The following is a 72,089-nucleotide window of genomic DNA, read 5'->3' as shown; positions in this document are numbered from 1 at the left end:
GCAAATCACACAAAACCAGACAGCAGTACCTCCACGCATCCACCAGTAGGCGTCTACTTAATGGTACTGGTGAAAGCTCGGGGCCCGCATGCCAGTCCCTGTAAGCCAGAGCGGGCCCCATGGAAAATGCGCCACCCCCCAACAACATCATCCCGACAGACAAGGAACCAGAAACCGAATAAATGAACACAGCACTAAACAACAGTGGAGGCAGGTGAGTATGGTTCCTACCATCACATAAAAGGAATCTAATCTCTATGTTCTCCCCTTTTCTACCTCATCAGTCAGGTACTACGGCCTCGTCAGTCGGGTACTACACAAAATGCAGATGGACTCTGCTACAGGTACTTTGATAGTATCCGACTAACCTACAAACCCCAATGACTTTTCCGATTAGCCCAGACTTATTAACTCACCCAGTATCAGGCATAAGCCACCCATGCCACGATAAATTAAACTACTGGGTTGCAGATTTTGAAAAGACCACTGCTGGGCCTGGGTTGCAGAATTGGGAAGACCACTGCTGGGCCTGGATTTGTCAGATAGCACTATCGACACAATGACAGCATCCCATCACATATCCACAAGGGAACTATACTTGGCGAACATCAAGAAGTGGGAAGATACTGTTCAAATACAGGAACTACATATTCAACTACAACAAAACCTGTACTGGAGTTCCTGGCAGGTCTTCACCACAATGAAGGACTCAGCTACAGTGTCATTAATACAGCCAGAAGTGCTCTGTCAGCCTACTTAACTCAGGCACCAGGACAACAGGCCATAAGGTACCACCCGCTGGTGATCAAACTCACGGGCATATTCAACTCTAATCCCCCAGACCTAGGTACACCCAAATCTGGGATGTCAGTGTGGTCCTGACGTACCTTAGGAGATGGTCACCAGCCAGGTCCCTCACCCTGGGACAGCCTACCCTGAAGATGGTCATGCTGATGGCACTTGTCTCAGCACAAAGAGCCCAGTTCCTCCACCTACTACGATTGGACAACATGGTTATAACACCAAACCATGTCACATTTACCATTCAGGGGCTGGTCAAACAGAGCAGACCAGGAACATCAGGTCCAGTCATGGAATTCCGGGCATACCCACCTGAACCACGGTTATGTGTCATGACCCACTTATTGAATTACATCGACACAATAAGAAATCCCCGAGGGAGAGAAAAAGCCTTATGGGTCAGCCACAAGAAACCTCATGGTCGGGTCAAACTATCTCAAGTGGCTCAAGCAGGTACTGGGAGCTGCTGGAGTAAATACTAACGTGTATAAATCTCACTCCACCAGGGCAGCATCCACATCGGTGGCTAAGAGGATGGACGTGCCAATGGACCACATCGTGGCTACAACGGGGTGGTCTAGGGAGTATACATTCCAAACTTTTTATAACAAGCTGCTGGCAGAACCTGTATAATTTGCAGAAAAAGTATTAGAATCTGAAAATATATAATTTAAGCCCGGGGGAGCATTTTGGTCTTGTTATTGTTAATAACACCATTATTGTTTTACAAACAGATTCATGTTTGATTACGATAACATACTTCCTCCCTTGGATGACTTCAGCAGCGAGTGAAGTATGGACTGTTACACGGTTTGAAATCACAAAGCTTTAAAATCTTCACGTAGTCACTCACGTGACTCCGAAGTAAAATAGTAAGATTAAACGAGAACTTACCAGTTTGAAGTTTGATCTGTATTTTATGAGGAGATACGATGAGAGATTACGTGCCCTCCGCTCCCACCTTCAATTATAGAGATTAACTGGTATTTAAGTTCTCTTTTTCTTTACTATGTTTAATTCAATTATTGTGTCTTCTGTGATTCCACACCACTGCTTTGAAGTATGTCGTGCATGCGTGCTGGACGGGTTCTTCACGTAATCCCTCATCGTAACACCTCATAAAATACAGATCAAACTTCGAACTGGTAAGTTCTCGTTTAATCTTACTATTTTATTGCAGTATAAAACTTCTGTTTCTTATTTTGTTTTTATTCACTAACATTGTAATGAACTGTATTAAATTGTTTAGCATTGTGTGTAGCTCTCTACTCAAGATTATTTGATTTGCAATTATCCGCCATGGCAAACATAGTCCCTTCATCTCATATCTTCCTTCCAATGTAAGTACATTTGTGGCGGGGGAGTTTGGACTTGAAGTTTAGGGAATAAAATTCCATTCCTTGGCAAACTGGAAACAGCACTTGGAAAATGTGAGCCATTATGCTGCAAATCATTTTATTAGTCATATATGTAGGAAAGGATTTGGGATAATTTATTGCTGTCGTCCTGGCAGAGTGTAGTGTGTTGAGTAAGTTGAAAAGTTGTCATTAATTATCTAGCTCTTCTTTGTCTGCCGTGTGAACAAATCAATGATGTTTTTCTCAATACTGCACACAAACAGTGTAGTGATGCAAACTGAGGGGACAGCACATTGGTGTGAGCACTCATGAATGTTTATTGAACAATCAACGTAATGATGGAGAGTGGGCAGATCAACCAGGCAATGCTGCCACTTTGACTCGAGGGTAACAACTAACTTTCCACCTTCAACAATCACAGCTAAATGTCGATATAGAAGCCATAAGGATCCCTCTGCAGAACTATAGATTAGATCAGCTACTATTTACAGATTAATTCATCATTGACCTTTAGCGGCTGTTGCTGTGAATCTATAAGAGCATAGTGCCTTCTGTTATTAGTTTAAGCAGTAGAAGCCTTCAGGCACAAGTTTGAAGATGGTTCAAAGACATGGTCTTAAATTCAGCACCAACTGTTTGTCCACAGCAATTGTTTTTTTCTCAGACTATTTTGAAAATGTAAAGTGAATTTAAAGGATTGAGTGGACTCAAATCTCAAATTATGTCCCCTTCAGCATTAGGGGATGTTCTTGACACCACAGCCATCAAGAACCAAGCAACTTTTGCGCACCAGGTCAGCAGTTGGCATTGAACACTGCTGGCTTGAAGGCTTGAATTCAGATATGTTGAGGCTCATTCATGTGCTTCTTGTTCTGCATTCTTGCTATTGAGGGAGTGCAGCGTAGGTTCAGCAGGTTAATTGCCGGGATGGTGAGACTGACATATGATGAAAGAATCGATCGACTAGGCTTATATTCACTGGAATTTAGGATGAGAGGGGATGTTATAATAACATATAAAATTCTTAAGGTATTGGACACGCTAGATGCAGGAAAATGTTCTCAATGTTGGGAGAGTTGAGAACCAGGGGGTCACAGTTTAAGAATAAGGGCTAGGCCACTTAGGACTGAGATGAGGAAAAATGTTTTCACCCAGAGAGTTGTGAATCTGTGGAATTCTCTGCACAGAAGGCAATGGAGGCTAATTCACTGGATGTTTTCAAGAGAGAGTTAGATTTAGCTAGAGATATTCGCCAAAAGCTGGAGTAGCTCAGCGGGACAGGCAGCGTCTCTGGAGAGAAGGAATGGGTGACGTTTCGGGTCGAGACTCTAGGGCTAACGGAATCAAGAAATATTGGGGGAAAGAAGGAACTGGGTACTGATTTTGGATGATCATATTGAATGGCGGTGCTGGCTCAAAGGGCCAAATGGCCTACTCCTGCACCTGTTTTCTATGTTTCTGTTTCTATAACTCAATGACTATAACTATAAACCCTACTTAAACCAGCTACATAATTGCAGTGCACAAAGACAAGTTACAGCCAGGGCATCCTGCAGTGAGTGGATGGACATTTGATACCCCAAAGCATCTCCGTTAACTGCAAAGAACAAATCAAAAGCATGATAAAATATTACACACTTGGTAGATGGGTGCAGCTCCAATAACATGCAACTCCATTCGAGACCAAGCAGTCTGCTTGACTGACCCTATCCACAGCCCTAAACATTCAATCCCTCCACCATCGTGGCTGCATTACATACAATCTACAAAGACGTACTGTAGTTATGTGTCAAGTTTACTCCATGGTACTTTCCAAATCTAGGACTTCCAACAGTAAAATAAAACATGATAACCCACCAGCAGGTGCATGGAAACAGTTATGTACCATCCATACCCTGAAAGATATCCCCTTTCCTTCATCTACACTGGGTCGAGTCCAATTTCTGAAACTCTCTGACCAAAATCATTGTGAAGGTAGATTAAGAAGGACTGCAGCCATTGAAGATGATGAGTCACTACAACTTTTTCAAAAGCAATTAATGTATGCTGCCCTTGCTAGCAACCCTCTCAGCACCAGAGATCCGAGTTTGATCCTGACCACATGTAGAGTTTGATGTTTATTTGTGTAACTGCGTGGATTTCCTCCGAGTGCTTCGGTTACCTTCCACACCCCAAAGATGAGTGGATTAGTAAGTTTATTGGCCTCTGTAAATTGTCCCTCATGTGTAGGGAGTGGTTGTGAAAGTGGGATAACATAAAACTAGTGTGAACGGGTGATTAATGGTTGGCATGGAATCATTGGGATGAAGGGACTTTTTTCCTTGCTGTATCTGTCAATCAATCAATCAATCAATCATTCAATTTTCTTCTTCTTCTTGCGCATGGCATGCACAGCCTAAAGTTGTAGGACAACTTGAATCATTCAAACAATCGTAGAACACTAATCAGAGTCAGAGTCAGAGTCAGAGTCAATTTAATTGTCATTTGGACCCCTGGAGGTCCAAACGAAATGCCGTTTCTGCAGCCATACATTACACACAAATAGACCCCAGACACAACATAATTACATTTAACATAAACATCCATCACATAGCTGTGATGGAAGGCCAAATAAACTTATCTCTCCACTGCACTCTCCCCCCCCCCCGATGTCAGAGTCAAAGTCATAGCCCCCGGCTGGCGATGGCGATTGTCCCGCGGCCATTAAAGCCACGCCGGGTGGTGCGAGGTCGCACACCGGGTCTTGGTGTTAGAGCCCCCGGTGTGCACTCGCAGAGTCCGCGGCCATTCCAGCCGCGCGGGGCAGTGGTGTCAGGCCCCGCTCCAGGAGCTCTTCAACCCCGCAACTCGGGCGGGAGAAGTCGCCGTTGCAGGAGCCCTGAGAAGCGGTCTCCCTCCAGGGAGCCGTGGGCTCCCGGTGCCGTCGTCCACAGACCCGTCGTTGGAGCCTCCGGCGCAGCAGCAGCAGGCAGCAGCAGCAGCAGCAGCAGCAGCAGCAGCAGCGCTCCTCCACCGCTCCACCCGCTCCGGACCCGGCCAGCTCCGCGACGGCAACGGTGAGTCGACACCTGAGTCCCCGGCTTCTTCCTGTTGGAGGCCGCTCCTCGTTGCGGCCTCAACGACACCTGAGACCCGACGAGAAAAGGTCGGGTCTCCAGTGCAGGGAGAGATTTAAAAAGTTTCCCCCCCCCCCCCCACCCCCCCCCCGCCCCCCCCCCCACACACACACCCAACATAAAATAACAAAAACTACATAAAAACACAGACAAAAAATAATAAAACGCGGACAGGCTGCAGAGGCCGCTGCTGGCCAGAGCCGCGCCGCCTACCGGAAGGTATAATATTCTAAAGATATTTTCACTATGAAATATACTGAAGTTCAAGAAAACAACTCATTTTCTCTTTCCTTCTCAATGACTATAAAGAAATATCATCAAAATAGCCTTGCCAATAATAGCCACACACTATGGAGGAATAAAAATATATAATTAATTATTCATGTAATGCAAGATTTACTGTCAAGATATTTCACTTCTGAAACAACAAAACAACAATGATGTCTGAATTCAGGTTTTTACAAGTAAAGTACCATCCGTCTACAGTCAAGATCATTACTTCCAACGGATGAACATCTTTAACAATACTTAAACAAAGTGAATTGTTAATCACATAAGTAAGTAAATCTATAAAAATTAAACACTACCATTACAGTTGCCATGGATAAAATTCAGAGTTAACCCATTATAATATGCATTGTTATAAAAGTTGATTAGTTTTATTAATACACATCCTTTTTTAAATATGTACATTAAGTATGAATAGTATTTTGAAGCATGATATGACTGGTCTCTACAGAAAATCCTTTTGAAGGGTATTGAATTATGGACCAATGTTCAGGCCTTGCAGTTCTTTGTCAGCTGTCAGTTTAGCTCCCATGACTGAATGTATAAAAAAATATGTCTAACCAGTGGAGATGCCTAGACAATATGACTCAACAGAGCAGCACTAATTTACTCAAGGATGTAGACCCCACACAAGTGGCATAAGTGAAAAGCTTCCACATGGAAACAAGTATTAATTGTGCTAAATAACCAATCCATAGAATGTTGTCAACTGAACATTTCATGCATTGCAATCAAACTGATAGCTTTCAGTGGCTATAGTTTCTCACTAATTTGTAGCAGGAGATTTCACAGACATAAACTAAACACTTGTAAACTAATTATCCATTAAATGCCTCAAATAATCAGCAGAGTCACTGTGTCAATTATCTGCCAGGAGAAACAAATACTGTAGTGTTTGTTGCAAAGGAGTAGTGTGACAACCTTTATCCACTCCTGTATTGTTGTGCGGGTTGTGTTACAGATGGGCTCAGTCCTCATGAGGAAAGAGATTCTGATCCTTCCCACTTTTGATCAGAGAGTCATAGAGTCGGACCGTGTGGGGACTCGCCCTTCGGCCCAACTTGTCCACACTGGCCAACATGTCCCAGCTACAAAACCCCAGCTGCCTGCATTTGGCTCATATCCCTCCAAACCTGTCCTACCCATGTACCTGATTAACTGTTTCTTAAACATTGGGATAGTGTCTGCCTCAACTACATCCTCTGGAAGCTCGTTACACACACACACCACCCTGTGGTATCCTGTTGTATGCATGCAAAAGAGCACCAATAAATTCACTCCATCATACTGAAAGGATTCAATTTTGTGCAAATGTCCATAACCCAATGTTGTCCAAAAATAACAAAACATACAAATATTACTCAATATGGTAACCATTCCTCTACAGCATTGAAATAGATGTCGACAAATTCATACTGTACAAGATGGATATGAAAAAACAATTACTCAAGGTGGACAGAAAAAGAAAATACATTTTGTCCAATAGGAATGAATATATGTAAGAAAGTTGGGACTTTTGGAATTAAAATAATATTATGGCGGCTTGTTCATATCTACGCCCTGACACATTGACTGTCCATTTCTCTCCATGGATGCTGCCTGACAGCTGAGTTCCTCCAGCAGTTTATTTTTTACCCAGATCCCAGCATCTGCAGCTTCTTGTGTCTTTACTTTTTTTTAGCCATTTCACCTGCCTTTTGAACCTTGCTTGCTTCTCTACAGTCCCCCAAAATCCAATCAAATGACACACTTGGCTATTCTCTTGTAGAAGTAACTTGGTGTGGAATCTAAGAGCAGATTCCCTGGTGTAAATACTCCTACTCCACAATTGGACTCTAAGGGGTGTTCAGCATTGGAAATAAGGCAGTAAATTAGCCTCAGCGCTTGATTTCACACATGAATCCCATGATTTGATGATGGTTATGCTGATGACAAATTGCACTACTGCATGGAACTATTGGCAAAACCCAGCAAAGTCCATTAGACAGTTGTAGATTCCATTCAATGATTATGTTCTGTCCTGTGCTAAAAAGCTTCCAGAATGCAACGGTGGGAATCTCATTTAGTTTTGTCTAGTTTAGAGATACAGAGCAGAAACAGGCCCTTCGGCCCACTGAGTCTGCACGGACCAGCGATCCCCACACACTAACATTACCCTACACACGCTGGGAACAACTTACAATTATACAAAGCCAATTACCCTACAAACCTGAACGCCTTTGGAGTGTGGAAGGAAACCAGAGATCCCGGAGAATACCCATGCGGTCACAGGGAGAATGTACAAACTCAGTACAGACGGCACCCCTAGTTAACTAGTCTCTGATGCTCTAAGGCAGTAACTCTACCACTGTGCCACTGTGCACTTCTGAATGGTTTTCATAAGATACATACCGCTTTCTTACTCTAATCTTATCAAGCTATTGCACCTGAGGTTCCAGAGACACTGAGGAAAGGTATCCTTACATTGTGCAGCTCTATTGTAAGGTGTGGGGATGGTCCAAAATAATCTTCTTTGTACCATCAGCAGGATGCATTCATTTGGAGCCATGTCTCTCCATGGCTCTCTTGGCAATGCCTAATTCATTGTTTAAATGCAGATATCCCTTTTCACCCACCACATTCCCCTATGCTCGGATCTTGAATCCACCTGTACACAACCCATCATTCTCCTCACTGCTTCTACATCAAAACATTCCCTCACCCAAAATCCATTCAATGTGTGGGGTGTTCAGATGCTGTACCTTTAAGAAGAATTTTAAAATAATAGAGGGGACATCGTTTGAGATTTGAGTCCCCTCAAGCCTGACCTCTTCAAGAATGAAATTCACTTTAAATTGTAATACTAAACAAAATGTATATTACGTATTAGCTAACAGATATGTTTATGTTCTAAATATATAATTATGTGCTAAGGAAAAGGTCAACTTATACAAAGCCACAAATTTGTTAACAATTTTTAAATCAGGAGATTTATGTGAACTACACTTCTGAAGAGAAAGGCAATTAATGGAACCCAGTTTGTTCTTATGAATACGTCAATTGAGTAGGTTACCTTAGCAACAACCGTAGAATCAAGCAGGAAAAAATACTGCAAAGTAGACAATTTCTGGAGGTCAGTCAAAGGTTCTAATTCCTGTCCAGTTGAATTTTCTGCCCTTAAATTTTCCAGTGGAATGTAGCAGCTCCATTGTAAATGTTACTTCTTAATTAATTTCATGATTTCTTTGGTGACTTGAAGCATTAATTTGAACACTGGAAATACTAATGGTGTGCATGGAAAATTCAGTGTTGTCCTGTAGCATGACACATTGGCTCAGAAAGTCAACCACAAGTAGCTAAAACCGAAAAAGGCTTAAAATTGTGCTTAAAATTGGCTTCCCAACCTTAAAAGTGCTGTCAAGGCCGTTTTGACAATTTGAGAAATGCGGATGCTAACAACCTGAAATTTAAAAAATTGAAGTAATAGAAATACTCAGCAGGACGGACTGCAGTTATTGAAAGAGAAATGGTGTTAGCATTTCAGGTCGATGACGATTGATCAGAATCTGTGATGAAAACTCATTAACCTGAAATGATTCTCTGTTCTCTATTACATACCTAACATGGATGATAACGTACATGGCATGATTAATGTCTGCAGATGACATTAAAGTGAGTAGATAGAAAAGCAGGAGAAACTCAACGGGTGAGGCAGCATCCATGTAGTGAAGGAATAGGTGACGTTTTGGGTCGAGACCCTTCTTTAGACTGATGTCGGGGTGGGGGGGGGGGGGGGGAAAGAAAGGAAGAACCGGCGACAGTAGGCTGTGCAAGAGCTGGGAAGGAGGGAGAAAGCAAGGACTACCTGTAATTGGAGAAGTCAATGTTCATCCCGCTGGGGTGTAAACTACCCAAGCAAAATATGAGGTGCTGTTCTTCCAATTTGCAGTGGGGCTCACTCTGGCCATGGAGGAAGCCCAGGAGAGAAAGGTTGGATTCGGAATGGGAGGGGGGATTGAAATGTTGAACCACCAGGAGATCAGGTTGGTTATTGCGAACTGAGTAGAGGTGTTGGGCGGAGCGATGGCCAAGCCTGGTTTGGAACACCTCATCCTGGGTGCAGATGCGGCGTAGATGGAGGAATTGGGAGTAGGGGATAGAGTCTTTACAGGAAGCAGAGTGGGAAAAAGTGTAGCCCAGATAGCCATGGGAAAATGGGTTTGTAGTAGATGTCGATCAGTAGTCTCTTACCTGCGATGGAGATGGTGAGGTTTAGAAATTGTAAAGAGATGTCGGAAATGGACAAGGTGAATTTGACTGCCGGATGGAAGTTAGTGGTGAAATGGATGAAGTCAGTGAGTTCTGCATGGGTGCAGAAGGTAGCACCAATGCAGTCATCAATGTAGCATTGTTCAAGTTAGAGTTTGGGGATAGGGCCACAGTACGCCTCGAACAAGGATTGTTCAACGTCCCCAAAAAAGAGGCAGGCATAGCTGGGGCCCATGCACGTGGCCATAGTTACGCCTTGGATTTGGAGGAATCAAAGGAAAAGTTGTTGAGGGTAAGGACCAACTACGCTAGGCGGAGGAGAGTATTTGTAGACTAGGATTGATTGTTTCTGCAGTCGAGGAAGAAACAGAAGGCTTCAAGACCCTCCTGGTGGGGGATGGAGGTGTAAAGTTCAAGTTGTACCAGTAAATGCAGGGAGTAAAACACAATGTGCTAGAGGAACGCAGCGGGGGACGCAGCATCGGTGAGGAATTGGACAGGCGATGTTGCAGGTCAGGACCACATTTGTGATCTCCGGTGCTGTCGATGTGGAATTTGCACCTTCTCTCTATGGGATTTCCTTTACAGGCTCTGATTTCTTCCCTCATCGCAAACATACTTAGGTTGGTGGTTTAATTGTTAAATTGTTCCTAATGGAGAAGGGTGGTGGTGGTGGGGCGGGGGGTGGGCTAAGATTAATGGGACAGTTAGGGAAATAGATTACAGGGAAACTTAGTAGCCAAATGAGATTGTTCTGTGAGCTGACCATGGACTGAATGGCCTCCTTCAGTGTCGTAAGGAAATATGACAGGCATGAAGATCAGTAATTATATATATATGGGCCTGGAACAATATAGTCTAAAGGAAACACAAAATGCTGGAGTAACTCAGCGGGTCAGGCAGCATCTCTGGAGAGAAGGAATTGGTGGCATTTTGGGTCAAGACCGTTCTTCAGTCGAGCATTCTGTGTCTACCTTCGATTTTCAAACCAATTTTGTTTGAACCTCAATGAGGGTCAAATGACAACAAATAAATTGTATTGTATTGTATTGTATTGTATTGATTTAAACCGGCATCTGCAGTTCTTTCCTACACAATATAGCCTAAAGATTAGACTTCAACCTTCTTGGTATTATAATCAGACACTGTTTACAGCCATGCCAGCAAGTAATCTAATTAATTTCAAGAAATATTGAAATAGGCTGTAAAATAGTACTATAGAGGTATGAACAAAGAAATCATACACTAAAACTGTACCTGCCGGTTTCCCAAGAGAAGCTGCATGTAATGTTCTCAGCTGCTGCATCTTGGTCACATTGGTCACTGGGAGTTTCATGGAAGACCTGTCCTCATGGTAGCCACAGGGCAACTGCATAAAATACATTAGATAGACAGGTATAAAGGAAAACATTTGGGGGAAGGGGACAAACTTTGATTATTTTTTTTCCCTGGAGTCTGAGAGACTGAGGGAGACCTGATAGAAATGTATAACATTTTAAGAGGGATAGATACAGTAGGTAGTCGGTCTTATTTCCCCATGGTGGAAATGTCAATTACTGGAGGACACAGTTTTAAGGCTCGAGGGGAAAGTTTAAAGGAGATTTACAAGGTAAGTTTTTTACTGGAGCTGCAACATAAAAACAAGGCATTTGGCACAACTTGTCCATGCTGATCAAATTGCCATTCTGGGCTAGTCGCATTTGGCTACATTTGACCCATATCGCTATTAACCCTTCCTTTCCATATTCAATGAGTTAATAATATTCTATTGTCACCTGTACCTAGGTACAATGAAATGCTTTGTTTTGCTTACAACCCGGTAAAATTGTATAACAGACCTCACCTAGGCGGTACACAAGTGTCACCACATTGCTGGTGCCGACAAAGTTACAAAAGTTCACCAAACAGTCCAATCTTCTATCCATGCCCACCCACCGCCAGGACCCCCTTGTTTCCCAATGCTCCCCTCCTCTACTGCTCCCCTTTGTTCTCACCCCTCCATTCTCGACATCCCACCCCTCCATGCCGGGTTCTCCCTTTGATTTTGGTGGCCCCCTGTGGGGCAACTCTCAACCGCCCTCCCATTGAATATTTGAATACGCGTATAAATCGGCTGGTGCCTGTGTTATGCTGTTCTGAGGCTTATGCTCTATGTTCTATAGACGGGCAGAGCAGAAACCTGTCCTACAGTAACTGGTCCCACATTACCGTGAGTCACGGCAGCATCAGTGAGGCAGGCATCACATCATGCAGAGTATGAAAATCAGAGATGGGAAAAGCAGTGATAAAGTTTTAACTACCCTGCCTTTGAAGCTGAAGTTGGTGGTACTGGTGCAAGATGTTGAATTTGCAATGGAGACACTTTAATTTATATTCCATTCACAACCTCAGCGTGAAGTTTTAGACATCAAAGAAGATTGTAGGTTACACCTAGAATCAAAAATATATGTTAGTAAGAAAGGAAATGCACAGTGTGTGGGACATTTGATGTGATGAATGTGTGGCTGAGGCTGGAAAAATATCAGTCTGAAGAAGAGTCCCGATCCGAAATGTCACACCTTATTTTTCTTCAAAGATGCTGCTTGACCGGCTGAGTTACTACAGAAGTTTGTGTCTATCTTTGGTATAAACCAGCATCTGATGTTCTTTGTTTCTACATTCTGGAAAAATGTAGGTTGTGTTATGTCAATTTGTGCATGAAGGTTGCTGTCCCAGTATTATGATGGCCACCATCTCACCAATAAATCATTTCCAGTGGGATCTAAACCTGGTTGTATTGCTTTTGTGCATTACTTGCATATGAAAAATTACTGCTAATGGGTCAATTTTCTAGGTTCGTGACTTAGGAAGGAATCTTTCATGTAAAAAGTAATGCTGAGTAGAAAGATTCACAGAATTGCAATGTGCAAATGAAGAAAGCTGTAATCAATAACATTAATAAAGATTGCACGTGAAATTTTGCTGGTCCTTTACATTTGTTTTAAATCTCAGACAGCAAATCCAGATGAATGCATTTAACACCCAGATGAAAGCTAAGTTCAAGTTGAACTTCACAGCCACATACACAAGTACGGTGCAATACAGGTACAATTTGCATCTCTGAAACAGACTTCAAGCCAAGCAGCTGGTAAACACTTTGGATGAAGGAAGTAAAATTCTCACTGTGAACAGATTAGAGTTCAGAAGGCTAAAAGCAGCAAGAAATAATTAATTTCTTTATACAATACAGTGGCATTAAAGCCTCTGTCACCATAGAAACAACAAACTATGGAAAAGAAAAACTTGATGGCTAGATATTAGATTGTGTCGCAATGTATTTTTTCAGCGCAACATGGTCCAATATGGATAACTGCTATAGCAGCAACTACGACATTTTCTGACATAATTAATTCTGCAGGGGACATTGGACCCAAAAGTCACCATTGTGCCAAAAGATAACAATGATTAGGTATTAGTCGGCTTTGGCTGCAGATCTAATAATGCAATTTTCTATTTTGCTCTTCTATTAATTCCTAACTGCAAGTATGGGAACATATTGTTCATCGCCTGCTTTTTATCAGCATGCGTTCATCATTTCCACAACGCCCATGGTTTATTTGAAGCCCATGTTTGTTCTCTAACACCACTATCTAAAGAGCCATTCACAATCTCTGCAATTTGCTCCTCAATACGCTGAATGGTACCCAATGTCAAGTCAAACTGAAATGAAAGAACAGGTGCAGAAATGCTACATTGAAATCACAAGACAGTGATTAAAGCGGGCGGAACCCCAGCCTGCCGAGTTCTGCCCGGTGGTCAAAAGGGCACACGGTACCAGAAGCCAGTGAAGAAGACAGAAGAGACTTGCGGGCGGCAAAGCTTGAACAGTAAATCAAAAGGACTGTCCGAAAAGACAGTCGCGATAGCCAGAAAAAGCAAGCAGGACTGAATGTCTACAGACCCGATTGGTAGCCGGTAAGGACTGAACTCTAAATGGACTGAGCCGAAGACTGCAGCCCCAGAGACTCTGTTTAACCCTTTAATATCTGAGAAACTTGTCTGGCTAACGTGTTGATTGAGAAAGTTTGAAATATTGGTGGTGTTTGTTAACCAAGATGACAGGGTGATGATAGTGTTTGTTGTCTATGTAAAGTGCATCCTGCTTCATTGTGGGGTTAAGGGCTAATGTGAGCTCATTTCCAATACTTATATGCTATGTGTGGTGTTAGTTTAAATAATTGCACTTTAAAAAATATGATAAAATGTGTTAAAAAACAGTAAAGATTCATATGATATTAAGCTAAAAAATTGGTAACAGTAGTGGGCATTATCTGTATTTTTCATTTAATGAAATGTGAAAATTATTTAAAAAACCAAATGGCTGCTATGAGTTGGAATGTTAGATACATGTAATTTTCTGTTATTTATATTTAGTTACAGTATTGTGTATATTTTTTACCTTTGTGTCTAAAGGTTTTTCACCTGGTAAAGACTAAAATTGCTAAAACTGCTAAAGACTAATCTTCCAAAATAAAAGGAGGAGAAAATAAAAGGTGGGAAAGAAGTGTTTGGTCTGAGTGAATCCAGTTCATCATTTCGAGGTCGATAAATCAAATCCCTTTCAAGCGGGGAATCTGCAAAAACATTAGAAGACTTGACAGTACCCATTCGATGACAAGACTCCACTGAACTGACGATTCTCTTCCCACCTTTCCAAGCCAGGTTCCTCCTTCCTTTAATTACATCCACCAGGACGTCCACATCTCACTGCAAGAAGATACACACACAAATCTGGAGTAACTCAGCGGGACAGGCAGCATCTCTGGAGAGAAGGAATGGGTGACGTTTCGGGTCGGGACCCTACTTCAGGGATAAGGGAAACAAGAGATATAGACAGTGCTGTGAAGAGATAAAGAACAATGAATGAAAGATATGCCAAAAAATAACGATGATAAAATGAGACAGGCCATTGTAAGCTGTTTTGCAGGGTGAAAATGAGAAGCTAGTGCGACTTGGGTGGGAGAGGGATAGAGAGAGAGAGGGAATGCTGGTGCTACCTGGTCAATATTCATACTACTGGGCTGTAAGCTACCCAAGCAAAATATAAGATGCTGCTTCTCCAATTTGCATGCAGCCTCACTGACAATGGAGGAGACCAAGGACAGAAAGGTCTGTGTAGGAATGTGAAGGAGAATTAAAGTGTCCAGCAACCGGGAGATCAGGTAGGTTCAGACAGGCTGAGCAAAGGTGTTCCACACAACTCACCATCATGATTGAGGACTTCTTCTTGGTGAGCTTCTTGGTCTGCAGCAGGTTAGTCATTCAATTTACCTACCGACCCACGTTGTGTCTCTCTGTCTTTCGCTCTCTCCCTCCCTCTCTCTCTCGCGTGCTCTCTCTCTCCTGCTCCCCATCTCGTCTCTCTCTAGCTCTCTCGTCATTCCTGGAATCATTGACGTTTTGCGGTAGACAAAAATGCTGGAGAAACTTAGCGGGTGAGGCAGCATCTATGGAGCGAAGGAAATATGCAATGTTTCAGGTCGAAATCTTTCTTCAGACCCGGCTATTTCCTTCGCTTCATAGATGCTGCCCCAAGCCCTGTCCCACTGTGCGAGTTCACCCAAGAGCTCTCCCGAGTTTAAAATCTCTGTGTAGCATCTATGCCCCTATCTTCAAATTCCCACTTTGAAATAAAATACAAATTTAGACTTAAGAATTTCGTAACAAGATCGCGATTTGTCGATTCCCAAGCATTTTCAATCATTGTTCGATTCAGTGTAATTTTCACACCTGGTTGATGTCGGTTTTAAAAAAAATATACAGTACATTACAATAAATTGTTTCAAGCATACCCGGTACTAAAAGCACAAACAATTATAAATGAATATAATTTCAAAGTGAAATAGGAGATTTCAGTGGAAAGAATATTTAACCAGAATATGAGGTCGCTGCAAAATGCTCACTTAAAACAATATGCCATCAACTTAGGATTGTTTCTTAGCCCTCTGACAGGTGTTTCAATCTAACCTCGTAGCTCGCTGTTAATCGATTAATAGCTATTAATTTTAATTCCTGGTCCGTATTGAACCTCCAAATGCAAACACTTCAAGTTACGCTTCTTGTGCGGTGGTAAAGGGGGAGGGGGGATGCTAGGGTAAAATATCATATTTTTGCATTTATATAGCGATCCTGCTGCAAAATTTTTAAGTCAAAAGTTGCATTTTATTTCAGTGGGAATTGGAAAATAGGGACAGATTCAAGATTCAAGATACAAGAGAGTTTATTGTCATGTGTCCCTGATAGGACAATGAATTTCTTGCTTTGCTTCAGCACAACAGAAGGCATGACTACAGAACAGATCAGTGTGTCCATATACCATTGCATAAATATATACACACATGAATAAATAAACTGATGAAATGCAAAGAACAGATAATGGGTTATTAATGTTCAGAGTTTTGTCCGAGCCAAGTTTAATAACCTGATGGCTGTGGGGAAGCAACTATTCCTGAACCTGGTCGTTGCAGTCTTCAGGCTCTTGTACCTTCTACCTGAAGGTAGTGGGGTGATTAGTGTGTGGCCAGGATTATGTGGGTCCTTAATGATGCTGCCAGCCTATTTGAGGCAGCGACTGTGGTAGATCCCCTCGATGGAAGGGAGGTCAGAGCCGATGATGGACTGGGCAGTGTTTACTACTTTTTGAAGTATTTTCCTCTCCAGGGCGGTCAAGTTGCCGAACCAAGCCACGATGCAACCGGTCAGCATGCTCTCTACTGTGCACCTGTAGAAGTTAGAGAGAGTCCTCCTTGACAAACCGACTCTCCATAATCTTCTCAGGAAGTAGAGGTGCTGATGTGCTTTCTTAATAATCGCATCAGTGTTCTCGGACCAGGAAAGATCTTCAGAGATGTGCACGCCCAGGAATTTGAAGCTCTTGACCATTTCAACCATCGACCCATTGATATAAACGGGACTGTGGGTCCCTATCCTACTCCTTCCAAAGTCCACAATCAGTTCCTTAGTTTTGTTGGTGTTGAGGGCCAGGTTATTGTGCTGGCACCACATGGACAGTCGCTCGATCTCTCTTCTATACGCTGACTCATCCCCATCAGTGATACGTCCCACAACAGTGAACTTGATGATGGAGTTCGCACTATGACTGGCTACGCAGAGATATTGATAGGAAGGAAACGTTACAGCAGCTGAGTAAAAGATTGGTCAAATTATAGGTTCAATGAAGATCGGGCAAGGTGGGATTGGGGATGGGGGAAAAGTATCTATTGCTTGGGACTTGCCTAAATGAGTACTGAGATGGATTATCATTCCAGACCAAATTTCTTAGACAATAATACCTTTTATGCAATTATCATAACATTTTGCTGGATATGGGTCAACGGACTCTGTATGGTACATGCTCGTAAATTAGTAAAACAAATGTTCTTCTTTAAGTACTGTGCTGGACCACAATCTGTTTACATGTATTAATGCCACCTGCTGAATATTCCGGTTCCTACAGCTTTGAGTTACCTTTCCTGTTATACAGGAAGTTATCATAAACCAGGAAGTCCAGCTCAGCGAGAGTGCCGCATGGTGTTTAGATAGTGTAATTCTCAGTGTGTAATCTATCGCCATCCTACCCCACCAGTTTGTTAGACGCAATGTCTGTGAGTAATTATGTTTGTTAAGAGCATCTTTAATGTTATAAACCTTATTGAGCAGGATTTTTATTATTAACAATGTTAAGAATGCTTCATGTACCCTGGCTGTTTTTTCATGTAACAGCACTGTATTTGGTGGTGGCATCACAGTTTATGTTTCTATACCAAATGTATAACGTAACTAAATATGCTGTTTCCCTTTCTGCTTGTATGTTACAGTTTCACAGTTGAATACAGTAAAGAATCAATTACATTTCATGTCTATGGGTCTTTATTGGATTAATTGTTTAACTTGCTAGATAGCGGGATATGGCCATTCAGCGAGTCCAGTATAGTGAAAAGACAGCACCACAACAAACTGTACCACAGGGTGGCTCACATCATCACATTGTCCATCCACACCTCAACGCCATGGCAATAAGCAACCAAGACAACGCTTCACAGAATGAAGCCAAGTCTCTCAGCGTTCGTTCTTATTGCTCTGCAGCCAGCTCCAGTTGCAGCATGGCCGCCCTTAAAGCACGGGCTAAAGCAAAAGCAGCCGAAGCCAGAGCAGCATACGCTCAGAGAGAGATAGATATGAAAGTCGAGGCTGCGTGGATGCAGGCAACCTTAGAGGCCTTGCAGCAAGAAAAAGAGATGAAAGCAGCCATTGCAGAAGCCGACACTATAGAAGCAGGTTTATTAGCAGAACAAGGGTCACGTAATAGATCACCGAGCCCTGTTCACCCACAAAACCAGCACGAGCGCACTCTGGACTACGTCATAGAGCAAGCCAGCATAAAGTCAAGCCAACATGTCACCGATTATGATATTGAGAGTGGTAGCATACTATTTGGTTCATTGCCGCCCGTTCATCAGACCAAATCTAATCTGACCAGTTCATTTCATAGGCATCACAATCCCAGTAATGTGCAAGGAAACGTGGAGCCTAAATTGGAGGATAGAAAACCAACTTCAACCTTTCTGCACAGCGGCTTTATCAACTTTCCTTGAGCCACCAACAATATCAATCCCACCACTATGGACCTCGCCAGATACCTGGCCCGCAGCCAGCTTGTTAAACGGAATGGACGGCCTTTAATGACAAGCCTGAGAATTACTGGGCTTGGAGATCCTCCTTCCAAAACACCATAGCAGGCCTGGGCCTTTCACCTGGAGAAGAGCTAGATCTTTTGATAAAATGGCTTGGAAAAGAATCCTTGGAGCAGGCAACAAGAATTAAGGCTGTCACCATGAGGAATCCACTCTATGATCTTTGCTCTTGAGCTGGTCCCCTGGTTCAGACGGAGAGCACTGAGCTGGTTCAAACGGAGAGCACTGCCAGAGGTGAGCGGGCCGGCAGAAGGCGCTGAGAGGGCAGTCGGTTCCACTGTCCGGTGATGGCTGTTGTGTTCAAGAAGGAACTGTAGATGCTGGAAGATCGAAGGTACACAAAAATGCTGGAGAACCTCAGCGAGTGCAGCAGCATCTATGGAGCGAAAGGAAATAGGCGATGTTTCGAGCTGAAACCCTTCTTCAGACTGATGGGGGGGTGGGGGGGAGAAGGAAGGAAAAAGGGAGGAGGAGGAGCCCGAGGGCGGGGGGATGGGAGGAGACAGCTCAAGGGTTAAGGAACGGGAGGAGACAGCAAGGGCTAGCAAAACTGGGAGAATTCAACGTTCATGCAATCCGGACGCAAGCAACCCAGGTGGAATATGAGGTGCTGTCTGGGCATCATCGGTAGGCAGGTGAGGGTCGGCGGCGGCATCGATGTGGAGGTCGGTGAAGGCGGCGTCCTGGTGAGTATTGAAGGCGCTCCTAATGGCCAAGATGGCGTTGCGGGACTCGGGCAGGCGATGCAGGCCTGAGTTGGGGCCTCGAGTCTGCTGGTGGTCGAGTCGCGGGGCGTCGGGAGCGGCCTGGAGGCGGGATAATTTAAGGTCCTTGGTGGAGTTAAGGTAGGCCAGGACAGCACCTCATATTCCGCCTGGGTTGCTTGCGTCCGGATGGCATGAACGTTGAATTCTCCCAGTTTTGCTAGCCCTTGCTGTCTCCTCCCCTTCCTTAATCCTCGAGTTGTCTCCTCCCATCCCCCCGCCCTCGGGCTCCTCCTCCTCCCTTTTTCCTTCCTTCCTTCTCCCCCCCACACCCCATCAGTCTGAAGAAGGGTTTCAGCCCGAAACGTCGCCTATTTCCTTTGCTCCATAGATGCTGCTGCACCCGCTGAGTTTCTCAAGCATTTTTGTGTACCGTCCGGTGATGGCTGCTGCTTCTAACCACGCAAGCTGCTTCCCACCCTGGCCACAATGTGGTGGCTCCGCGCCCGGAGCGCCACGGCAGCAGTGAGTGAGTGAGTTACTGGCATGAACCCGGCCCCCTCCTTCTCAGCACTCCTGCCCTCCCCGTAACTTTACCCCTGGACAGACTCCCCACACGCTGTGAAAGGAACTCTCCTCCGAATTGGTCCCTTGATAAGTTAAACTAGCATAATCATTCAATAAGATGACAACTGATTCATGTTGGCCCAGTGTGCTCCTGTTTTTTCCAACCCTCTTTCCACCTGCCATCATCCTCCACCCCCCACTCATTCAGTAATTCAGAAAGAAGGAGACTTGGAAGCCATGGGAAAATTGAATTGGCACTTTTTATTTTAATTTTTATGGAGAGAACAATCTGCGCATGCGCGGTTTAAGATTTTTTTTAAAGCCGACTGACTGTCATATTACTCATGACACGCGACTCATTTATAATTATTTATTTATATTTCTATGGAAAAATGTTGGGCCCCGCACCTCCTAAGGTTGGCACTGAGTGGTGGGATCCCATTGGAGGTGGCGGAAATTTCAGAGGATTATGTATTGTATGCGATGGCTGATGGGGTGGAATGTAAGGACTAGGAGGACTGTCTCTGTTGCGACTAGGGAGAGGGGAAGCAAGGGCGGAGCCGCAGCATACCAAGGAGACAACAGTGAGGGTCTCATCTATGATGGGAGAGGAGAACCTCCATTCCCTAAAGAATGAGGACATCTCGGATGTGCTAGTATGGAACACCTCATCTTGGGCGCAGGTGCGGCATAGACAGTGGAATTAGGTGTAGGGGATAGAATCTTTGCAGGAAGCAGGATGGGAACAAGTGTAGTCGAGATAGTCATGGGAGTCAGTGGGTTTGTAATAGACGTCAGTCAATAATTCTATTTCCTCTGACAGAGACTTTGAGATCAAGAAAGGGGAAGGAGGTGTTGGAGATGGTCCAAGTAAATTTGAGTGAAAGATCCATCTTCTCACTCCAAGAAACTCCCTAGTGCAGAGTTGGGTCACAGGTAGGTGATGACACAGGTTAATTTATTGGACCAGTGTCCAAGAGAATTTTGATGAACAATACCGATGCCTGAGTTCAAATCAAACTATGGTAGCTACGATTTTTAAATAAATTGTAATTATTGGTAAAGGTGGCTATGAAACTGCAGGAATGTAATAAAATTACTCATCTGTTTTATTCCTTCAGAGGAGGCAATCTGCTACTTGCAGTATACCTTTGCTGGGCTTTATGTGACTCCAGATCACAGCAATGTGGTTAACTCTAAAATGTTTTGTGAAATAGTCTCATAAACCATTTTCTTCAAGGAGAACGAGAGGTGGGTGATAAATGCTGGCCTTCACGAGACATAGGAGCAGAATTAAGCCATTCAGCCCATCAAATCTGCTCCACCATTTGACCATGGATGATACATTTTTCCTCTCAACCCCAATTTCCTGCCTTCTCTCCATAACCTTTGACAGCTTTACTAATCACAAACCTACTAATCTCCACTTTAAAAATACTCTGTGACTTACATAGAAACATAGAAACATAGAAATTAGGTGCAGGAGTAGGCCATTCGGCCCTTCGAGCCTGCACCGCCATTCAATATGATCATGGCTGATCATCCAACTCAGTATCCCGTACCTGCCTTCTCTCCATACCCCCTGATCCCCTTAGCCACAAGGGCCACATCTAACTCCCTCTTAAATATAGCAAATATAGACTTGGCCTCCATTGGCATCTGTGACAATAAATTCCACAGATCCATCACACTCTGACTAAATAAATTCCAACTCATCTCCATTCTAAAGGTACATCTAGTCAATTCTGAAGCTGTGCCCTCTGGTCGTAAACTCTCCCACTACTGGAAGCACCCTCTCCACATCCACTCTATCTAGGCATTTCATATTTCAATAAATTTCAATGAGATCCCCCTCATCCTTTTAAACTCTAGCAAGTACAGGGCCAGAGCCATCAAACACTCGTCATACCTTAACCCAATCATCCCCAGAATCATTCTCGTAAACCCTCTCTGGACCCTCTTCAATGCGAGCGCATCATACCTGAGAAATTGGGCCGAAACTGCTCACAATGTTTCAGTGATGCCCACTGATCCACATTCTGAAATATGAATATAAAAGATGCCCTGAATTGCAACGTCAAACATACTCCACTTGATGTGCTTGATGCCCTGATGCTGCAGTGACCCTTTTAAGGAATCCTCAACAAACAACTGAAGAAGGGTCCTGACCCGAAACATCACCTGTCGATGTCCTCCAGTAATGCTGTCTGACCAACTGAGTTATACTCTGGTTTGTATTTTATATGTGATTCCTGCATCTGCTGTTCCTTGTGTCTACAAACTACCAACATTGATATTAGAATGGTTGTTTCATTGGATGGTGTCATAATAGTAAGATTAAACGAGAACTTACCAGTTTGAAGTTTGATCTTTATTTTATGAGGAGGAACGTTGAGGGAATACGTGAAGGAAGCCCGCTACGACGCATGCGTGTCATCCTTCAAAGCAGCGGTGTGAGGTCACAGATACACTATAATGACCTAAAATAGTAAGATTATTAAAGAGATACCAGTTTAAGATATGACCATTCGAGGGTGGGAGCGGAGGGCACGTATTCCCTCAACGTTCCTCCTCATAAAATAAAGATCAAACTTCAAACTGGTAAGTTCTCGTTTAATCTTACTATTTTACTTCGGAGTCACGTGAGTGACTACGTGAAAGATTTCAAAGCTCTGTGACCTCATGCTGTGGAACGAGTCCATGCTTCACAACTGCCTTGGTAGTTTGGGAGAAATTGTTAATGATATTCAAAACATTCATACCAATTATTTAATGGAAATGATAAACAATATCTAATTAATTCAAGTCATAACCCTGTATTCTTCATGGATAAATTATCATACAGAACTTCAAATGTTCCCCGAAAACGTTCCCATACCATACTGCTAACTGGTTTGTTATAACATTTCTGAAACGTTTTCTCCGACAACCATCCTGCAACCCTGAGGATTTGGTCCATGGATACATCAAGGCGTTTTGCTGCAGATGTAGCTGCAGCCCTGGTGGAGTGAGATTTAAATATGTTAGTGTCCACTCCCGCCTATCTTAACCCATATTTCAGCCACCGCGAAATGGTCTGAGTTTACACTCTATGGTACGGTTTCTTATAGCTGATTTAACGCCATTTCCTTGCCTCTGATAGCCTTTGTCCTTTCACTGTATAACAAAACGTGCTTCACTATACAGAGGCGTTTGTTTAATAATATGGTCCTGGATCTCAAACCCCCAACTTCCTGCCGCCATAATGAAGCCATCCAGTCTTACTTTTTGCAATAACTGGACCCTTTGCGCTGTGACTAGCGCCATCAGCATTACCATTTCTAAGTTAGTTTATCCAGATTTAATGCTGTAGCCGGCGACCAATTCCTTAGCAAAGTCAAGACCACACTTACATCCCAGATATAGTTGTATCTTATTTTTAGTGGCTTGGTGTTAACATTGCCTCTTAAAAATTTAACTACCAGAGGATGTGATCCCACAAACTGTCTTTCTGTTCCTTGCCACCAATAACTTGACAATGCACTTCTGGCACTATTCACAGTGCTGTAACTCAGTCCTCCATAGTGCAGGCTGGTGAGAAAACTCTAGCACCGCCAGAACATCCTTATTTCTGTGGTCCAGAAGGTTGTTATGGCAGTAATTAGTCCATTTTTAATATGACCTAAATACTGTTTTTGTGTAGACCTTCTTTATGCTGCTGTGATCATGTCCACAGTTCTTTTTGATAGCCCCATGTCCCGTAGCAGTCTTTTAGAGTCTACAACCTACTAAATCAATATTTTCTATGGCATGGATAGCTATCCTGAGTTACTGGACGCACCAGTAACTTAGGACTATGTCTTAAAGTTATACATGGTTCCAGCACCATGTCCTGTACCCCGGAAAACCATAGTTGGCTAAGCCAATCAGGTACTAAGAAATCCCAGATTCCTGTTGAATTTCCCTTGGTACCCAATTGATAAGGTAGAAAATGAGGAAATACATAAATGAAATCTCCCCCCCTAGATGCAAATCTAATATCCGGCCTTACATACTTTACTGTGATTTCAGCAAATACCGTTCTATCCAACATCCATTCAGTACTTTCAATAAATTTTCGTGACCTGGTGTCTGCCACTGAATTAGTATCCCTGGTAGATACGTAGCCGATAACCAAATATTCCTTTGGCCAAATTGAATTTGCCAATTCATCACAAGATGTTGATATATTTCCACCCATATGACTTATATATGCCACCACCGAGGTATTATCTATCTACCATCTAACATGCTGCAGTTTCATTCCTGAGCAATAAGATTTTAGCCCATGAAATGCACTTAACATTTCTAAGTACTTATACCCTTAGTGTTAAGTAGGTTAGCTTCTTGTATATTCCATCTGCCCCATAGCTCGAGATGGTATCAGTTGTACCCTAACCAATTGCACTGGCATCTGTTTGTAATAGCACAGACGGGTTGTGAATAACTATTGGGTTGGAGCAATACTTAACATTGTGTTCCCACCATTGTAATTCTTTTATGGCTTCTATTTTTAGCTCCATTGGCCAAAAATAAATGGCCTCTATTAATATTGAGCCCATTGAAACTCTGTGTCTTTTCCTATTAGTAAAGTCATTAACATATTAAATGTGTTAATGGTGTCAATTTTGACTTAAGTGGATGGATAATGAATCCCAGCTGTTCAAACAATTGTTTAGTGGCAACCACTGCCTAACATGCCAATTCATAAGTTATTCCCACAATAAGTATATCATCCAACTATGCCATTACTCTATGATTTTGGTGTTGCGGCAATACCAAAGCTGGTTTAAAATTTTTCCTCTGTTGGATATATTAAGCATCTTAAAGATTAATACTTGCCATAAAGTAGCCTGCTGAAAACTAACTCTTTAGCACTGCTAAAAGTATCCATTTTTAAAATGAATATATTGCACAACATTGTGAAGCGTTGATAATCCATAATAATACGGCAACCCCCATCTTTCTTATTTCTAATAAATATGTTTGAGACAAAATCCTGTTGTTCAGGTTTGGTTTGTTCCATTACCCTTTTAGTAAGCATGTATATCTGTCCGGTGTATGTTGTACTGGAGGGTTTTGTTTGTGTAGAAAACTCTATCAGATATCCCTTAATACTGCTAAGGATATATCTGTCCATAGTTATATTACACCATGCTTCCAAATGAAGTTGCAATGTCCCTCCAACTTCCGTGCTCCCTATTAATGCTGGAGCCCCAGATTCACCTACCTCCATGGTTATCGGTGGTAACCAAGTTATTTTCTTTGTTTCATTTGTGGTTGTGGAGAGCCTTGAGGTTTAGGTTAGGGTAGATGCTGAAGTAGAGGCTTTTGCATCTTCCACTGTGGTCGTCCCGGGCCAAACCCTAAACAGGACGCTGCTGCTGGGTACCTCTGCCCAATTCTTTGTAGTATTATTACAAAAAACTACCTCTCTTAGGATGCCCATAAGGTTTATGTCTTACCCAGATATCCTTTGGATGCTCTAATCAGCCCCAAAGTCTAGCCTCCTCATCCAAATCTTTAACCTGTTTGGACAGGTGTCCCCCCAAATAATAGGGTCTATAGCCTTTGCTTACATAGTATAGCGAACTTAGGGTCTAGAGCTGGCTGAATGGCCCTCTTTCTAATATATTTAGTTCAAACTGCACATTGCAAAAATAGTGCAATAGCATCCTTGTGGTCACTAATTATGTCCACCTTTTCTAACATGCGGGCCAAAACTGTTATGCCCGCCATGAGACCTTTCAGAGTATTTTGGATTTTAATATCCCGACTCCTAACGGCCTGCCCAACATGTCTGCAAGTGCACCTGTAACACTGGCTACATTAAGAGCACCACAATTTCCCGGGGTATAAATGCCTTGCCAACACTTCAGCAAAAGTATTAGCTTGAAGTTGATGGGTGGACATATATTCAATACTCACAGCCATCCTTCTTGAGATCATTCTCAGTGTGTTCCTGCTCGCAGTACTGGCTCATCATGTTCAGCAGGTTGTTTTTTCCCACCCTTTAATAGGGGAAAGGTGGCTCCATCACCTGCTCAGATTTTACCCCGTCAGACCTTCAGTACCCTCCTCAGAGGCGTCTGATATTTCATGCAGCCCTTATGGGAAACTGCTGTGGGACTTATATTTTTTGCCCACTGTGGCTATCCTCCAATCCCGGAGCCTGCCACTGTGGAGAAATTTACTCCAGCAACCGCTCCAGCCGACTTACATGCTCTCGGGCACTAGTCGATCGCGGCTGCTTTAATATATCGGACCGCTCCTGCCGACCTTGATGCTCTCGGGCACTAGTCGCATGCAGTTTTTTCCCGCAGCCGGTCCCCATGCCTACAGGCACTGGTCGCTCCCGGCCTCCCGATATACTCATGCCGCTCCTCATGGTCCCGGTACTCACGGGCACCTCCACCCATTTAGGGTGAAGTTTGGCACTTTCTCCCTTATGGGAGATGCTGGTGCCGACATTCATTGCTGCCTGCTGCTGGTCATTAAACAGCAGCGATATCTGTGTGGCGGCGATATCCGTGTTCTGTACTGACATCCGTAGCAGGCTGCCTGCTGTTCAGAACACAGCAGCAACGTCTGTGGCTCTGCCCTGACGTCCGTAGCTGGCTGCCTGCTGCTCTTCAGAATACGGCAGCGACGTCTGTAAAGAAACAAAGGTAAGGAAAAATTGTTCTTACCTGTGCTGGTTCTCAGCCTGCCGTTTGGGAGGAACGTCCTTCCTCCCGCAGCCCCACGGACCCCGTAGCGTAGGTCCTTGGGCTGCTGTCCGAGATGTCGGCTGACGGCTACGGAGTACTCACGGTACTGGTCGCTCGCCCCTGTCCTTCAGCCGCTTCAATCGGCTCCAATGCCGCTAGCGACTGTATCGAACCCGGGACTTGTTGCTTCGCTTCCCGCCCGGCAGCAGTGAATCTTGCCGGTGCGGGGAGCGACGTCGGGCACAGCTGTTTCCTCTCCGGAGGATTCGCGTGCCGTCGGCTGCTGCTGGCTGCTGGCTGCCCGCTGTCTCCGCGGTTCTCCCCTCCAGCTTTCCCGCAGCTTCTCCTGCAGTTTCCTACCTGCAAGGTAAGTGGGAAAAAATTTTCAGTCTCTTACCTGCTTCTTTCCATTTACCTCTAGGGAGACGTCCTCTCCCACGTCTGACTCGTTCAATGCGTGTTGCGATATGACACGCATGCGTCATAGCGGGCTTCTTTCACGTAGTCACTCACGTGACTCCGAAGTAAAATTTACTCTGGGCAACATGACAATGTGAGCAAAAAAATATTTCCCTGCTTTCTCATGAGGAGAGAACATGAATTAAAAACATGAATATTAAGAGAAATAAAGGGAAAATAAATGACCCGCTTGCCCATACTCCGGGGTTCCCATTCAAATGTAATATAAAACATTTTTACAAGTATATGGGTAGGAAAGATTTAGAGCGATAAGGGCCAAATGCGGGCAGGTGGGACTAGCGTATCTTGGTCGGCATGTGTAAGTTGGGGTGAAGGATCTGTTTCCATGCTGCATGACACTATAACACTAACTGGCATGGGTGGAGTCAAGCTGAGAACCAAGATACAATGTAAAATCAGTCCCTCAGCTCAGCACATCTGAGCTCTGTTCCTGGACTCAGTGATAAATTCAGTGACAGTTTAGAAGATCAAATGTACTGACATTAAATTTTCAGTGTTCCTAACATCTGTTCTGTGACTCATATATTAGATGTCCATCAAGTACAGGGTCGCTTCCAGGGATCGCCACAAGGAGGCTTCTGTCATGATCCCCAGTTTAGAATGTTATTGTTCTGTATTGAGTAAAAGAGGAAATATGTAAAATCCATGCTAAAAAAAAGTCTGGTTGTAAAATTCCGGTGTGTGTTTATTATCCTCACATGTACCGAGATACAGTGAAATACTTTGTTTTGCATGTTATCCAGTCAAATCACACCATACTTGAGTACATTCAAGCCGTAAACAAGTACAAAAGTTAGTGCAAAGAGAAAAAATACCTAAGTGCAGAGTTACAGTGTTATAATGTTACAGCGATAGTGCGTGCAGATTTTTTAAAAGTGCAAACACTGCAATGAGGTAGGTTGGGAGATTGGACCATACCTTTAGCTTATGAGAGGTCTTATCAATAGTGTGACGACAACAGGAAAGAAGATGTTTCTGAATCGTGAACATTACACAATACTAACCTCAGCAATTATGATCTTTGGTGGCACTACAGACTTTGGTTTTGCATTATTGGGCTTACCTCTTTTCTGGTTGTTGATTTACTGTATTATTGATTACTGTATATTTATCTGTGTTTTATTGCATTTGTGGACCTGTGAAGTTACAACAAGTAAGAATGTCATTGTTCTGTTGTGGATACATATGGCAATTACACACTCTAGACCTTTGCCTCTCGATCTGTCTGCACAATGCTGTTAGTCTACAATGCTTTAACATGGGTGACGATACAATGTAATTCAAGCTATTACTATTGAGTATAAGAGGAAATATGTAAAATTCATGCTAAAAAAAAACCCACTGGTTGTAAAATATGGACTCTAAACGTGAAAGCATTAACATGAATTTAGATTCAGTTACATTTGGGTATCAAACTAGTTCTAATATGGGGATTGATAGTTGTATGTTGGAAGGCAGGAACCAAAAGATAATTTATTGACTTCAAACTCTGTGTAACATCTTTGCATAGGCAATTTGTGAGTATTGGTGTCAAATGGCTGGAGATTGAGCAGAAAGCACAGAGTAGGACACACAGCTTGGGAGAAGAGAGAAGGGAAGGATAAAATAGTCTCTCCAAGGAGACCTAATTTATCCAGGGTCTTTAGACAGCAAGTGTCCTTTCTGTACCACACCAGAGATATGTGAGTGAGGTACTGTCATTCAGTTTTCTTTTTGCATATGGCATGCATGTAGGTCAACTTGTTCTATTTGGTCTATTTGTTTGTGCACGTCGGGTTGATTGCATTAGTCAAAACAGGGTGGACCACTTGAAGGTTGCATTCTCCTACTCCTGTCATTCAGTCGGGGAAGGACAGTAACTTCAATGTAAGTTCAGAGAGTCAAAGGAGAACCACCCTGCCTCTAATTTAAAAATAAAACAATATATTTTATGTATTTATCAGGCATGAAGTACATATGAAAGTGCATTTTTGTTCATTCAAAGTTGTCAATGTGTAAAATTCCATAGTCATGTAACAGCCAAAAACATTAGAGTGAACAATATTCTGTTCTTAGGACCACAGTTGGAGCTATTGCCATTTGAAGGTAATCCATTATCTACGAGGAGCACATCTAAATCAAAATGTATATGGATCAATATGCACGAGTTAGCAAACTAAAATTTATCGTAGAATTAGAAATTCTGATTCTGAATACAGAAAAGTTTAACAAATATCGTTAACACAAATTCTTCACACACCACTGTTAAATGCTTCACAAAACGCCTGTGATTAGCTTCTCACAATGATCATGTGCCTTTAAGCGAGGAGTCCAAAATGATCTATGCTGCAATCCCTTCTATAGTTGACAGCTACCATCATCAACCAGTGAACTCTGCATTTTGAATGGATAGGGGAGAGATTGGGACATCAGTTGTTCTCTTTCTTCTGGATGACAGTACTCTGCTGAAACAAATGGCCTGATGAAGGCAAATGGGATCAAACGTTCAAATGTTTCTTGTGGCTGGGATTGCAAGTTCAATGTCTTCTAGAGCTGCCAGTCTAACTGTTAATTAATTATTGATTTTTGAAATATCCTGCCTTACATCTATTTCTGCTTTACAGTAGAATCCTATCACACAGCTGATAACTGTTATATGAACAATAATAACTGCTGAGAAAACAAGTATCCCTGAACAGCTTGGCATCAGTTATGAGTTGTGGTGCTGTACATTTCTCTGTACTTGTAATGCACTTCCTTCATCCTATTTAATGATCTCTCTGCAGATTTCGGAGCAAAATAACCCAACAATATTTCTGCACACATTAGGTGCAAAAATTGCACTCTACATTATCAAACTTACACATTTAAATTGAAAAAAGTTAAAAACAGAGACAATCACCAGGGTCAGGTTGCTTATGTGAGTTGTTAATTAAGTTATTCTGTGGTGTCTTCAGATATCATTTGAAGGTTAAATAAAAGACAGAATAGCTGGGGAAAAATAGTAGGTCAACCAGTACCTGTGCAAGGAACAAGTTAACGAGTACAGGACATTTTTAAGAGATTGTAAACTGTGAAGGGACTGAGAAATCTGAAGATATGGAGAAGCAGGTGAAAATGGAAATGATGGGAAAAGTATGGATCATTGAAGTTGCACTAAATTTGCAGCGTTGAAACATACCTTCAGCCCATCTAATCCATACCACTACAGATGTTCTTCTTATGATTCCTCACATCAGCATAGCCATCTATTTCTTTCACCCTTATAAGTTGATCTGGCCTCTTGTTTCATGCATACAAGCTAACCACTCAAATGCACCTTTTAGGAAGAAGCTGCATATTTTCATCATCCTTTGGGTGAAGACATTCGGGGCCTGTTCCACTTGGCGATCTTTTCGGCGACTGTCGGCATAATTGGCTGACGTATCAGCTCACTGAAACACTCACGGCGTGTTGTGACATGAAGCGGCGTGACGCGGTGTAACGCGCCATGATGACATATTGATGCACGGTGTTTCCTCAAGTGTCCACCCTTAGATTTTGAAATGTTCAAAATCTTTCGCTGACCCTGATACATCAGTCAATGCCAGTCAGTCAATGTCAGTCAGTCAGTCGCCGAAAAAATCGCCGTGGGATCGGCCCTTTCCCTTGTTCTTTGAACTGAAGTAGGGCTGTAAATGTGGAAGCTCCAGAACTCAAACAGACCCAGAATTATGGTTTGTAAACTACCAAACATATTGATGTGTGCTGAAAATTAATTTAAAAAAGAGATCTGAAGCCAAAGAAGGGAGGTTAGATTGGTAATAAGTGGAGGGAGATAAAATGGTGAACCACATTCAACTCCGGATCTCACTGTGGACTCAAGAAATAGTGTTTGGGAGAAGCAATCCTCTGGGAAATCAGAGGAAACATTGTCGCGTGTCGGAGGAAATAATAAATGGCAGAGATTAATACAGCTCTTGCAAACATTGCAATAATTCTGGACATTGTCAGTCATTTTTTAACCTAATATTGGAAAGAGTTTCAGCACAGAACTTTTGCTGAAAGTTTACTTTTTGCACATGTGTGTTTCCACAAGCAGATGGGGATGGATGATTGCACTTGTGTTGTAAAATAGCTTCTCCAAGGATATATGTAACCGATTGCTATGGACACAACTGGAGATTATAAAAGACAGCGAAGGAGACATTGCATGACATCAAAGTGTAGTGAGAGAGGTTAAGGGATAATAATTCAGCATCAGGTACTTGTGTTGGACACAATACAATCTTAATGCATCTATTTCTAATACATGGTTCCATTGAACTCTCATCATCGGTCACTCAAAACGAGTATGACTGTCCTCTATATGGAGGACGCCAATGCGTGACTTTGTTTAACGTGGGGAGACTGGTGCACAGACAGCCACCACACAGTCCTTGACAGATCTGGGTCAGGATCCAGTGGCATAGAGTCCAAGACGACCGGAGACCCTTTTCTGCTGCAGCCTTCATCCGCCTTCCCAGCCGTTGTGACCAAAGATCTTATAGCAGAGCAAGATGGCCTACTCCTACGCAAAACATGTAATACGGTCATGGGCAGATTCATGGGTGATTATAGGACCCACTTTAGCAACCAGCCTCCGCCATCTTATTCCACCATCTTGCTTCGGCATCTTGATTCCGGCCAAAGATCGGATCTTTGCTTCTGCCACCGCTCCCGTATCATCGTTTTGGTCTTTGATTTGGGCGGGGAGAGGAGGTGCGCGGCCCGGGGCATTGGGGAGGCCTGGGGCCTAGGCGGGGAGAGGGGGTGTGCGGCCCGGTGCAGCGGGGAGAAGGGGTGCGCGGCCCAGGGCAGCAGGGAGAAGGGGTGCATGGCCCAGGGCAAGGGAGGTGCATGGCCTGGAGCAGCGGGGAGAGGGTGCTGCGCGGCCCGGGGCAGAGGGGAGAGAGGAAGGGAGTAGTGCAAGTCCGGTAGTGGTGGCACAGGAGGGTTGTGTGTGAAGTTGTGGGGAGGTTTACAATGTTTATTATTTAATGTCCCTTGTCTAGTCTGAAATAAAGTTCATAATTGGATATAAAAATCAGTAGAAATATAATTGTGTGTGTTATGTGATTGTATACATTTATATTACATTCATGAATGTGTGTTTATAAACATTTTATTCTTTAACAAGAATTAACAGGTATGAACTAACAGAATTATGAATCTAACCCTATATCACACACACAAGCTGTTCCCCCGCAACGTTGATTATCCTGCGAGTCGGGTCGGGTCGGGTCAGGTAGGTTCCGGTTACTACAAAATCAACTCAAACACAGCTTATGAGCCATTTAAAAATAAATTATTTAAAAAACATTAAAAAAAACAATTACCAGAGTCAAATTTTATTCTTGACAAGAATTAACAGAAGTATGAACTGACAGAATTATGAATCTAACCCTATATCACACACACAAGCTGTTCCCCCGCAATCTTGATTACACTGCGAGTCGGGTCGGGTCGGGAAGGTTCCGGTTACTAAAATGGGTGGGGAAAAATGCCCAGGCTCCCCTCCGTAGCGTACTACACGTCAGCCCATTGCATTTTGCAGGAGTAGCCTATCTTGCCTATCTATAGGATCTTTGGTTGTGACGCTCCACTAAAGTCAGTCATCATCCTCCACCAGTTCCACCGTTGAGGTATTGGTAGGATTGCTCTTTGTCAGGGACCTCCCCCTTGACCTTGCTGGCATGGGTGGCCCTTCCAGGAGCATAGCTCCAGACAGCATCGCTCTCAGGATCTCGGGACCACAGGGAGGGGGAGGGAGGTTGGAGGTAAGGGGTAGGGGTGTGTGGAGGGGAGGGGGGTTAGGGGGAGGGACGGTGGGGGAGAGGAGTGGGGGAGAGGAGTGGGGGGGGAGGAGAGGGGGGGAAGGAGAGGGGGGGGAGAGGGGGGGGAGGGAAGGGGGGAGGGGGGGAGAGAGGAGAGAGAGGGAGAGAGGAGAGGAGAGGGGGAGAGAGGAGGGGGGAAGAGGAGATGGGGAGAGGAGGGAGGAGAGGAAAGGGGGGAGAGGAGAGGAGAGGAGAGGGGGGAGGGAGAGGAGGGGGGGGGGGGAGGGGAGGGAGAGGAGAAGGGGGGGAGAGGAGGAAGGGGGAGAGAGAGGGGGGGGGGGGAATGGAGAGGGGGGGAATGGAGGGGGGGAGTAGGGTGAGGGGGGGGGGAGAGAGAGTGCCTTTTTACTTCAACCCAAACCCAAACAACCATTTGCAGGCAGCGCTTTTTTACCTCTAACCATATTTTCATTTTCAAACCAAATTAAAGGTACTCACAATGCTGTAGACATTTGTCAGTGTCATTCAGAGCTCTGATTGAGGCACACCCACTTGCAGAGACTGATTGAGGCACACCACTTGCAGAGACTGATTGAGGCACACCACTTCCTGGTTTTATAGTCCCTCCCCCTCCCTCCAGCAAGGGCAGCAGAGAGAATGGGGAATTTTGTAAAAACATTAATATATCTGTCAATTTTCATCGACGGGAAAAATCCTTGGCACACATGTGGCGGAGGGGGGGCTCTAAGCGAGGTGGCCAAAAATGATGGCCGTAGATGGCGGCGTACTCTCGGAAATCGCAGCACAGAAAGCTAAAACCGGTCAAGATCAGACTTTTAATAATATAGATATCATGCTATATGGACACTCTGATCTGTTCTGTAGTCATGCCTACTATGTTCTGTTGTGCTGAAGCAAAACAAGAATATAATTGTCCTATCAGGGACACATGACAATAAACTCTCTTGAATCTTGAATCTTGAAGACATTGAAGTTCTTTTGACATGGTTCTGAGATGGGGGAGGGAGATGTGGGGTGGGGGTATAAAATGCTAGATCTATAATGCTAAATCCAGGTCTATGATGCTAGATCACAGTAACTTGACTCCTGTGCAGCATTTTGAACTCTGAGACTTTGGCGACTAAAATCCTAATGTCAATTAGGGCTGGTATTCAACCACTAATGGCAATGATCCCTACAGATTAAAGGCAGCATTGCACCCTCAAGGGGTATGGCACTTGAATAGGCACCAAAGAGTCAAGAGACAAGAGTGTTTTATTGTCATATGTCCCAGATAGAGCAATGAAATTCTTACTTGCAGCAACACACCAGAATATGTAAACAGATCACTGTAAACAATGTAATAAATGAGAAATACATACACACACACACACATATATGTAAACATAAAAGACAAACAAACAATAATAGTACAATAATAACAATAATAGTCTATGTAGTTCAGAGCTTATTTGAAGTTGTGGTGTTTAATGGCTTAATGGCTGTAGGAACTAAGCTGTTCCTGAACCTGGACGTTACAGTTTTCAGGTTTCTGTACTTTCTTCCCAATAGCAGGGGTGAAATAGCATGTGGCCAGGGTGGTGTGGGTCTTTGATGATGCTGGCTGCCTTTTTGAGGCAGCGACTCCAGTAAATCCCTTTGATCGTGGGGTCGGAACCTGTGATGGACTGGGCAGAAAATGCATAAGCAGCCATCCAAGTTCTAGACAAAGGTAGGTACATTTGTAAGGTAAGTAAGTGTGAGGAGTGAGAACAAGTGTGAAAAGGCAAGCAAGGGGATGGGATGGTGAAAGCAGCATGTTGAGCAATGTGTTTATTTCCTGAACTGCTGCAGGCTTGGAGTTCTTCCCTACTCTGAATACAGGCTCCTGCTGCTTCCTACCCCACAATCTTCAACCATGCATTCCAGTTCTGACTGTTGGACGGCAAAGATAGATACCATATGCTGGAGTAACTCAGCGGGACAGGTAGCATCTCTGGAGAGAAGGAAAGGGTGACATTCAGGCAAGGAAGGTTATCTTTCTACAATCCTTCTTAGATCTCAGTAACACATCCACAAAGGAAGGAAGCACCATTTTTATCTTCCGAGACACCAGTCAGCCACCTGGTTCTCTTCACAAATTATCATTACACAGGTCCATGTCATTCCTCGTAGGTATGTTACAATACTTGCCTTCAGCGGTGCTGCAGTTTTGCCACTGGCCGTGTGCGCGACTTTGGCACCTTTGAGGGGAGGAGGCAGGATTAAAATGCCGTTTTCTCCTCCTTGTCCGAGATATATTTTCTCCAGCTGCTAGCTGATGCTTTGAAAATTGTTCCGACTTGCGTTCTCCAGAGTTGTAATAGAAAATCGTGGGACAATTTAATCGCTGGAGTAAAATAAAAAAGCGACTTCTAACGTCAATGTTGACAACGGGACGGATCTCACGTAGGGGACAAAACATAAGGTAAGTCGTCCATTTTATATATAAACTTGCTTCTTAGGATGACTTTAATCAAAATTTCATTGGCAAAAATGTGATTATGTAAATAAAAACCCACTCGCAAGATGATTAAAATGGCCATTAATTTACAGGAATTCAACATTAAATTCCTTCCATTTGGCCTATAAATTCATGACAATGAGATTTAAAAATCATGTTAAATTGTGAATTCTTGTGTGAATCGTATTTGGACACTTTGGCTAATTAAAAATGTTAATCTTTTCTTAAGAAATGGATAGATGTTTAGATCTGGTAATTGAATTTTGTAATTCGCTACAATTAGGTAACATTAATTATATGCTTTGATTTCAGGTCATTCAAGTAAGATTGTTTTATATTTGTTTCAGAATGCTTCAATCTATAATAACTGAAAATTTCATTCAGTTCTCTTAATTTTTAAGAAAGTTATGGGCTTTTGACTGTCCTCGATCACAGCTTTTGTGTTAAGTCAATGGAAAAGCAATAGGGAACAAGATGCTAATTTCCGAGTATGAAAATGGCCATAACATTTTTAATACTGAAGATATGAAAGTGAATTAGGTGTCAAATTAAACTTCTTTTAATGCTTTATCTGATGGGATAAATTGCAGACCTGATTTTTTAAATCTCAAAAATGTTGTAACATTGCTATTCCTTGTGCTGCTGTTTCAGTGAAAACCCAGAAGTAAAATTAAAATGAATTAGGTTTGTTAAAACATAACATGGACAATTGCACAAAGTTGGCCCATGTAAAGATTGGTCCCAACCTGTGACGTCACCTCTCAATTTCCTCCACAGATGCTGCCCGACCCTTTGAGTTACTCCAACGCTTTGTATTTTACACAAGACTCCAACATCTGCAGTTCCTTGTGTCTACCCAGGGCTTTCTTCTGGGTTCTCAACAGGCTATAAAGCCTCACATAAGAGTACCTAAACATCCGACATACGAGCAAGAATAGGTCCTTTGGCCTTTGCAGCCAGCTCTTCCATTCCATAAGTTCATGGTTGATGTGACCTTGGCCTCGTCTTTGCTTTGCTGGTTGTTTTCTATAATCCTTGAGTCCCCTATAGTCCAAAAAATCTATTTCAGGCCAAAGGCACTTCGCATCTCTGTCCACAAGCTTTATATTCAAAGTCCACCTGACAGTGTATAGCACAATATGATAAGGCACCACAGCAAGAAATGAAAAAATGAAAAACTATAAATTCTGCCTGTGATAGTAATGTAAAAAAATCTCTTTCCACCCCAATGTGTTTCTATCCTTCTCAAGTTAAATAATAAATAATTCCACACATAACTATTCTAATCTTAGATGGCAACATGCGAGACCTTAAAACAAGAAGTAAACATCATATCGAAATAGACATTATTTTTTTAAGTTGACATTTAAATAAAAACTCAATCTGTCCTCTTGGAAAGCAATACAGACTCACAGAATACTGAATTGCATGTGCGTGTCATGTTAGAAAATGCAGCACACTTCAGAACTGACAAAGCTCAAAGATGCTCGAGGGCAACTGAACATCACATTTAAAGATTTCCAAGGGATAAGGGAGTATTAAATTAGAATAGCAGACATTTCAAAAGGTCTGTTGAGCTTTATTTTGCAGCCATCCAATCTAAAAATGGTTGAAGTTTGATCTATGACCATTAATGCAGTCTTCTCAGATTTTCAGAAATTGTCCTTGGCAAACAAGGCTACATCTATCACTCAACAAGTACCTCAACTTGACACAAATATTTACATAAAACTAGCTCTTCTGTAACTTTTCTGCATCTGCTACATTAACAACTTAAAACAGAGATTTGGGACAGTGTTAGACTTACTTTTAAATTCCCTCTCCCCCCACTACATATTGTAACCAGAGTGGCTCAAGTCAGGTGGTACTTCTCAGAAATGATCACACTTACTTAAAACCATAATGGCATAAAAATAGCAGGGAAAATATTTTCATTGAGATTTTTCCGAATTTTGACCATGAATTGATTGCCAAGTGACAGTGAAAATATGTTCTTTGATGACGTGAGTAAAGTTAACTTGATGAAAACGTTGTCTGTACATTTTCTCCACAGATTCTGCCTGTCACACTGAGTTCTTCTAGTACTTTGTTTTTATTTTGCTTTTTCTTTCAGACGATTGGTATGTGGAAATAGTTTGATTGTACCTCCTTATAAGAATGGTCCAGGTTATTTATTGCTCTCGAATTAGCACATCATAATAGTTTACACAATATACTGCATCTGCCCTTATTTAACAACACATATAACTTCTTAAAAGGAAGGTGACTTGGTTGCATAGTTTCAGAACAAACATTTTCATAGAAGACAGATGGCTGTGGTGGAAGGAAGACATCCTGGCTGGAGGTCTGTGACCAGTGGAGTTCCACAGGGATCTGTGCTGGACCTCTGCTGTTTGTGATAGATGACAACTTGAACATAAATGTAGATGGGTTGGTGAGCAAGTTTGATAAAAACACCAAAATTGGAGGAGTTGCGGACAATGAGGAAGGCTGTCACAAGATGCAGCAGGTTATAGATCAGCTGCGGAAATGGGGGGAGAAATGGCAGATGGAGTTTAATCCGAGCAAGTGTGAGGTGATGTACTTTGGGACATTGAATGGAAGGGGAGAGTATACAGTTAATGGCAAGATCCTTAATGACATTGATGTGCAGAGGGATCGTGGAGTCCAAGTCCATAGCTCTGAAGGTAGCAGCACAAGTAGACAGAATGGCAAAGATGGCATATGGTATGCTTGTCTTCAATGCTAGGGGTATTGAGCAGACGAGTAAGAAAGTCATGATGCAGCTTTATAAGACTTTGGGTCAGCCGCATTTGGAGTATTGCATACCCAGTTTTGATTGCACCAATACAGGAAGGATGTGGAGCCTTTGGAGAGGGTGCAGCGGAGGTTTAGCCAAATGCTGCTGAGATTAGAGGGTTTCAGCTGCAAGGTGAGGTTGGATGAACTTGGATTGATTTTTCTGGAACGTTGGAGGTTGAGTGGAAACATGATAGAATTATATACATTTATGAGAGTGGACAATCAGAGGTGGAAATGTCCAATACTAGAGGGGAGAGCTATAAAGTAAAAGGGGAAAAGTTTAATGGAGATGTACTGGGCAAGTTATTTTACACAGGGAGTGGTGGGGTCCTGGAACGCATTGTGAGGGATGGTGGTGGAGGCAGATACGATAGTGGTGTTTAAGAGGCTTTTAGATAGGCACATGGAAGTGTAAAGAATAGAGGGATATGGATCATATTCAGGTACATAACATCAGTTTAACTTGGCATCAGGTTCGGTGCAAACACTGTGGGCCAAAGGGCCTGTGCCTGTACCGTGCTGTTCTATGTTCTATGAATGCAATATTAGGATTTTGTTGAAATGTCCTTTCCCTTCTCATCCCACATATGGACTGAGAAATGATTTGGCTGATTCTCTGTGTCACTGTGAAGGAAGAAACAGCACATATTGGTTTACACTGTAGATAAACACAAAATGCTAGAGTAACTCAATGGGTCAGGCAGCATCTCTTTGGAGAAACGGAATAGGAGATATTTTGGGTCAAAACCCTTCTTCAGACTGAAGAAGGGTTTCAACACAAAACGCCACCTCTTCCATTTCCCTAAAGATGCTACCTGACCCGCTGAGTTACTCCAGCATTTTGTGTCTGTCTCTCTGTGTCACTGTTTTGCAAACCAATTGAGGGAGGACCTGAGTAGCATGTATGATCCATCCTCTGACCTTTTTATCCTATTGTTGGGAAAATGTGTCATGTTCACTAGCTACCTCAAAATGTCAGGACTGATAGACTCCAGAATTAACCGTCAGTGCAAGATAGAATATGTCATCATTTTGTGACATTTCAATGGTAAGCTTTCAATTAATTCCACACACCTTTTTTGGCCAGTTAATGTCAAAATGAACAGGTATGATTTTGAGCCATATAAATTGTTAATATTTATCACTGAAAGTAATCTTGCTCACTCTTGCGGATGTCACAATGCTGGGTGGGCGTGCAAGTGGCAAACAGGATGTAAAGAGGCACTAACGTGATTCAGACGAGTCGAGAGGGCAAATGCAATGAAAATACAGCAGAATGTTGATGAATGTGAAGCTATCCAAGCTGGCAGCAAAAAGACAAAGGCAAATGATTAGTATATGAATGGTGTTAGATTATACATGTACACCAGTCATATGCAGCAAGCCATTGAGAAGGAAATGTATATTTTGGGCTTCATAACAAAAAGGAATTGAGTGCAGGAGCAGGAATATCTTTGTGAAATTGTATATGGTCTTGGCAAGACCACACCTTGAGTATTGTGTGCCGTTTTAACCTCTTTACATGAGGAAGGATGATGTGGAGGTAGTTAAATGCAAACTGATGTACCACTCACCACACTGATCACTCTTCAGATCCAGGATGATGCATGAAGACAGTTTGGTACAATTGGGCCTATACTCACGAGTTTAGAAGGATAAAGGCGGATGGCATTGATAACTCTTTAAACCTGATGGGACTGTACAGAGGAGATGTGAGAAGGATGTTCCTGACAGTAGGAAGGTCTAGGAGTAGTGATTGCACCCTAGGGATATGGCATAGTTAATTTCAGAGCAAGTAAAGGTGAAGCTTCTTCACCCAAAAGTAGGAAACGTGCAGAATTCTATACCACAGAAATTCGTTGAAACCAGACTGTCAAATATATTCAGGAAGAAGTTAGTTATACTAATGGACAAGGAGGTTAAGGAATAGTTGACAAAGCAGGAAGAAGGCACTGAATTTAAATGATCAGATTGAACAGCCAAATGGCCTATTCTAACTGCTAATTTTTATGATTCCATGTAAATTAAATTAGATTTATTTGAACGATAATGACAAGAGTTTATAACATGTCACATTTTGGGTTCGTACCCTTAATTCTAGCTTTTTAAATGTGTCATTACAATTCTTAATAAATATGATAATGTGCACATTCTAACAGAATGAAGCCTTAGATGGCATTTTTAATGAATGTATATTTCTTTCAAATGTTATTCTTCTTTGAAGTATAATGTTAACATTGCATTGAATATTAATTTTCCCAACCATGATTAGATTTAGCATTTGATGTGTTAATTAACGTGAGCAACTATTTATACGATCCTAAATGCGACTGTCTTGATATGCATACAGCAAATTAAAAATTGAATGCCAAACAAAATACAATTTACAACCATTCATTTAATAAGAGCAAGCAAGGCAGAAATTGTTACTTCCAGCTTAAGGCATCAGAACCTCACTGTCCAACTAAAGTGGAGGTAAACAATTTTAATTGCAACATAAAGGCATTACACCGAGATGAAATCAAGGGATTGTGAGAGGGAAAAGTAATGGAATACTTTATTCTCACATGTGACTAGGCACAGTGAAATTCTTAGCTGCATACCCAATGTATACAAATGATGGGATGGGGTTGTGTATTAAACCTTGAAAACTTAAATTCATACTTATTTTATCAGTTTATTGAAACCAGATTAAAAATTAACCCCACTAGCTATGCTTAGGTATAAACTCTATGTGGTAGAGTGGTAGAGTGGTAGAGTTGCTGCCTTACAATGCCAGAGGCCCGGATTCATTCCTGACTGCAGGTATCTAATTTGTACATTCTCCCTGTGACCAGCATGGGTTTTCTCCGGGTGCTCCGGTTTCCTCCAACACTCCAAACCCATATTAGAGAAACCCGTCTTATAGAAACTTACAAAATTCTTAAGGGGTTGGACAGGCTAGATGCAGGAATATTGTTCCCGATGTTGGGGAAGTCCAGGACAAGGGGTCACAGCTTAAGGATAAGGGGGAAATCCTTTAAAACCGAGATGAGGAGAACTTTTTTCACACAGAGAGTGGTGAATCTCTGGAACTCTCTGCCACAGAGGGTAGTTGAGGCCAGTTCATTGGCTATATTTAAGAGGGAGTTAGATGTGGCCCTTGTGGCCAAGGGGATAAGAGGGTATGGAGAGAAGGCAGGTACGGGATACTGAGTTGGATGATCAGCTATGAGGCCTAAGGCCTAAAAGTCTCAAGTCTAAATGCATTCAGATTTATGATACACGATCAGCACATTGTGTCTGCAGTTGTCGAGACAGTTATACCCAAATTAATTCCACATCCAGCACTTGATTTATAAGGCTGCAATCCACCCCTCTTCATGTACATAGATACAAGTAATGTTTAAATGTAATGAGGGGTTCTGCATCGATCACCTTTCAGGTAATGGTTTCTATATCCCTACCATATATTAGGTAAAAATAAACAATTTCCCCTCTAATTCTTCTACCAAATACATTAAAAATATGCTTCTTGGTTCATCTAAGCCTTCCTTATTTAAACAGATGCTATCACATACAGCCACAAGAGCCAGGTTCTTTACATGTATTGATTTAGAGTGTGAACTGCATATATTAATTTCCGAAATGAAATGAAACAATCTTCGGTCACATTTTAAATATTTGTAATTATACATCACATTTTCACTGCCATTAGCTGAAAGCCATCAATCATGAATAGCTTTGTTTAATGGTATTGGCAAAATAATTAAGTTGGACAGATGTTGAAGAGATTGATTAGGATGTTACCTGGATTTGCAGCCTTGAATTACAGGGAGAGGGAGGATAGGATCGGACTTTTGCCTTTGGACCTTAGGTGGCATATCAAAGTGTATAAAATTAAGCATAATTTAAAGTGAACACTCAGAGGCCTTTTCCCAGAGTCGAAGATTTTAAAACTAGAGGGCGTAGGCTAAAGGTGATAGGGGAAAAATTTAAGAAAGATGGCGGGGGCAACTTTTTCACTCAGAGGGTGGTTCATATCTGGAGCAAGTTGACCAAGAAAACTATAGAAGCAGATAGAATTTTGACATTCAAAAGATATTTTGACAGATATATGGATAGGAAAGTTCAGAGGGGTATGGGCTAATTGCAGGCAAAGTGGATCAGCATGGCCAAATTGAACAAAAGGGCTTGTTTCCATGCTGCGCTCCACGACTCATTGACTAATAACAAAAATATACATTAATGTAGCACGTTTAGTAGGTCGCAGCAACTTCAGCAAATTAAATCTGGTAATGAGTTCTGAAAGGAGATATGATAAATGACCAACAGCTAAACAGTGTAACTTACAGGAATAAGGTTATGGAGAGGCAAACGTAGCTAGGGAGAGAATTTCAAGGATTTAGCATCTGAAGACACAAAAGGCAGAGCTGATGCTTCATAAGTCCATAAGTTATTAAGTTCTAGGAGTAGAATTAGGCCATTCGTCTCATCAAATCTACTCCGACATTCAATCAGGGCTGATATATCTTTTCCTCTCGACCCCATTCTCCTGCCTTTTCCCCATAACCCCTGACACCCTTACCAATCAAGAATCTGTCCATCTCCGCCATAAAAATCTCCATTGACTTGGCCTCCACAGCCGTCAGTGGCTTCACAAATTGCCTTTCCTCAAGATAACATTATTAGATTAATTCAAAGATTTCTGCTTGCCATGGGGTTGAATGAAGCTGCAAAATTAGTCAAGAGAGAATCAAAAGTGTTTTATTGTCATCTCAGATAGAACAATGAAATTCTTCCTTGCAGCAGTACACCAGAATATGAAAACAAAGTACTGTAAACAATATAATAAACTAGGAAAAAATTCAGTGTGCGCATTTTACCCACATTTTCACACAGAGACACACATATATATATATACATTCGTACACATAAAAACAAACAAACAAACAATAATACTGCAATAATAACAATAATAACAATAATAGTCTATGTAGTTCAGAGTTTATTGGAGGTTGTGGTGTTCAAGAGCCATATGTGTAACAGTCACTAAAGTCAGTATTGCAATAATGATTTATGAGAATTAGATGGTTTTTTTTTCAATCTAAGCAAACTGGAATGATTGACCCAAAATCTGAGCAGATGTAAGGACAGAGAATCACCTTTTGCTATTGCTCTGGCTTGATCACTGATGTGAAGAAAATCAACAGCTAAGTTTGAAAGGAAATTCACACAGCCTTGTCATAAAATGCTCCAACATCTTATCTATCTATCTATTAATATATAAAACTCAAATCCATTGTCCGCCTGCAGTACGGATCCCTTCCTGCCTTTTGATTCGTTGACGGCTGCTCCTTCCTATCAGCTTCCAACACACTTCGAAACAAAGTTGCAAGACAGGAACACTGAACTTTTCACCGCTGCAGCAGGCAGGGGAGGTGCAATTGAGGGACGCAGGGGAGTGCTGGAAACTTATATTTGGCAACGGCTTCAGTTCCATTGGAGGAGACGGGTGCATGGTGGAATATTGGGTTGGGGGAATCACACCATTGGGGGAGCAGACCCAACGGGTCTGCACTTGGTCTAGTATACTTTTAAAACTCTGGCCCCATCCGACTGCCTGCCGTACGGATCCCTTCCTGCCTTTCGATTTGTTCCCGCCGTGCGATGTCACAATGCCCGATGCTCGCGGACGTCCAATCGCGATGCCCGACGCTCGCGGATGTCCAATCGGAATGGATCCATTTGCATGTACGGCTTCCGGCCGCGTTTCTTCCTTTGATTCACCGCAACTCCGAAACCGGATGCGGAATTTTCTTTCTAAGTATCCGCTCCACATTACATTTTGTCGTGTTTAAGTACACTTTTTAAATCAAATCCTTCACCCCCACCCCCCCCAACAATATTTCAAAAATAAACAGGCTTCTCACCCATACAAGCAGCCCCAGCCCCACCCCCTGGTGAATGTTCCATCGTGTGATGTCACAATGCCCAATGCTCAAATATATTGTTGCCATAGAGAACGTTCAGCGATTATTCAAATTCCTCACTAACTGTCATTCTGACTTTGCTTGTGAAGTGAAAAGTCCTGAATTGCATTTGTCTGATGCAGGAAGATTGTTCCCGATGTTGGGGAAGTCCAGGATAAGCGGGACATGGTTTAAGGATAAAGGGGAAATCCTTTAGTACTGAGATGAGGAAAACATTTTTCACACAGATAGTGGTGAGTATCTGGAACTCTCTGCCACAGAAGGTAGTTGAGGCCAGTTCATTGGCTATATTTAAGAGTGAGTTAGATATGGCACTTGTGGCTAAAGGGATCAGGGGGTATGGAGAGAAGGCAGGTACGGGATACTGAGTTGGATGATCAGCCGTGATCATATTGAATGGCGGTGCAGACTCGACTGGCCGAATGACCTACTCCTGCACTTAATTTCTATGTTTCTATGTGTCCCTCTCCTCAACCCTCTCCCTCTGCCACCCATCTCTCTCTCCCACACCCCCCTTCCCTCTCTAACCTAACCCCTTCCCCTACCACTCTGTCCTGCTTCCACCAATCTCTCTACCCCTTCCTCCCCCTCTCCCACTTCTCTCCTCTTACCCCACCCCTCTCCCTCCCTCACCCCTCTTTCTACCCTTCCCTGTCACACCCCTTTCTCTACCCCTGTCCCTCTTCCACCACTCCCCGCCCCTCTTCCACCACTCCCACTACCCCTCCCTCCCTGCCCACTCTTCCACTTCTCTCCTCCTTCTCACCTCCCCCTCTCCCCTCTCCTCACCCCCTCTCCCCCCCCCCCTTCCCTTCCCTCTCTACCCCCACCCCCTTCCCTCTCCCCCGCACCCTTCCGCTCTGTCCCTCTTCCACCACACTCCCCATCCCTCTCCCACTTCGCTCCTCTTACCCCACCCCTCTCCCTCCTCCACCCCTGTCTCCCACTCCCTTCCCCTCTCTCCCCCACCCCTTCCCCTACCCCTCTGTCCCTCTTCCACCACTGCCCCTGTCCCTCTTCCACCATTCCTGCTACCCCCTTCCCCTCCCTCCCTCCCCACTCTTCCACTTCTCTCTCCCCCCCCCTCCCCCCACACTATTTCCCCTCTCTCTCCCCCCCCCCCCCTCTCCCCCACCCATCCCACTCTTCCCCTCCCTCCACTCTCTTCCCCCCCTCCCCCCCTCCTCATTCCCTTACCATGCACAGTGTCTGCCTTTAAGAAGGAACTACATATGCTGGAAAATCGATGGTCGACATAAAAAAAGCTGGATAAACACAGCGGTGGCGGCAGCATCTATTGAGCGAATTGAATGGTCAACGTTTTTGGCCGAAACCCTTCTTCCCTGGTTTCGGCCAAAAACGTTGCCTTTTTTCTTCGCTCCATAGATGCTGCTGCACCCGCTGAGTTTATCCAGCTTTTTTGTTGTTGTTTCCAGCCTCTCTCTCTCTCTGCCCCTTCTCTCTCTCTCTCGACTCATGCACACCCGATCCAACCCCTCCCCCCCCCAACTCCCCCATCCTCCTCCCTCCCCCTCTTCTTCTCTTCCCCCTCCCCCTCTCTAACCTCCTCCTCCCCTTCCTCACACAATATTTTTTGTGGGGGCGGGTCCACACTGGGTGTGACTGTTTGTGGAGGCAGCCACGCGCTCTCCATTCAAGAAGACGCTCATCTGTTTGTGGAGGTGCGAGCTTAGTGTGTGATCAAAGATCTTATAGCGGAGCTCACCGCTACAAGATCTTTGTGCGTGACGACACACGCTTCCCCCCCTTTGGTGCAGGAGGCGCGCGCAGCGTCTGAACGTTCAGCGATTGTTCGAATTCTTCACTAACCGTCATTCTGACTTTGCTTGTGAAGAGAAAAGTCCTGAATTGCATTTGTCTGATGCAGGAAGATTGTTCCCGATGTTGGGGAAATCCAGGACAAGCGGGACACAGTTTAACGATAAAGGTGAAATCCTTTAGTACTGAGATGAGGAAAACATTTTTCACACAGATAGTGGTGAGTCTCTGGAACTCTCTGCCACAGAAGGTAGTTGAGGCCAGTTCATTGGCTATATTTAAGAGGGAGTTAGATGTGGCCCGTGTGGCTAAAGGGATCAGGGGGTATGGAGAGAAGGCAGGTACAGGATACTGAATTGTATGATCAGCCATGATCATATTGAATGGTGGTGCAGGCTCAAAGGTCCGAATGGCCTGCTCCTGCACTTAATTTCTATGTTTCCCTCTCCCCCCCCCCCCTCTCCCCCTCCCACCCTCTCTCTCTCCCCCACCCCCTTCCCTCGCTACCGCCACCCCCCCCCCCCCCCCTACCCCCTCTCTGTCCCTCGTTCACCCACTCCCCCTACCCCTCCCGCGCCACTCTTCCACTTCTATCCCCTTACCCCACGCCTCTCCCACCCCCACCCCTCTCTCTCCCCCCCTCCCTCCCTTCCCCTCTCTCCCCCACCCCTTCCCCTTCCCCTCTGTCCCTCTTCCACCCCTCCCCCGTCCCTCTTTTACCACTCCCGCTACCCCTCCCTCACTCCTCCACTCTTTCACTTCTCTCCCAGCTCTCTCCTCCCCCTCTCCTCACCCCTCTCCCATCCCTCTCTCCCCCACCCCCTTCACTCTCTACCCCGCCCCCTTCCCCTATCCCTCTGTCCCTCTTCCATCACTCTCGCTACCCCTCTCCACCTCCTTCCCCACTCTTTCACTTCTCTCCCCCTACCCCTCCACTCTCCCTCCCGACTATTTCCCCTCTTTCCCCCCATCCCTCCCTCCTCCCCATCCCCCCTCCCCCCACATCTCTCTCCCCATCTCTCACCCCCTCCCCCCACATCTCTCTCCCATCTCTCTCCTTTCCCTCCCAAATCTATCCTGTTTCCTCCTCCTCCCTCCCCTCTGCACCCCCCCCCCCCCCCCCCCCCCCCCGCAAACGCTGATGGGGAAACAGACCCAACGGGTCTGCACTTGGTCTAGTATCTATTAAAACTGTTGGTTCACTGGTTTGTTGGTTTGTAATGGTTTCTATTTCGCGAAAATTTGTTTAAGCTCTTTGTGAATTTACTCCTCCACCCTTTGCCGACAGTTTTACATATTCCTGTAAAGTTTTTCCTCCTCCACATTTTGTTTTGAAAATTAGAACATTTCGTTAGTAATTTCCCTGCTTTTTTGTAAAAAACATCAAAACATTTTAAAATCAAGCTGCTGCATGAGTCACAGTGCCATCTCACAGATGTCCAATCACAATGGATCTCATTTACCTATAATATATGCAGTATAATGTGGATAAATGTGAGGTTATCCATTTTGGTGGCAAAAACAGGAAAGCAGACTATTATCTAAATGGTGGCCGACTGGGAAAAGGGGAGGTGCAGCGAGACCTGGGTGTCATGGTACACCAGTCATTGAAAGTAGGCATGCAGGTGCAGCAGGCAGTAAAGAAAGCGAATGGTATGTTAGCTTTCATAGCAAAAGGATTTGAGTATAGGAGCAGGGAGGCTCTAGTGCAGTTGTACAGGGTCTTGGTGAGACCACACCTGGAGTATTGCGTACAGTTTTGTTCTCCAAATCTGAGGAAGGACATTATTGCCATAGATGGAGTGCAGAGAAGGTTCACCAGACTGATTCCTGGGATGTCAGGACTGTCTTATGAAGAAAGACTGGATAGACTTGGTTTATACTCTCTAGAATTTAGGAGATTGAGAGGGGATCTTATACAAACTTACAAAATTCTTAAGGAGTTGGACAGGCTAGATGCAGGAAGATTGCTCCCGATGTTGGGGAAGTCCAGGACAAGGGGTCACAGCTTAATGATAAGGGGGAAATCCTTTAAAACCGAGATGAGAACAACTTTTTTCACACAGAGAGTGGTGAATCTCTGGAACTCTCTGCCGCAGAGGGTAGTCGAGGCCAGTTCATTGGCTATATTTAAGAGGGAGTTAGATGTGGCCCGTGTGGCTAAGGGGATCAGAGGGTATGGAGAGAAGACAGGTACGGGATACTGAGTTGGATGATCAGCCATGATCATATTGAATGGCGGTGCAGGCTCGAAGGTCCGAATGGCCTACTCCTGCACTTAATTTCTATGTCTATGTTTCTAAGATATGACATCACAATGGGACAGGGCTGGGAGATTGGAACCTTCAGGTAGTCCCTCTAGAATCAGACAGCTGCATGAGTCATGGGGCCATCACACAGATGTACAATCACAATCACATTTACTTATGCCATCACGATGGGACAGGTGTTGGAGATTGGAACCTTCATGTGGTCTGGCGTGTACAATCAAATAAGATCAAATAGAGCAAGTTGTCCTACCTCCCTCCCTCCCTCCGTCCCTCCTTCCCTCTCCACGCCCTCTACTCCCCCTCCACCTCTACCCCTCCTATCCTCCCCCCTCTCCACTCTCCCCTCTCCTCCTCCATCCTCTCCTCTTCTCCCCCTCTCCACTTCTCCCCTTCCTCTTCTCTACCCCCTCCGCCAATCCCCCCTCCACCTCCTATTCTCCCACCCCTCTTCTCTATCCCCTCCAACCCCCCTCCTCTTCTTGCCACCTCCAACTCCCCCTCTTCTCTCTCCCTCCCGTCTCCTCCCTCCCCCTCACTCACCCCATCACTCACCTCCTCCTCTCTCCACCTCCCTCCGCCTCTCCTCTCCGCTCTACTCCTCCTCTCTACTCTCTCTCTCTCTCTCTACTCTCTCTCTCCTATCTCTCTCTCTCTTTTCCCTCCCTCCATTCCACCCCCTGCCTTTCCCCCTCTCCCTCTCCCTTCCCTTCCTCTCTCCCCCCTCTTTTTCACCATCTCTCCCCCTCACTCTCCCCCTCCTCGCTCTCTCCCCCTCCTCTCTCTCTCCCTCCTTTCTCTCTCCCTCCTCTCTTTTTCCTCCTCTCTCTCCCTCCACTCCCTCCTTCTCCTCTCCCCTACAATCACTCTCCACCCCCTGTCTGCCTTCCCCTCTCCCCCCCACCTCTACCACCTTCTCTCCCTCCTCTCCTCTCTCCCTCCCCCCCCCCCCCCTCTGCCCTGCCTAACTTCTAACCCCCTCCACTCCCACTCCACCCACCACTTATTCTCCTCTCCCTCCCCCCCCCCTCCCCCTTCTTTCCCCTCCCCTCAGGCCCCCCCTCCCTCCCCCCATAACCCCCCTCCTCTTCTCTCCCCCCTCCAACCCCCCCCCCCCCCCTCCCCCCCCCCCCCCCCCCCCCCCCCCCCCTCTCCCCCCTCTCTCCCCCCCCCCCCCCTTCCCCCCCCCCTCTCCCCCCCCCCCCTCCCCCCCCCCCCCCCTCCCCCCCCCCCCCCCCCCCCCCTCCCCTCCCCCTCTCTTCCCTCTACTCCCCTCTTCCCCTTCCCCACCCTCTCCCTCCTCCCCCCCTCTACCACACCCCTTGCCCTACCCCCTTTTCTCCACCCCCTCCCCGCTCTCCTCCCCCCCTCCCCTCCCCATCCTCCCCCCCCCTCTCCATCCTCCCCCCCTCCTCTCTCTCCCCATCCTCCCCCCTCTCTTCTCTCACCCTCTCCCTCACCCCTCTCTCATCACCCCTCTCTCCTCACCTATCTCTCCTCTCCCTCTCCTCCCCCTCTCTCCTCCCCCCCTCTCTCCTCCCCCTCTCTCCTCCCCCTCTCCCCCCCTCCCCCCCCCTCCCCCCCCCCTCTCCTCCCCTCTCTCCCCTCCCTTCTCCACTCCATCGCCCCTCCTCCTATCTCTTCCTCCCTCCTCCTCTCTCCCCCCTCTCTCCCCATCCCTCTCTCACCTTACACCCCCCACCTATCTCTCCCCACTCCCCCTCTCCCGTCCCCTATCCCTCTCTCCCCCTTCCCCATCCCTTCTGTCACATCCCCTCCCCCTCCCTCCCCCTCCCTCCTCCCCTCCTCCCTCCCTCTCCCTCTCCCCTCCCGTGTGTATGGCAGGCGGTTAGTGTGCGTGGGAAGCCGCAGCCCCGCAGCCCCCCCCCCACCCCTCCACACCCTCCACACCCTCCGCACCCTCCACACCCTCCACAACTGCACCTTGAGGGAACGGGACCCAGCGGTCTCCCCTCCTTCCCCTCACCCCCCCCCCCCCCCCCCCTGCCCCCCCCCCTCCCCCCCCCCCCCCACTGCACGTTGGGGGGGGGGACAGACCCAGCGGGTCTGCACTTGGTCTAGTTCTCTATTAAAATTGGAAGTCAGGAAAATTGATTACCCCAGTCAGTGGAGCAAATAAATTAACTATGTGTAAGAAGGAATTAAAGATGCTGGTTTAAATTAGGCACAAAAAGCTGGAGTAACTCAACGGGACAGACAGCATCTGGCGAGATGGAATAGGTGGTGTTTTGGCTCAAGACCCTTCTTCAAAAGGAACTAACTAGTTGTGTCAGCACAGCGTACCCTCCCTTTGAAATTCATCCATTGAAGCCAATGGTATAAATTTCAAAGGCAGAACGCAAGGCATTTATTTCACTACATCGTTCATTAACTAACTGGGGATGAATTTCCAAACAGACACATTGCTTCCTCATTTTATTTTATTAACTCTCCAGGGTTATTGGATAACACAGCCACAGATTTCTCTTGATGCTACATTTGCTGCAATCGGGGATCTTTATTCACTAATTTCCTTGTCTTTCTAGGTTTGGCCACGTCGCTTTGCCTATTCATCAACAAACTAACCCAACTCTCTCATCACTTTCCAGTTTAAGGATAGTTAAAGCAAGAAGGAAACAATCCATTTTCTTCCTGCCATGAGCTGATGGCTAAGGTAGAGTTAAAATATATTTCCAGGGCAACACCGTTCATTTATTTCTGAGGTGATTGAATACCTTATGAAAGGAAATTATTATGTTGGAATTGTACAGAAGAATGTAGGTTGAATGGATTTCAACTGAAAGACTCAAGCAAGCTAAGTGGTCTCAATAGAGAACTCGGTGGAGACAACAGTGTTGTGTGATATCTATAAAGAAAAAAATGATTGCAGGCAGCGAAAAGCAATCATTCAACTCTTGGAGGAGCATAGAAAGGCTAGAAATTTACCAGTGTGAAAGCCTGATAAACTATTTTTGTGTTGACAATATATCATATGTGTTTCTGGATATAAAGGCAAAATATGAAACTTCTTAGCTCATCCTTATTTGGAAACATTAACCTGTCCAACATAAAAAATGTATGTCCAGTTTAAGAAATCCTGAATCTGCTTTTATACTGAGGGAGAAAAATGGAGAACATTGGCACTGTTGAACAACAAATGAAAGGAAGATGTAGGCAGAGTGAATATAGTTTGCTCATACAACTATAGCACATGTATGAGAATTTTCAATGAAAATGACTCCAGGGAAATGACCTAAAATATGTTTTTTTGTCTTTGATCAAATATAAATGAATTATCTCAGGATAGCAATGTAAGGGTGATTTGGGTCTTAAAACCTGTTTGTTGTCTTGCTGAATTTAGAGACAAATCCTCAGTCTGGTTCCTAAGATACCTCCACTGTCAAAACCTTTTGCATTATACTCTCAAAGCTTTCATCTATTAAAAAGTCAGTCCTTCTGTTCACACAGGTGAACTCAAAGGATGCTTTGTATTTCAGAAAAGACCTGAAGGTACTGTCCAATTAGCAATATTTATTCCTCAATAACACCACTGAAAACAAATTATTTAGCCATATCCTATTGCTCTGGAACCTTGCTATGCACAGATTGACTGCTGCAGTTCCAATATAACTTCACTGACAAGTTTTGACATTATTTTCACACACAGTATACCGAGATACAGTGAAAACATTTGTTTGATGTGCTATCCAGGCAGCACATAACATACATGAATGCTACATTGCAATATTTGAGTAAAACATGTAGTATTAAACTAGACTAAGTGGGACCCGCTGGGTCCCATGTTCACACGGGAGGGCTGATCCCCCAACGCAATATTCCACCTCTCCACCAATTCCAATATTGGTGGCAGTGGGGGTGGGGGGGGGGGGGGGGGGGGGGGGGGCTTTCTGGCTTTCTGGAGTGCTAGTATGGGTATTGTGGGCTGAAGGGACTGATTTCCAGAGGGCTAGTATGGACATTGTGGGCCAAATGGAATATTGTGGTGACAGCTCAGACACTCAAGCCCGATGTGCTGGCAGCTCACTCACAGCTGGTGGGCGAGCAGTTGACTCATGGCTATTCCTTGAAATTCTATTTCAAGCAGGGTGCAAGGCCACTAAATTCAAATGCAGTTTCCAAATTTCAAGCAGCGTGCAAGGACACCAAATGCAAGTGCAGTTTCTTACCACTTCAAGCAGGGTGCAAGGCCACCAAATTCAATTGCAGATTCATAACACTTCAAGCTGGGTGCAAGGCCAACAAATTCAGGTGCCGTTTCCTACCACTTCAAGCAGGGTGCAAGGCCATCGAATTCAAGTGCAGTTTCTGACCACTTCAAACAGGGTGCAAGGCCACCAAATTAAAGTGCAGTTTCCTACCACTTCAAGCAGGGTGTAGGGCCACCAAACTCAAGTGCAGTTTCAAGCCACTTCAAGCAGGGTGCAAGGCCACCAAATGCTAGTGCCGTTTCATACCACTTCAAACAGGGTGCAAGACAACCAAATTGAAGTGCTGTTTCATACCATTTCAAGCAGGGTGCAAGGCCACCAAATTCAAGTGCCATTTCATAACATTTCATGCAGGGTGCCATGCCACCACATTCAAATGCAGTTTCATACAATTTCAAACATGGTGAAACCACCATAAAACTACACAAAACACCACATAAACACCACACTTGCAGTTCAGTAGACACTCAGTGTGTTCAGTTGACTCACAGCCCTGGACAGTCATGATCTTTCCCTCCCCATCTTGAAGTTATACTGGAACTGCAGCAGTGTGAGCCACACCCACACCTCCGGGTTTTATAATCCCTCCCCCCTCACACTGGAATGGGCGTGGCTTTCATGGCGTGATTGACTGGAGAGAGATTCTCAACATTTTTTTAAACACTAATAAAACTTTTATTTTTCATTGATGGGAAGAATCCTCTGCACCTGATGAGCGAGGGGGACTGAGTAAGATGGCCAAAATTCACAGCCGTAAGTGGTCGTGTTTTATCTAAAATCAATATAGAGTGCAAACAGGAAGTTGTCCATTTACCACCACCAACAACCATTTGCAGTGCAGCATTTCAAAGCAGTTACCACCACCAACAACCATTTGCAGTGCAGCATTTCAAAGCAGTTACCACCACCAACAACCATTTGCAGTGCAGCATTTCAAAGCAGTTACCACCACCAACAACCATTTGCAGTGCAGCATTTCAAAGCAGTTACCACCACCAACAACCATTTGCAGTGCAGCATTTCAAAGCAGTTACCACCACCAACACCCACAGTGCATTTGCAGTGTGCATTTCAAAGCAGTTACCACCACCAACAACCATTTGCAGTGTAGCATTTCAAAGCAGTTACCACATTTTCATTTTCAAACCACATTAAGGGCACTCACACTTGAGTAGACATGTGTTCAGTGTTATTCACAGCTCAGAGAGACCTGACCCTCTTGCTTCCTCCATCTTGCAGAGACTGAGTGATGCACAACACTTCCGGATTTTATAGTCCCTCCCTGCTCCCACCAGCACGGGCAGCAGAGAGAATGTCAACATTTTTAAAACATTAATAACTCTTTTATTTTTAATCAATAGGAAAAATCCTCTTGTCCTACGTAGCAGGGGGGCTCTGAGTAAGATGGCCAAAAATCACAGCCGTAATTGGCAGCGTTTTTTCAAAAATCATGAAACAGAAATACAGGAAGTGGTCAAGATCTTACTTTTAGTAATATAGATGGAAAATAAACAGAGTACAACATATAATGTTACAGTTATCAACAAAATGCAGATTTTAAAAGAGAAAGTGCAAGGACCATAACTAGGTACACTGGAAGATCAGGATTACATCCTTAGCACGAGAGTTCCATTCAAGAGTCGTGCGGACAAAATAAGTGAAAAGATAGAATGACCAGGATGTGCTGCTTTCCTGAGGCAGTGTGAAGTGTAGGTGGGGTTGATGGAGGGCAGGCTGGTTTGCTTGATGGATTGGGCTGACCAGCAGTTTCGTGTGATCTTGGGCAGAGCAGTTTCCTTACCAGGCTTTGATACTTCCCAATAGGATGCTTTCTATGCAAGTCTGTAGAAATCAGTAAGGCTCGTTGAGGACATGCCAAATTTCATTAGACTTCTGAGGTATTGATGTGCTTCCTTGGCCTTACTTTAATAGACAATAGGTGCAGGAGTCGTCCATTTGGCCCTTCGAGCCAGCACTGCCATTCAATGTGATCATAGCTGATCATCCACAACCAGTCTTTAAAACAATTTCACTGGCTTTGGGATAACATGAATATCGTGAAACAAGCTAAATAAATACAAGGTACACAAAAATGCTGGAGAAACTCAGCGGGTGCAGCAGCATCTATGGAACGAAGGAAATAGGCAACGTTTCAGGCCGAAACCATTCTTCGGACTAATGCAACATAGAAACATAGAAACATAGAAATTAGGTGCAGGAGTAGGCCATTCGGCCCTTCGAGCCTGCACCGCCATTCAATATGATCATGGGCTGATCATCCAACTCAGTATCCCGTACCTGCCTTCTCTCCATACCCCCTGATCCCCTTAGCCACAAGGGCCACATCTAACTCCCTCTTAAATATAGCCAATGAACTGGCCTCAACTACCCTCTGTGGCAGAGAGTTCCAGAGATTCACCACTCTCTGTGTGAAAAAAGTTCTTCTCATCTCGGTTTTAAAATTTTCCCCCTTCCTTAAGCTGTGACCCCTTGTCCTGGACTTCCCTAACATCGGGAACAATCTTCCTGCATCTAGCCTGTCCAACCCCTTAAGAATTTTGTAAGTTTGTATAAGATCCCCTCTCAATCTCCTAAATTCTAGAGAGTATAAACCAAGTCTATCTAGTCTTTCTTCATAAGACAGTCCTGACATCCCAGGAATCAGTCCGGTGAACCGTCTCTGCACTCCCTCTATGGCAATAATGTCCTTCCTCAGATTTGGAGACCAAAACTGTATGCAATACTCCAGGTGTGGTCTCACCAAGACACTGTACAACTGCAGTAGAACCTCCCTGCTCCTATACTCAAATCCTTTTGCAATGAAAGCTAACATACCATTCGCGAGGGGTGGGGGGAGGTGGGGAGAAGAAAGAAAAAAAGGAGGGGGAGGAGCCCAAGGGCTGAGGGAGAGGTAGGAAGGGGAGGACACAGCAAGGGCTAGCAGAATTGTAAGAATTCAATGTTCATGCCACCAGGATGCAGATTCCCCAAACGGAATATGAGGTGCTGTTCCTCCAATTTCCGGTGTTGCTCACTCTGGCCGTGGAGTACACCCAGGACAGAGAGGTCAGATACGGAATGGGAGGGGGAGTTGAAATGCTGAGCCACCGGGAGGTCAGGTTGATTAATGCGGACCGAGCGGAGGTGTTCGGCGAAACGATCGCCAAGCCTATGCTTAGTCTCACCGATGTAGCTCAGCTGACATCTAGATCAGTGGATGCAATAGATTGGAGGAGGTGTAGGTGAACCTCTGTCGCACCTGGAACAACTGCTTGGGTCCTTGAATGGAGTCGAGGGGGGAGGTAAAGCGACAAGTGTAGCATCTCTTGCGGTTGCAAGGGAAAGTGCCCGGGGAAGGAGTGGTGCGGGAGGGAAGGGAAGAATTGACAAGGGAGTTATGGAGGCAGCGGCCTTTGCGGAAAGCAGACAGGGGGGGAGATGGGAAGATGTGGCGAGTGGTGGGGTCACGTTGGAGGTGGTGAAACTGACGGAGGACTATTTGTTGTATGTGCCGGCTAGTGGGGTGAAAGGTGAGGACCAGGGGGCTCTGCCCTTGTTCTACCCCCCTCCCCCTCTGTGATTTCCCCTTCCCTCCAACTCTACGTCCGCTAAGATTCTCCAGCATTTTTGTGTACCTTTTATTTTCCAGCATCTGCAGTTCCTTCTTAACTAAATAAATGCAAGATTTTTTGTTCCTACTGTGATCTTCTTGCATATGCCGTGCACATCCTAAAGTTGTAGATCAAGGGTAGACATCCAGGCCAGGACAGGATCAGATACTTGGTGGATGGCTTTGATACCCCAAGGGAAAACCCCCAGTGGGCAGTCATTCATGATGTGTGGAATGGTCTGGTCTGGATGTCTGCAGTCACAAGCAGGGCTTGTGATTGAACTGTTTGATAACTTATGGATGGTATAGATTCTAGGCAAAAACTATTATTGCAAGAAAAATGAGTTTACGGATAATCTTCTGCCAATGTGCAGGTATGTGCAAGATATATTACATAATGAATACAATATTTATAGTTAAATATGTTTGTTTTATGTACACTCCTGCCTCTACCACTGAAACATGGGTGCTCATGAAGCATTTTATCAATTCTCAAACAAAGTGGATTTTATAGGTAAGAAGGTAAGATGATATGCTACCTATGGGTGAGACAAAAACTTAAGAGGTCTCATTATAACAGAATCATTTATTTTTGCATACATGCTTTAAGTAACATTACTCAAGCTGCAAAATTAAAGGTCATATCTACAAAATACAGAAACTGCATTGGAAATTGTATAATTGTAACTATAAAACCGTTTAAAAAAAAACTGAAATTACAGAGGTCAGCCAATTATTTATTTATTTTATTCGTATTGTTTATAATTAGAATATGTAATGCAAGTGGATTATAGAATTCATGTCTCTGAATTTTACAACGATTGATAGACACTGATCCAGTTTAATTTTGTTCGATACATCAGCTAATATTTACTCACAAGATCAAGGGAAGCTAATTATTGTAAAAATGATATATATAATTTCGTATACCTTACTGCTTTTGGAATATCGATGTATGATTTCTGCACTCGGTCACAATTATGAGGGCAGGGAAGACTACTGCCTTCAGTGTGCCAGCAGAGCCTTTGGTCGATTGAAAATTGAGAGCCGTGGACATAGCACAAAACTCATGGCAATAGGAATGCTGCTGATCCTGTTATTTGTTTTCAAGCCCTGTTTTAAAAAAAATAACTGTCTACCTATAGCAGCCTTCTCAAGGTATTAGGCAACCCTCATCCATGTGGCCTGTACAAAATCTTCCAAATTCACTGCATCCATTCCTAGACCAACCTCCACAATACTGACACCCAAGCCAAACACATTTTTGGCCCCCTTATTTGCATTCCCTACATCAGACTTACAAACCTCTCTATTTCATGCTCTGTCTAGAGAGGAGATTACCAGTTATCAGAGAGGAAAATATTCAAGGGTGTAGTCAAAGTATCCTTGAAGAAATTCAACATCCCACCTAACATCTGGGAACCCGTTGGTGTTTGTAGTGTTCAACTGGTCATTGTGAAGAAGCTGTTCTTGAACCTGGATAATACGGTTTGAGACTCATATACTTCTCAATTATCAATGGGAGAATGGCCAAGGTGGCATAGGTCTTTGATGGTACTGTATGCCTTTTGGAGGTAGTACCTCCTATAGATTTTCGCACTTTCCATTGTTCTTGGCCATTCGAGTTGCCGAACCTGATCGTGATGCAACCAATCAATATGCTATTTACCATACACCAGCAGAAGTGCAAAAGAGTATTCGTAAAGGTACCGAATCTCCTCAATCTTCTAAGGAAGTGGAGACAATGATGGGCTTTCTTCATGATTGCTTCAATGTGCTGGGTTCAGGGCAGATATACACATGCCCATGAACCTGAAGTTGTCGACTCTCTCCTTCACCAACTAGTCAATACAATCTCACCACAAATATGAAGTATTAAGCTTTCCTACATTATGGCTTCAATTTTTAATATGAATATGCAAGAAATATTGTAGGCAATTCTGACAATTCCTAATGTGCTGCATTTTCCTATTTTGCACACATTATGAAATATTATTTAATCTGAGTTGCTGTAACTCACTTTGAGTGCTGCACCATAATAATTTTAGAAATGTCTGTTTTATTAAAATGTATTAGGTTATTTTACAATTGAAAACGTATTATCTCCAGTAAAATATATTAAGCTATATACCATCATCCCTTGCCCTTTCCTATTTTGATAAAACGTAATGATCAGTTAATTTGTTTACATATTAAAGTAACATAATAAACGCCCACAGACCCTCATGAATATCATTACATGCTAAACTGTCAAGAAAGCATGTGAAGTCATACAATCATAGAGTCAGGGAGTCATACAACATGGAAACAGGCCCCTTGGCTCAACTTGCCCACACCAACCAACAGTTCACTTTTTCCATTTGTTTGGGACTGGTGTATTGCTGGAAAAGCCAGCGGTAACTCTCCACCCAACTACCTGTGCGAAGATGGTCGTGATCAAATTTCTTTCCAAAAACTATCCCCACCTAGTTTTAACTTTAGTTTGTAACGATACAATACGTGATACAGCACAGAGACAACAGACCCTTATGCGGCCCACCGAGATCCGCACACCTTCCTTGAACAGCGATCCCCACTAAACTAGAGCCCCTCCGCCCCACACCGGGGCCCACTTATCACCCTAGGGAACCCACGCCGGGACACCATCAATTGACCTACAAACCCCACTGCTGCTGCTGTAGATTTTGCTGCCGACGCTGCCTGCCGCCGAGACTGCTGTGAAAGCTCTCATTGCACAGAGACCACCACTGAGGCCCGGCCACCACCGAGGCTCCCATTGCCATCACGGCTGAGGCTCCTTCGGCGCAGACAGGCCTCACCACCCGGCCTCACCGCTGTCCCCTGGGAAGTGTGTGGGGCAAGTCGAGCCTACCGAGGTGCGTTCTGGTCGGCGGTTTGGGTGCGTTCGGCGGGTGGATCTAGGGAAGAACTGCTGCCGAAAGACTGCTGCCAAAGCTGCTGTGCCGCCAAAGCAAAATTGCCACAGAGGCCCACCCACCACTGTTGCTGAGGGCCTCTCCCACCGAGGTGCGTTCTGGTCGGCGGTGTGGTTGTTCGGCGGGTGGATCTAGCCCACGCGGGTCCGCGGGACACCATGGAATAAAGAGGAAAGATACACAAAATGCTGGAGTAATTCAGTGAGTCAGGCAGCATCTCTGGAGAACATGGATAGGTGATGTTTTGGGTCAGGAACCTTCCTCAAACTGATTGTTGGAATCAATCTGAAGAGAGAGGAAAACTGGTAGACAGGAGCAGGACATCCTGGCAAGTAATGGGTGAACATAGATGAGGGAGGTGGTGGGAGGGGAGTGAGGTGGGGGGGGGGGGTTAGGCAGATTGTTGTACAGAAACACAAGGGTTTATAGGGGATGGTGGTATTGATATGATATGAACTGTTCAATTCAGTTGGTACAATTGCATTTGGTAATTTCCTGAGTTTTGTAATTCTCTTGAAGGCCAGGGAGGATGCTGTTCTTGATCCTGACAGTTTCAGTTCTCAGGCTCCTTTCTCTTCTTCCCAATTTTGGGAGCCAGGCTAGAGCATGGTTAGGGTGAAGTGGGTCTTTGATGAAATTAGCTGCATTCCTGAGGCAGAGCTTCCTGTGGATCTCCTCAAATGGTGGGAAGGTCAATATCAATGATGGACCAGGCAGTGTCTTCTGCTTTCAGCAGCCTCCTTCATTCTGGGGCAGTTGAGTGGCAACCAGGCCATGAATGCAACCAGTCAGTTTGCTCTCTACCACACAACTGTAAATTTTGATCGAATGTTCAGCTACATGAATGTCCTGAAATCTTCTGCAGGTCAGAAGCATTAATGTGCTTTCTGTGTGACTGCAGCAATGTGCTGGGATCAGGACAGATCTTTAGAGATGAGCACACAACGGAACATGAAGCTGTTGACACTCTCCGCTACTCTCCCACTGATGAAAGCACACTCATGGACCCTCAGCTTTCCCTTTCTGGAGTCAACAATCAGTTGCCTGGTCTTGCGAAAATTAAAAGGAAGATTGTTTGTTCTGCATCTCCACTATTTAGTCAGATTATCAATCTCCAGCCTGTATTCTGACATTGTTATACATTATTTATCCAACCATTGACATTGACAAAATCAAAGATATTGTTGGAGCTGTGGCTGGCTACACAACGGAAGGTACAAAGAAAATAGATCAGGGATCTCAGTACACCACCTTGAGATGCCTCTATGCTGATGGTCAGCGAATAAGATGTATTCAAGAGAAAGTTAGATATAGCTCTTGGTGTTAACGGAATCAAGGGATATGGGGAGAAAGCAGAAACAGGATATTGATTTTGGATTGTCAGCCATTATCATAATGAATGGCGGTGCTGGCTCAAAGGGCCAAATGGCCTACTCCTGCACCTATTTTCTATGTTTCTAGGTTGTTGTCAGGAAGATTGAGGTCTACTGATGAGGTAGTCGAGGATCAAAATGCATTGGGATGACCAGAGACCCAGTTCCCTGAGTTTGACAATGGGTTTAGAGGGGGTGGTGGTATTGATATGTGTTGTAGTCAATGAACAACAGCCTTACAAACATTTTCTCAGTTCAGTTTAGTTTATTGTAATGTGTACCGAGGTACAGTGAAATGTTTGTGTCGTCCAAGTGGTCCAGTGCAGCGACGGAGACCAAGTGAGCTCGCATCCACTGTTGATCTGCCATGGTGGTAGCAAATTGGAACAGGCCCAGGTCATTACTAAGGCAGGTGTTGAAATAGTTTCAAAGTACTTCATCACAGTGGGCATGTGTATCACCCATGGAGGTATGTTGTCTTGCTCTTCTTGGGCACCGATATTATGGATGTCCTTTTAAAGCAGGTGGAGACCTTGTACTATGCTATTGGGAGGTTGAAGATATCTGTCAAAACGCCAGCCAGTTGGGCCACGCAGGTTCGAAGAATGTGGCATGTACATGATCAAGGTGAGACTGTTTCTGAGGATTCAACCTCATGAAGGATCTTCTGACGTCAGCCCCTGAGACAGATCATGGTGTAATCGGGGACAATGGGGGTCATAAAGATACATTGTTATTCTTTCTTTTGAAGTGAGCACAGAATGCGTTGAACACACCTGGATCGTTGTCGCTTGAGCTATTTGATTTAATCTTACAGAATGGAATGGAGTTCAAGTTTTGCCACAGTTGCCAAATGTCCATCTGATCTTAGACATAAAGTTTCACCTCACTTTCTCAATAAACTTCCTGAGGTTGTAAATGGACTTCCTATCGGAACATGCATTGTCAGACTTGAATGCCCAAATCTGGTTGGGTTCATCCAAGGCGCCTAGTTAGGGAAATATTAGATGGGCATCACAGGAATACACTCCTCCACACATTTCCTTATGAAGTTAGTACAAACCTTGGTGCATTAATTCAGGATGTTGAACATCAACCAGTCTGCCAATGCCATTCAGTCACTCTTTTGCTTCCCCTCACCAACTCTGTACAATCTTTACTGTTGGACTTGGCCCTCTTCAGTCGCTGCCTATATTGTTGAGCAGATTTTACAGCCAGGAAATGTTCAAGTGAATGAGTAACAGCAACCCAAACATTTTCTGTGGGACCCTAACCTCCTCCAAAGACTAAACTTGTTAAATATTTAACAAAGCAGGATTCTAATTTAGTATGTGTTAAGCAATTCAGCAATTCTGTCAGTGTATGCATTTCCACATGCCTAGACTCCACCTCAAACAATTTAGATTGCGATCATTTAGCAAAACCTTGAGCTTTTTGATTGATGGTACATTTGAAGCCAGTTTCACCTCGTCAGCTAATTCATCAGGCAAAATAAAATGGAACATTGTGCATCTCCAATCCCAATTCTGCTACCAAGTCCCAAGCAAAGTTACTTATCGGCCATAGTCAGATCAGGTAAAATGATAAATCAGTCTCTGTGCTTTACTAGTGAAATGATAAATAGATTCCACTCCCACTCCTGAATGAGACTGGAAAGGCACTTAAATGTACTTGCCAAGGTATTTGCAAAATGCTGACTATCAGATTCATGAAAAGCTAACAAGCTAATAAAAGCAGGGTCAATCAACATTTTCAAAAGAATACCAGGGTCCATGAGGAGAGAGTGCAAAGATCTGTTATTCTCAGAGAATCTACATCTATGGGTGGTGGAAATAAGTCAAGCAACACTTTCAAAAGTGCAAGAAAAACAATTTGCAGAACTATTTTTTAATCTTATATCTGGGTTACTCTTACAAAGACTCAGTATGGACTTGTTGAGATGAATGGACTGTTTAGTTTAGTTTATTGTCACGTGTACCGAGGTACAGTGAAAAGCTTTTTGTTGCATACTGACCAGTCGGCGGAACAACTATACTTGGTACAATTGAGCCGTCCACAGTGTTCAGATACATGATAAAAGGAATAACATGTACTGCAAGACAAAGTTCAGTAAAGTCCGATTAAGGAGGTAGATAGTGGCTCAGGACCGCTCTCTGGTTGCCTGAGCTATTATCTAGGTCATATGGTCATAAGTTCAAGGTTTCAAGGTCAAGATTAGTTTATTGTTACATGTACCAATTAAGGTACAGTGAAATTCGAATTACCATTCAGCCATACTAGAAAAAAAAGCAACAAGAAACACACAACTACATAAAAGTTAACATAAACATCCACCACAGTGGATTCCCCACGTTCCTCACAGTGATTTTGAAGATAATGTCAACCCTACATGAGAGATAGGAGCAGGTGATTATTAAAAAACTGGGGAATAATAATACAGGCCATCCCCTACATCAAAAAATGGGGGGATATATCCCCCACCTACCAGGGACACCTGTCACCGGGTACCAGGTATCAGGGGAACCGGTTACTGGGGGAGCCGGGCGACAGGTCACTGAGGTACTGGGCACCCGTGCCCGCTCTGTTTATCGCTGTGTTTCCGGGCGTGCAGATGGACGGGGTGATGGCGGGACTGCCCCAGGTGCGGGGCTCAGGATCAGTGAGACGGGAGACATAGTACCCCATGACCCGATAGAAGGCAAAGCGCCCCAGGTGGGTGGGGTACGCTGTGGTGGGGGGGGTGGGGGGAAGAGAGGGGTGTTGGGGTGGGAGGGTGGTGTTGGGCAAGAGTGGTTGTGTTGCATGCTGGGAGGTGCGGTTGTCACCAATATTGCTGCTGGAGTCGATGGGTGCAGCGGATGGTGGCCATTTGGCCCATTGAGCCTAGCCCGTTTCTTTGAACGAGCAACCCTTTTGCCTTGTGTAGGAAGGAACTGCAGACGCTGGTTTATACCGAAAAGAGAAACAAAATGCTTGAGTAACTCAGTGGATCAGGCAGCATCTTTGAAAAAGGAGTCCCGACCCGAAACGATACATCACCCATTAATTTTCTCCAGAGATGCTGCGTTACTCCAGCATTACTGCGATACTGAGTTACTCCAGCATTTTGTGTCTATCTCCCCTGTTGCCTTGAGCTTCCTCCCAGACTTTTACAAGGACTTTTACTTTTCCCCTTCAGTGCTAGACCCAGCCCTCTTTGTGAAGGGTCTCCTGAAGCGCTGTCTCTCCACTCTCTGCCGTTGACTCTGGTGTGATCACCGAAGTCCATGTTGTAAGTCAAACTTCTTCTTGTTTGTTGCACTACAGGATTGTGAATATGCGCTCAGTCTTCTACTCTCCTCCCCTGCAACGTAAATAGCCCGAGTGTCCACACATGACTAAGACCTTTCATTGCTCTCCCATTCTGGCTTCCCTATCAACTCTTGACATCCTTCCTGGTGTGAGACCAGAGCTGACCCTGGAATCTACCCGGAGTTAGCCAGTTAGCCCCCCCCCCCGCCCCATTCAAGTTCACCTGCCCGCCAGCCCGCTCCTACCGCGGTGAGTTGCTGACCCCCACCGCCCCCTCCTCATGTGGTACATGAGGTTGGTGCTTCCTGCAGACAATGACCCGTCCGTGTTGGTCACTAAAGTACGTGCTGGCCACTAAGTCCCGGGGGAAACATCGCTAAAAAAGTGGGGGCTGGTGGGCCGGTGAACATCCCCTCCCCCCCCCCCCCCCCTCATGTTCTGCGGCCCATGTACAGCATCTGTGAAATGGCAAAGCATTTCTACAAAAGCAACATTAAACAAAATTTGCCTTTGCAAATTTCAAATATCAAAAAGTCGCCTTTCCCCAGAATCTAAAAAAAACAGGTACCAAATATATTTGTTAAAGAGTAGAGGTTTAATGTGTCCCCTCATAGATGAGAGGAACAGAGAGGTTTAGAGAGAGAATTTCAGAGTTAAGGGCTTCGAGAAATGGTCAGTATTGATGCATGAATTAAAATCAGATATGTGATAAGGCCACGAAGCAATGTACAGAAATGTCATGTTTTTTTTTGTTGCAGTAGGGTTTGTGGCATTTAGAGATGGAGAGGGCTAGGGACTATAAAAACATTATTAATCAGCATTACGAGTCATAGCACCATAGAGTAATACAGCATGGAATCTGGCCCTTCAACCAAACTTGTCTATGTTAAGATGTCCCATCTGAACTAGTTTGAAAAAAGGGTCCCGACCCGAAATGATACATCATAAGGAAGTTCGGAATTCCGACTACGCATGCCCAGGTCATAGGTCACAAGAGATAAAAACTCTCAGCAGCCATTCCGCGGCATTGGGCACAGACCTGCGCCTTATGTGCAGCCAGGATCGATCCCGGGTCTCTGGTGCTGCAATCGCTGCTGAACCGCCACTGGACCATCCCCGTCCCCTCCCGAGTACCCCCCCCCATCCCCGTCCTGGGGCAGCCAGACACGTCGGGAGTCAGACGGGAGTGGCGCCCCAGGCCCACAGCCAGCGCAGAGAAGCAGCACTAAATGCAGCTTAACTCTGCCTGTTAATCTCCCAGCCCTACCTGGACTTACGGGAACGACGGCCCTGGCTTACAGCCAGTGCGGAGAAGCAGGGCTAAATCCATCTCAACTCTGACTGTCTCGCCGGGTTAACCTACCAGCCCTGCCGGGACTTATGGAAATGACGGCCCAGGCTTACTGCCAGCGCGGAGAAGCAGGGCTAACTCCACGGTCCAGGCTGGTGTCCCGTCAGTCCAGGCAGGGCTGGTAGATTAACAGGCAGAGTTGAGCTTGGTTTAGCGCTGGCTGAGGGGCTGGGGCAGCCGCTCCCGTCTGACTCCCGATGTCTCTGGCCGCCCCCGGATGGGGTGGGGGGTCACTTGGGAGGGGACGGGGATGGTCCAGTGGCAGCAATTGTGGCACCGAATACCCGGAATCGGACCTGGCTTCAGATGAGGCGCAGGTCTAGGTCCATGGCGCGGCGCGGCGTGGCACGTCTGCCCAGTGTTTTTATCGTTTGTGACCTTTGACAAATCTCATGATTCCTTGCGTATTTCGGAATACCAACCTCGCTTATTTGTCCACATCCTCCAATCATTTCCTATCCATGCAATAGTCCAAGTGCCTTTCAAATGTTGTTATCGTACCTGCCTCACATACCTCCTCTGGCAACTCATTCCATATATCCACCATCCTCACTGAAAACGTTGTTCCTCATGTTCATGTCCATCTTTCCCCTCTCACATTAAACGTATATCCTTTGGTTCTTGATACCCCTACCTTTTGTAAAAGACTCTGTGCATTTACCCTATCAATTCCTCATAAACCTTTCCTCTATTTTATGGAATCGTTTAAATACGAATCTTCATTGAAATTAATATTAAGTAGATTGTACTGAAACATTATAGCTCTTTTCCATCTCATTAGCTCGTTTTGTAAACACAAGGTTACATTTATAAAGACATATGAATAGCTCCTTCTCTGACTTAACCAAAAACTATTAGAATCAGGTCAGATCTGTGATCACGTTTGCAGAGAAATAATATATGCTGGTAGTTAAAGAGATATTTTATCGCAAAGGAACAAATTTCTCCTTGAGCAGTGACACGTGAAATGGTGGTGAGACACCAGCAGAAAGATCTTTTTTTGGGTTCCAGTAAGAAATAACATCTTTATTCATCCAAGGAATAGAACTTACACATACAAATTTGTCGTAATTTCTTAATTAAAGTGCAACACCCCATTTCCTTTTTGGTGTTCGAGGTGTTTCACCCTTCTGATTTGCAGTGATTACCACTCAGTTATTAAGGAAGATAAATGAATTGGAAAAGAGAATGCCTAAGTAGCCATGCTGTGTGGTGCGTAGGTCCCAAAATGAAAGCGAGGAGCCAGGTATTTCGGGAGGCACCTTTATTTATGTCCTTCCAGGTTGTAGGGAAGTCCACGAGAGAAAGATTGCACTTAAACCCTTGCCTTTAAACCCTCTGGTTAAGGGCCGCCTCTGGACTGAACCATTCCCGTGCCGAGGGGTTTGACAGTTAGGATGGCCCGACCCTTCGGAGCCGCCACACTGTTTTCAAAATGCAAATGGTACAGTGTAAATGTAGATAAACAAACCACCTGTTTTGCTTGAACACCATGGTTTTATATTAAAGGTATACACAAAATGCTGGGGTAACTCAGCGGGACAGGCAGCATCTCTGGAAAGAAGGGTGTACATTTCAGGTGAAGACCCTTTTTCACATCTGAAGAAGCCACACACACCAACCTCCATTCTATTGACTTTCGACCCAAAACGCCACCCATTCCTTCTCTCCAGAGATGCTACTTGTCCCACAGAGTTACTCCAGCATCTTGTGTTTGCCTTCAATTTAAACAACCATCTGCAGTTCACTCCTACACATATGGTTTTATGTTAATTGGGTGAAACAAAGTAAAGTGAGGTGAATAGCTTACAAGTATTTCAACAGAAAAAAAAGCCACAAAGTGCTGGAATAACTCAGCAGGTCTTGCAGCATCTCTGGAGAACATGGATAGGTAACTTTTTGAGTTGGGGCCATTCTTCACATCTGAAGAAGCCACACAGATCAACCTCCCTTCTATTGACGCCATTTATACCTCACACTGCCTCGGCAAGGCCAGCAGCATAATCAAGAACGAGTCGCACCCTGGCCACTCCCTCTTCTCCCTACTCCCATCAGGCAAAAGGTACAGAAGTGTGAAAACACACACCTCCAGATTCAGTGACAGTTTCTTCCCAGCTGTTATCAGGCAACTGAATCATCCTACAACAACCAGAGAGCAGTGCTGAACTACTAGCTAGATGCAGGAAGATTGTTTCCGATGTTGGGGAAGTCCAGGACAAGGGGTCACAGCTTAAGGATAAGGGGGAAATCCTTTAAAACCGAGATGAGGAGAACTTTTTTCACACAGAGAGTGGTGAATCTCTGGAACTCTCTGCCACAGAGGGTAGTTGAGGCCAGTTCATTGGCTATATTTAAGAGGGAGTTAGATGTGGCCCCTTGTGGCCAAGGGGATCAGAGGGTATGGAGAAAAGGCAGGTACGGGATACTGAGTTGGATGATCAGCCATGATCATATTAAATGGCGGTGCAGGCTCGAAGGGCCGAAGGGCCTACTCCTGCACCTAATTTCTATGTTTCTATGTTTCTATGTTTCTACTATCTATCTCTTTGGTGACCCTCGTACTATCCTTGATCAGACTTTGCTGAGTGTACCTTGCACTAAACATTATTCCCTTATCATTGTAAATGGCGTGATTATCACGTATTGTCTTTCTGCTGACTGAATAGTAGGCAACAAAAGCTTTTCACTGTACATGTGACAACAAACTAAACTGAACTAAACTGAGAAGCATCTCAACGTAAAACTCACCTCTCCATGTTCTCCAGAGATGCTGCATAGCCCACTAAGTTACTCCAAGACTTTGTGTCTTTTGCTGTAAACCAGCATCTGCAGTTTCTTTTATCTCATGCATTTATCGGAAACTGGTCAAGTAGATGAGAGAAAGGACAGCAGAGATCAAATTTGAAAGATGCTGATATGGACCAATAACATAGAGATAACTCCTGTTGCCCGCCTCCCACCCGCTACAATCAACCTGACAATGGGTGCTGACCCTAAACATCACCTCTTCATTTTCTCCAAAGATGCTGCATAACCTGCTGAGTTTCTCATGTAATTTGTGTCTATGTTTAGAGATAACTCTTTTGGGCCGAATGGCTTATGTGTGCACTAGGAAATTCAATACTGCATGTGACAACTAGTACACCCTTGGAATAAAATTTATTTCTGATAGAAATATTGATTTTAGTTTTCTCACTTAGTGGTTTTAGTTTTCTCACTCCAGGGACCACATTGATTTTGACATTCTACAGCACATGACTCATATTGGTTCTGTTTTCTCCACGACAGCACTATGATTTCACTTTGTGGCCCTACGCCAATCCTAAGGTTATAATTTCATTTCAACACTGCTCCCCTTCATACTGACCAATTCCTTTGATTGCACTAAGATCTGTATATTTGAATGTGGAAAATGTGAAAAATATACATTGTGTGGAGTTTGCATATGATCTCTGTGACCACATGAAGTTTCTTCTGGGTTCTCTGGTTTATTCCCACATCCCAAAGACGTGAGGGTTTGCAGGTTAATTGGTCTCTGTATATTGCCCCTAGTGTGTAGGGGGCTGATGCAAAAGTGGGATACCATAGAACTAGTGTGAATGGGTGATCAATGGTCAGTGTGGACTCAGTGGGCTGAAAGGGCTAAAAGTATCTTGAAGGAATAAGTGAATAACTTGATTTTATATAGTGGAGACCACATTTTCAGGATATCCTATGTGGCTTAAAATGTATACTGTTGCAGATGAGGCACAGTCACTGTTGAACAACAGCTTGCATTTATAACAGCACCTTTGAAACAGTAAAGTGTTACAACATGCTTTATAGTAGCACTGTTAAACAAAACTTGATATTGCATCAGGGAAAGAAAATATTGGTTAAAATAATAGGTTTTTAAGGATTGCTTTAAAGGAGAAGAGAGGTACACACTAAATAGATATACAACCCTGTAATGTCATTCTGGTTACCAGCTCTAGTTTGTGTAATATTAAAATGCTGTTACTGAAAATGGTCAGTGGATGTGCAGAAAATAAAAATGAGCTTAACTTTTAACTCAATATGAAGAGCTTATTTTTTATAGATATATTTCTACCCAAGTAGTTGCAATATTCTTCAAAGATAAATAAACAAAAACAATTATTTTATTTCAAAGTCACGTGAGTGGCTACGTGAAGACCCCACCCGCCGCATGCCCGTCAATATGTCGACGCATGGCGCGCGAGTCGGAGCAGTTTCAAACTGCTTGGTTACCCTGGGTCAGGGTACACCATCATGGAACTGGCTGGCCATATGGGGCATATTGACCAGGGAAGCACTGCCACAACAGCTGTGATTGAGGTTATCAGGCTGCTCAGTAGAATGAAGTAGTTGAAGTCTCCCTCAACACATGTTTACATTTCTGCTCAGTTAGTGGGTTGCCAGTTCATTGGGAACATCATTGCCATCCTCTCTGGGATAGGTAGCTACCAGCACGAAGCTGGTCTAGCATATAATATTTTTATCTGACCTGCAGGTTCATGTTGTGAATCAAAAATGTATTTATAATAATCCGTAGGCTCTCAATACCAGTATTCCTGATTGAGTGACGGGTCGAAGAGATTGTGTTGCGCACTCTGCCGACTCAGACAAGTGGTTTCAGTCAGAGGACTGCGAAGCAATTCCTGATTCAGGCTTGCATTATGCTAAATTCCACTCTGTAAGAACGCTGAGAATTTTTGGTGACTTATATATTCAAGAGTTGACAGGGAACTCGTATTCCCACATCAAGGGGAAACTGTGTTTTCAGCTCTAGTCATAAAGTTCTGGTTATATGTTATCAGCGAAATGTATGAATAACTAGATAATGCATCTTCCGCGACAAGAGAAGCCAAAAGAAATTCCCTCCATATGGTCAATAGAGGTACAGTGGTTCCAGTGGAATCAGTGACATCTCACGGAGGATGAGTGGTCTGCCCAAGAACAAGAGGGGTATATTTCAGATACTTCATAAGATTACAGAAACATGGAGCATGCCGAATCAGGTTAGGATTTGACTAATCTGATCATTTGTTTAGTTACCCAGTTTAAGATGGATTATTGGTTTTCAGCAATTTAACTGATTCAGAGAATCGATCTTCAAGATACTTACCTTGCCATATCTATACACATGAGGCACTGTTTATCTGGTGTTTTGATAACAAAGCCAGAGGTGGAAGCTAATGCTGCCCTACTCAGATCAAAGGGCATTGTGTCATCGAGTTTTAGATAATATGCAAAATTTGCAACTGATAAAACTTAGGGGTTATCAGTAGATACCTCTTGCGATATTAGGAATGAGGCAACATGAAATTTAATAGTGCCAATTTTGCCAACGCATTCAGGCCATGGTAAGGCGGCTGAAGCAACTCCTATTTACTCACTCACGAGTGATGACTGGGGCAGCCTGTCTTCTGGGGCAGCTAGCTCTGAATGATTGTATGGGAAATTTGTATGGGATGTTTGTGAACAAAATATGTGAGTTACTTTAAAATGGAAGTAACAGAGGTTTGTGTGGCTTCAGTTTGAGTCTAGAGAAGCGTTTATGTGATAGCACAATTGACACTGCTTGTGCTGCTTTGCCATGCCATGTTATTCACCCGCTGTTCACTAATGTTGTGCAAGGTGTCATTTATATGACCACTCTCAATGCCTACACTCATTGTAGTGTGTGATGTATATCAGTAAATTATTATGCAAATATTCTTCTACTGTATTCCTAATGGGAGCAGTATTTTTTAAGATGATTATGCTTTCAGCAACTGATCTCAGCACAAAGAACACAATCTTTACTCAATCTCTGGCTCGGTCTCTGAGTCATAACTGCCATTAGGGTAGTTTTGTTATGGGAATTATCTCATAAGTAAAATGGGCATCATTGCGTACATTTGAAGTTGACAGCATACCCACCAGAGCAGAGATTGGGGGTGTCATTAGGTATACAAGTGCACTGACGTTGCTAATACCTATGAGATGAAAGATAGTTTCTTTATTGTTATTTAAAAGTCTCAAGATATTGCTGATGGCTCATTAGCAGCCAATAGAATGGATAGTTTTCTTTCATCATACAGCAAGAGGCTTACATAGTGCATGTTAATAAATTGTATAATTTGGTTGAATATGTCTGGATATTTGCAGATAGAATTCTGCACAGTGTTGCATGAATTATTTTCTAACTCAAAATCAATTGGAACAATGGCCATGTATGCAAGTTAGCATCATGGTATTAATAACCCATGTTTTTGTACCATTAATGATTTATCTGTTTAAGTGTTTCACACACAGATTGGGTTACTGCATGAAACCACAGAGCTTTGAAGTCTTCACATAGTCACTCACGTGAAGTCAAAATAAAATAAAAAGATTAAACGAGAACTTACCGTTTAAAGTTTGATCTTTATTTAATGAGGTTGAAGTGAGGGAATATGTGCCCTCCACTCCCAACCCTACTTCTCATAAAGAACATTCGGTAGTTCTAAGGTCGTTATTCTTTCTATAGCTAAAATTCAGCAACTAGTCTGTGGTTTCATACAGCTGCTCTGAAGATTGACGTGCATGCGGCTGGCGCGCTCTTCACGTATTCCCTCACTTCAACTTCTCATAAAATAAAGATCAAACTTCAAACGGTAAGTTCTCGTTTAATCTTTTTATTTCTCGGGATATCCCAGTTTATAGTTTGAATGCTCTCTTAATTTAGAAGGAAGAATTACTCCAATTACTTTATTCTCAGCTTGATTTTTTTACTTAACACCATCATGTTATTTGTTATAAAGCCTGCATAACACCAAAAGATTGTGCATTTCTTGAAAAGGATAGCTCCATTTCTGAGATTAAGGCATTGGAATGCAAAGAACTGTTGAGGCAATGTATCTACAATAGTAGTATAAGAGGGATATTGACCTCAATATTAACATCCCAATCAGTGCTTGACAAGAATGCTGCATTTTGGATTTTTTAAATATTGGTAGTGTCTTTTATAGCAACACTGTCTCTCTGTAGATTGTCTCTCCCATTGAGTCCTCAGAGAAGAGTCCATAAGAAATGGGCAATGAATGTGGCATGTCCACTGACACCCATGTTCAGTGAACAATAAAAAAATGGACTGTTGGCCTTTCCCTGTGCATCATTTAACAGTTGTGCTATAATTGCTAAGAAATATCATTATATA

General features: G+C 44.1%; 1 long non-coding RNA gene across 1 annotated transcript; it reads left to right on the top strand.

The window, feature by feature from the left end:
* The first annotated feature begins 33,866 nt into the window (after window positions 1-33,866).
* Window positions 33,867-40,484, top strand: LOC129701803 (uncharacterized). Its single transcript, XR_008724269.1, has 2 exons — window positions 33,867-35,263; window positions 36,077-40,484. It is a non-coding gene; the product is annotated as an uncharacterized LOC129701803 (long non-coding RNA).
* The last annotated feature ends 31,605 nt before the right edge of the window (window positions 40,485-72,089 follow it).

The sequence above is a fragment of the Leucoraja erinacea genome, chromosome 1, assembly GCF_028641065.1.
Source record: "Leucoraja erinacea ecotype New England chromosome 1, Leri_hhj_1, whole genome shotgun sequence".
In the NCBI taxonomy this organism is placed as follows: Eukaryota; Metazoa; Chordata; class Chondrichthyes; order Rajiformes; family Rajidae; genus Leucoraja; species Leucoraja erinaceus.
Note: the sequence above shows the minus strand (reverse complement) of the source record. Positions and strands in the feature narration are given on the sequence as shown.